We start from the raw sequence: 67,216 nt of genomic DNA, 5'->3' as shown, positions 1-67,216 counted from the left end.
GTGCATTCTCAGGCTACAGCTTGATTGCAAGCTAGAATCTCCAAATCTACTATTTGAGTTGCACTAGTCACAGATGCAGTAGTCTCATATTTTTTAATCTACTGTATTTGTCTGTTGCACAGGAAATAACAGTGAAGTATTTGAGAGGGGCTTAAACCCTTAAAAGATCTTCCACTTTGTACTGTCATGTCAGCTGCTCTTCAGACTTCAAATACCACTTTGTCTACTTGACAAGTCCCTTAGAGGGCTTCACAGTGTTTTGCTTACTGAGGACCACACCTGAATTTTAGTGATGCTTCACATACAATCTGGTATAACTGTCAAGACAGACAATCCAGTGGAAGTGCAGATGAAATCAGGCTTCTAACAAAAAGTAAGGTGTTAATGACATGCAGAATGACTCAAATATTACTTGACATGTGGAAGTAGTTCAGATTCCTCTTCTGTATGTGTTTTGTAGAAGCTTTTAATTTTTTAACTGTATCCCTGATGAAATTCAGTATTTTTTCCCATCCCTCTAAAGATACATATTTGACTATGGCAGGTGAACAGAAGCTGTAATCCCTGTATTATTGTTTCTAGCAGGGACTGGTACTTAAGCCTTGCTGAATCCATATGCACAGCTTGCCTGAACTCTCCATGGTGGACACAGCCTCTTTAATCAGATTTCAAAGATGGCCATTATCCTCTGCTTTGTCAACTCCCACACCCTTCCTTCAGCTGCAGCTGTACTTTGCTTTATTTGACTGAAGCATTAGCCTAAAAATACAAGGAGCTTTCAGAGCTTCAGCTTTTCCCTGTGAAGATCATTCCATTCATTTGCTCTCAGACTGCTGCTTTATGCCTCTGCTTACTCTGACACAAAATAATGCACAACTGGGAGCCACTTGCTTAAATATTCCAGTAAAGGCATTTGCAAAAGCTTGGTCTCTTCTCAGCTATTGGAAAGCTGCAGCAGAATGCTAAAAACATGCTGGGATTCAGTTACAAAGTTGTAATGTATATTCCATTCTTCAAGAGGTTTAGAAATAAAGAATGCAATTTTAACATGCTATCATTTGGAGAAGTGGGCATGGGGGTTTTTGGACCTTTTAAAATTAGTTGAATCCGTGTTTATCTGACACCCATTGCTATTTTAGCTTTTTATGTTGTTTTGTATATATCCTTAATGTACAGTGTGATCATATCATTGCTTTTGATCCTCTTTAACAAATCCCTAGAGAATTATGCAATCTGTACTTTATAAATTTATTTTTTGCGGAAAAAAAGTGCCTGCTGGACCTCAACACAGGAACTTGCATTTGAGAACCACAGGCTTGTTTTCTTCAGGGCTCAGATGGACCTGCATTTTACCACCACCCCACTGCTTTTTCAAATGTAGGACCCTGTATTCATTGCTGAATGTGATACTGGCAAGTAAATGACCTACCTCATTATTTTGTGTCTTTTATGCAAATGAAGAATTATATTAGGAAATTCAATTTTTTACATTCTAGGTCTTTATTAAATAATATTTACTGATTTTTCTCCCCCTTATTTTGTGAGAGAGACTACAGAATATGTACACATGTGAAAACAAAGAGATTTTTGTGCAAGAGGAAAGAAAGATAAAAATACCTTAACAGTTTTGGGTCTTCACAACAAAACCTTACACAATCAGTTTTCCTTCAGCTTCTTTGATAAGGGGACAAGTTTAACTCTTAAGTATGGTAGGAGAGGGGAATAAGTGGGGGAGGAACACTTTCCACTACATCATCTTTTCCTGAAAGTCCAGTTTAGTTTAATTAAACCTCATCTGTGGGAAATAAGTTTCTACAGTCCCTTAGGATATGACAATAATTAAGTCGTATGTAAATTAATTTATTGGAGTTAATGTCAAAAAAACCCATGGAAACTTGAAAAGTATTACAAACTATAATGTTTAGGATTGCAAAATAATCAACTGCTTTTGGCAGCTGATGTGAAATACAAAATAAAGTGGTTTATTTTACACTACAGCACAGTGTGCCAGAAAATATTAATATTGATTGATATTATAAGATTATATTACTTCATTTATTTTCCTCAAAGAGTCATGCTGTATGTTTTATGGTAATATTTTTTTAAACTATGATATGTTTCTAGATTTTTAATGTTCATTTTTTTTGAAAAATTACATTATTGAAACTTTCATTATGGCTACTGATAGTTATTGCTAACCACAGTGTCAGGTTAATTGCCTCCAAATTTCCACCCTATTATGGCTGCCTCTTGCTCTGGCAGCTGCACCCCTCTGGCACATCTGTAACTGGCAGGTCCAGAGAGAAGGCAGCTTTGTGTCATTTAGTTCTTGCTGTAATTTTCTGTCTGTGAAGGTAGTAAACACAGTAGTCAAATCAGTTTTCAATTTATTTTTCACCAGCTCACCAGATTGTATGGTCCTCCAGGGTAAGGCATTTCCTCTGTTGCTCAAATCACTTCTGTGGTTTGTCTCTGAATTGTCTGTCTTGTTTTCAGCTCTAGATATCAGAACTGTGTGTCCAGGCTGTTCTCTCTAAGACCACCTTGTGATAAGATCACATACTCCCACTTAATAATTTTCCTTCTGTCTAAGCATTGCACTGGAAAATACAGTAATTATCTCTCTTTAGTGATCTCTTGATGCTTCTGGCAACGCTGCTTGCCAGACTGTCATCTGTGTTTTACATTTCGTGCTCTTAAGTGTAATTCACAATTTGCTGCTCTGAAACGTTGTAATGTGCTTGACTTACCAAGTAAATCACATTCCAGGGCTGCTATATTCTTATTATTCACCATTCTTTGTCATCCACACATTTTAATCAGTTATGATTCACATTTATGTAATCACTGAATAAATTAACCCTTGGACTTGAAATACCAGTCCCGGTGGAAGACCAGAAGAATGCTCCTCTAAGATCATGATTCACCATTTTCAAAAAGCCCAATCAACCAGTTTTTAGAACCCTTACAACAATCCTGCGTGGCAGTTTCTCTGTGTGAGTACTTGGCACCACAGCCCGGCCACAGCATCTCTCAGAAACTGCATTCCACTACAATATCCAGGACCTAGCATCACCCTAGGAGCAGTTATTACTCCTGAAAACTTGAACAAGAGGCAGCAGTAAGTCACTGCCATTTGTGTAGGTGCAAATGTGAAATACATTCTGTATGAAACTTAAGTTGCAGTCTATAGAGTGTGGATGGAGAATTGTTACATATATAGGATGGTCACCAACAGCTCTAAAACCTGACAGGGCTGGGTTTCAATAACATGTGTGAGTCATCTAACAGCTGGAGACAATGAAAGATATGGTTGGTCTTGCAGTAAACAATTTAGAAGGTGGGTGGGTTTTTCCCCCTCTCCCTTTCTGTAACCTCCTGCATAAGTGACTTGCCTGTATTTTTAATATTATTTTTTTTGTTGGTGGTGGTATTTCTTTTGGCTTGCCTTACATTAATCGCCTTCTCAAGGTGCTGGAAAAACCTCAACTTTCTATGTCTTAACCCTTTTTTGCAAGTTTATCCAAGAAATAGAGCCAGTGAGTTGTGCAAGACATTTTGAAGGTTGGTAATAGCTGCTTGTCTTGAAGACACAGCTTCAAGTGACCACAGCTATCGGGTGTAGTATATGGGAATATAAACTCTGATGAGTTTTGTAAAATCTTCTTACAGTTACAGTTATCTCCTTGCCTGGTTTGTCAACACTGAGATCAACTGTTCTGTCTTTTAAATTGATTGCAGTTATTTTATTCTAGCATTAAAACTTCTTTCAAATATACACCAGAGAAGTTTAGTGTTTCCACGGGGTATGTATTAGCAGTAGTTTGTTATTAATAATGTAAATATCTGCTCTCCATCACAGAGCATTTTTAGGATTTCTGATGTTCCATATGTACTTCAGTTGTTTGTACTGAACATAGATTTAGGGTTATCTTTCTGAATAATAAAAGAAAATAATTACTTTAGACTTTTTGTCTCATCACACAGATGAAAAAATGTCCAAGGACTTATAAGTCTTGTCAGCAAAATTCTGTGAGTGTTTTTTTGGAAAATACATTTATGTGCTTCCTGGTGAATAATGATTTGTTGAAAAAGACAGATTCAGGCAGGTCAAAAGTATTGGAAAATTTGAATCAGCAGATTCTCTTTGGTCAAAGGAATGAAGTAATCTGTAAATATATATAAGCGTTATATGTATGTTTTGTGTACGTAGATTTGTCTAGAAATAAGTACTTTTGGAAATGTTAATGAGTTTATTTTTGTAAATACCAAGTTATTTTGGCTGTGTCTCTTGACAATATACAATTTACTATTTGCTGCACCATATTCAGATATAAGAGACAGGTAAAGCAGATTTCAAATCTGCTGATCAGTAGATTTCCTGGAGCACTTGTGCTCTTCTCACTGCTCTGCTTAGTATTATCAGCTTACAAGGACATGCCCAGGTGCCTGGTTGTGCTTATAAGCTGGGAATGCCCTTGGGGTTGGAGCATTCCTCTAAGACTAAGGCAAGTGCCAAAATGTTTTCCATATTGCAAGGAAATTTGGCCTTTGAAGATAATCATCCCTGAATTATGGAAAATAGGAGGAAGGATTAGATACAAAGGAAGACATCAATTTATTCCTCCTACTCAGTTCTGCATATGCACCTGCGCTGAGAATTTAAACATGGTTTTTTAATCCCTTATTAAAAATAAATTAGTATATGTGAGCTCAAATACTTGATAGCATATAAACCACCCTGCTTTACACAAGATATGTATGTGTTTTTATAGGTTCACATTGTCTTAAGTTTTTTAAGAGGGTGGATAAGTATGAAACCAGAAGTAAATCCATTCAGATCTAAGTGTGAGACTACTTTTATGTAGTGGAATAATTCACTGCTTGAGGAGATGAAAAGAAATAGATTATTTCCCAGCCTACTTATATATTTTAGTGATGTATTTTGGTCAATTAAATTAAAAGAGAAGCCAATGACAGTAGCTACAAAGAATAAAAGGGAGGCTTTTTGGATCAGAAAGTTCTCCCAGAAAATGATAATGTAATCAGCATCAGCAGATTTGTTTATTTTGTATATTGAGTGCAAGGAAAAGTGATGAAGAAAACAAGGAATATTTAGGCTGTGATGAGTTCAGCCAATACTGCTAAAGAAGGTGAATATTTTGAATGTCAGGTCAGCTACTGTTACTTGCAGTTCCATTTGGAGCACTGAGAGATCTGCACATGTTGCACGGAGTTTTAATGCAGTGTGATGTCTTAAACAAATGTTTTTAATGCAATCCAGTTAAGGAAGGGGAGAAGTCAGAGAGAGACAGAGCCTTTTTGTGATCCTAAATTCAAACAGTGATCTTGGTCAGAGAAAACAACATGTCAAGGAGTCTCTCTAAGGCCAAGTCTTTGCAAACACTTAGAGACAATTAGTGTTGAGATAACCTCAGAGCTAATGGGACATGCTATGCCAGGCACCTCCAGAAGTGTTCTAGCAGTAAGAATAAAGAGTTGATGGCTCCAAAAAGTGTTCTTAAGGTGCCTTTGCATATGGTTGCCTACTTGGAAGCCTGAAATTAAACTGGGCAGGGCAACTTCTGAACCCAGTTGGCTTTGAAAGATGGTGAGAACTGGAAGGACTAAACTTCAGTTCTTGTTATGAGGAAACATATAAAATAATTCAGGACTGACATTCAGAGTCCTGGAAGGTAACAAGCATAGGTGATGAATATAGGTAAACAGAGACAGATATTCAAGTATTTATGTATAGTAATTGTACATTCAGGTCTGTGTTTCAGATGTTGGATCATATTCTGAACTGGTACATCACCAAAGGTAAGTGAAAACATCTCCTAGAAGAGGTTGTGTCTATTATCACCTTATTTGAAGTAGACACCCACAATTTTGGAAAATATCCATAATATCACAACATATTATGAAAAAATTTTCCTGAAAATTGATTCAGTATTAACTGGTGATAGAGGGAGGTGTTACACAGGCTCACACTTTTAATTTAGAAGATCAGAATAAACATGCCTTAAATTATTGAGGACAAAGTTCTGTTTGTAGGATTAATTGGATGTGTACTTTCCAAAATTTTGAGTCTCTAAAATTTTCCAGCAAGTCTTTTTGCCCATTAAAAAAACCCTAACAAAACAAACAAACAAACAAACAAACAAAAACAAGGAAAACAACTCCCAAAGGCCAAATCAACAATGCAAAATGGAAGCTGCTTTTTAGCATTTAGCCTTTTTCTTCTAGAACTCATCCTTTACAGGGTGTTTCAACATAAACAACTATGCCTATGAAGACAAGTTGAAAAGAGCACGGCTTCAGAAGTCCTGTAGTATCTGCGGTCTGGAATAAACTGATTTATTAATGTATGGTGAATGGTTCTTCACACGAGCATTTGCTTTGAACAGACTGGGGCGTGCTCTCTAAGTACTGTCAGTAGCAGAAAACTAAGCCTTGCTTTATCCTTTCCTTTTGGTGATGCAGCAAAGACGCCTCATAAATGAGGAGCAAAGCGACCTTGCAGATGACGGTTTGTAGTTCTCCCTGTTAACCGAGCGCATTTGTGCTGCCCTGCAACAGCACTGAATCATTCATGGAGCACTGTTACTTTACGTTTGCAGCAGCGGGTTAGCCCGCCGGGACCGCACGAACTGATGAGGCGGTGCGGAAAACGCGCACCCCGATTCTCGCGGCGCTTTTCTCGCAGCTGGCGGATGACAACAGCCTGAGCGGCTCCGGCGCCCGCCCTCCGCGGGAGCGCTCGAGCCGCGGATCGGGGCGGAGCGGCCGGTGCCGTGCCGTGCCGTGCCGTGCCTACCGTGCCGTGCCGCCCCGCCCCGCCCCGCCGCCCCCGGCTCCCCCCGCTCCCCGCTCCCCTCCCTCTTTCGCTCGCTGGGTGCCGCCGGCTCTGGCGGAGCAGCAGAGGGCGGGATGGCGGCGCGGGTGCTGCTGCTGGCGCTGTGCGCGGTGCTCGCTGCCGGCCGGGCCGCGGCAGAGCCGGCGGCGGGGGCTGCCAGCCGGCGGCGGCGGCTGAGCGCCGAGGAGGGCATCTCCTTCGAGTACCACCGCTACGCCGAGCTGCGGGAGGCGCTGGTGGCCGTGTGGCTGCAGTGCCCCGCCATCAGCAGGATCTACACGGTGGGGCGCAGCGCCGAGGGCCGGGAGCTCCTGGTCATCGAGATCTCGGACCGGCCCGGCGAGCACGAGCCCGGTAAGGACGGGGCGCTGCCCGCACCTGTGCGCAGGTACCGGCGGCGGGCGCGGCCCCTGCCCCTGAGCGCTCGCTGCGGCACCGCACCGGCACCCGCCACCGTCCGCAGCCGGCAACGAGCCGCTCCGTGCCGCTGCCGGGGGGCTTAGCGCCCTTTGCAGCGATAAACGCCGGGATCCCCTGTAAAATGCCCGGAGCGGGTTCGCTGGCAGGGCGGGCGCTGGCCGCCCTTCCCCGCACGAACCGCAGCGCCCGGGGAGCGGCGTGAGGCAGGAGATGCCCGGGGAGCGGTGTGAGGCAGGACATGCCCGGGGAGCGGTGTGAGGTGCCCGGGGAGCGGTGTGCCCCGGCCGGGCTGTCCCCGGGGATGTGTCACCCACCGCGGCACGCTGCGGACGCCGGCGCGGCTGCCTCGGGATACGCGGTTGGGTGTGCTTAGAGTTTGGGACATCTTTATCAAAGGGAATGTGATCGATGCCGTGCTCTTAGATTACACCTACGATTGTGTCCATGTCACTGTTTCCGCTTCTAGAATCGATCGTGTCGCTAATGTCTGTACGGGAAAGGGCTTTTCCGTGAAAGCTGCTCGGTACCTTTGGCCCAGCCATCAGCCTCCTGCGGTCGTGTCCCCACATTTCCCTCAGTGGGTTACAGCACAGGTCTGGAAGTCCGTGACTTTTAGGTGGAGGTGTGGCTTCTGTGGCTCTCCGGGGATTTGGCCAATACAATTAGGGCTTAATATTCTGCTTTATGACCTGAATATAACCTTGCTTTATATCCTCAAGAGACTTAAATGTTGGGGCTACAGATAGAACTTGGAGGTTATAGGATATTGGACATAAGGGGGATGTAAGAGGAAGGCAGGGTAAGAAAGCATGGTGTTGAAATGAAAAAATGTAGGGAATGCAGTGAAATTTGAAATATTTCTTTGTGCTGTGTTGCCATCTTGATAAGAGGGCGTGAGGATCCTGAACTAAGAATGAATCTATTGCTGCTGGGTAATTTGCAGACTAGAATGATAAGAGTTATTACTGGGATTTTTCTCTCTGCCAGGGATAGTCACTATAGCTCATTTATGAGACTGTTGTGTCAAGCCAGCTGAAAGGCACAAAAAGAAAAGCACACTGTGCAGTCTGAGATGGGGCTATGCCCCTTCCTGGAGACACACTTCTCTTGGTGTCAGTGATGTGAGACAGGGTTTGTCATTGAGCCCAGGCTGAAGGGAATCCTGCAGTATATGAATAACAAACCTCAAAAAAAAAAAGAGAAAAATTCTTATGGACTGCATCCACACACAAACTACAGACAGTGTCAAACATTTCCTGGAACGTGCTCGGCCCCTTACTGAGGGAGCCCTATAGACAAAAATGCCACATGTTGCAATGTCCAAATCACGTGCCAGGGAATGTGATGAGTCCCGGCAATCTTTAGTGGTGGATGCTGAAAATGCTGGTTTTTGAAGGGGATTAACCAGGGTTTGAACCAGGGCAAATTCATTGTTTTATTTCAATCCTCACTTTCGTTCTCTGAGGTTCTGAACAATTCTCAAAAATTGGAGAGCAGCTCATCTCTGCAGTGGCACATGGGAGAAACTCGGGATCTTTTTGGGAATGGCAGCATGGCAGACCTCATGCATAGTTGCCCTCCTCAAAAAGAATTGTAAAAGCATTGATACCACCCTGCTTCTTTATTACAGAGCCTAAGCACCTGTATATTGTGCCAATGGTTGCATTAGAGGTGTTTTCTTCTTAAAAATGTGCCCTTTCTTCTGCTGTGTAGTAAAAGGTAGCACTATTTATTTTTCTATGGGAGCTTTTTTTAAGCTGTGCAGTAAAAGAAGTGGAGCCTTGTACCAGCCTTGGCAGGAAATGTGAGACTGATACTGCTTATACCTGAAGGGGGAACCCTGCTCACTTTGAGCATCCATGTTTGATTTCCAGGGCAACAACCAGAATAAGGATATTTTGTGTGGCAAAGCTTGCAGGATCAGAATCTGATTCATCATCATTGATTATTATTAAAAAAAATGATGGAATCAAAGACACACACACATACATGCATACAGTCACTTTTAATTTTTCTCAGACAGCCAAAAAGTTGTAAGTTCTGAACATAATCTATTCCTTCAAGATATCCTGAGTGTCACAAAATTTATTTTTTAAATATAGGGAAGTATTAACAACATATATGCTGTTCACAGATTTATAGTCTACAGAGGACTCATGCTTCTAGAAGGCTGATGAGTACACAGGGATGATACCTGAATCATCCAGTGAACAGCTGTGAAACAAAAAAATTGTTTGTGTTCACTTAGTGAGCAAGTTGATAACAAAATAGAACAGGAAAGTGTCAGCAGAGCATCAGTAAAGACTCTTTGTACTGAGTAAAGAGGCTTTGTACTGAGTAAATCAAATACTGCATATACATGCAACCATTGCATAATCACATGTATTGCATAGGTGTATAGCACTGTGTGAATGCATTTGATTGTATGCAAGCATGCAAATCCGCTTCAATTTTAGAATATCAGCTATTTTTGAAAATTAATTTGTAATATATGTGCAATGTTTGAAAAAAATTGCTTGAGAGAAATAGGAAAACTTCAGAAATGTGTTTTAGACCTCCAAGGCATCTGGAAAAAATCCTCAGTGAATGAAGAATCTAGAACAAAGGCCTCATTTTTTCCTGGGGTAAATATTCATTTGGAGGATTTTCTTAAAGTCCTGATACTGCACTGGAAGTCATAATGACTTCGTAGGAGCCAGTCTGGTTTCTTGCATAATCATACTGAGTGTCTTTGCAAATCTTGGAAACCCAAATGAGTCACTTGGGCACTGTGAGCTGACCTTCAGTGAGCTCTTCCCAGGGACATGATAAATGCCAGAAGCGTGAGACTGCCTGAAGTTTCTGATTTTACATTAAGCAATTAGAGAATGTGCTGCCTTTCTGCAAACTTGAACACCAAGTGCTTCAACTATGCTTCATGCCAATCAGCATTTGGGCTGATATTTGTATTTTTGTACATTTTGTGGTAGTTTGTTTGTTTGTTTGTTTGTTTGTTTGTTGTGGTTTTAAAAATATTTGTTTGGGCGTTTATAGGCAACAATTCCTTTGGTTGATATTCCACTTGTATGGAGATTAGAACCTGAATTCGCTGATGGAAAAGAAATCCTTGAATAAGGAAAAACACAACCCAGTGATGAAGGTATTTGAACTTTATCAAGTTTTATACCAAGGCAAAAAATCTCACTTTGGATGCTGATGACAAGGCAGTGAAGGCAGAGGAAGACTCAAACTGTGTCAGTGATTACATGTAGAAGATATTGCATGAATGTAGACTTGAAGCTGTCAAAATGTTTTGGAGTAGCTTTGATTACATGAGAAAATACAGCTTTGTCCCTGTGCTCACCAAAAATTGGCAAAGTTGACAGAAGGTGGTCGATGGTCAGATAAAAGGAGGAGAAAGAGGTTGTGGGAAGTTGATGGTGGACCAAGGGAAAACAGGACATTTGATGGTAAAGCACAGGATTTTTTTGGTTTGTTTTGTTTTTTGGTTTTTTGTTTTTTTGTTTTGTTTTGTTTTGTTTTTGTGGGACAAACTAAGCAATACTTTGCCTTAGTTCGTGTGCAGGAGAATACTGACTACTCCTGAGAGAGGAAATAGGCTCTTGCTGTGGAAGTCTGATGTTCTGTTGAACAGAATGTTAATGATTTTATTGTTCATCCTTTTCCCCACAAACACCTTTAAAATTCTTCAAATAGAAGGAAGTGGTTAATTTGTAGTTGAGTGAGACAACTGATTTTCTAGAAAATGGCACAGTTTGCAGTTTCAAACAACAAAGCATCACGAAGTGGTGAGGCAGGCAGGAGCACACCATGTGTGAATTGAGCAGTGCAACTGAGACTTGGAGCATTTGCAGGGCCCTGTGGGTGTGACTTCAGTCAGTTTTATGAGGTGCAACTCAGCTAGGGCAATCCTTGGACCCATCACTTTATCAAAGACTCCACTTGGCAGGGTGAGGAAATGAGTTGGGTTGGTCACTGTTGGCACTGAGCCTAAATAAGCTTCTAGGCTTCCCAAATTGCTGCTCCTGTACTAGCCCCTCCAGTGCCCCCAGATGTGAGGCTCTCAGTTTCTCACACCCCAGTCATGCAGTGCCAGAACCATTTCCTCCTACAAAAAATAATTAAAGGGTGACAAAGAGAAGTGAAAATCATGGCCCTATATTGATGAATGGAGAAATCCAAGATCTGTCTGCTAACACAAACAGGTATTTATTCTGTCAGTGAAGTGCTCCCATATTCAGCTGTGGCACCAGCCATGGGAGCTGGTACTTTCAGTGGCAAGAAGTTGCAATAAGTAAAGCTGATGAATTTACAGGGAGAAAAATAATTTCTCATAATGTCTATCACTGTTGCACAAAACCCATTTAAAAATATTTCTCGATGTAGTGTAATCTAAATGACTCTGCGGCCATTTAAGAGAACCATGAGCAAGTGCTGCTCTTTTTCAAAAGAGAGAGCAGGGAGAAGAAGAATCCAATGTGTAGGAGGCTGCTGAGGTTTCAGCCCAGCATGGGCAGGAATCAGCTGTGTGCTGAGTGGGAGACCACTGGATGCCCCCCGTGGGTCTTATGGGCTGCCCTGGTTCAGATGAGTGCTGGGGCTGGTGGCAGAGTCTTGTGTCACCAGGGATGTCAGAAAGCACACAGCTCATCTCTTGGTTGTGGTGATGTCAGATACAGCTGTTCTCATTATCTACAGTTCATTGCACTTGGTTTTCTAAGTCTCTCTTACGCTCCAGATTTGCGTATAAAAATCTTACGAGCTCTTTGATTTGACCTGTTGATCTTTCCCATATTTGCAAAGTATTAATACAAATTGGATATGGCAGGAGCTTGTTATTAAATCTGGATATTAGAGAGCAAGCCTAATTTGTGTGCTTGAGGTTCAAGCAAGCACCAGTTTTTATCAAGGGCCACTCAAGTGTTCCCTTTTTGAAGAGAGGTGTTGAAAGGCTCAGGGCTGTTTGCTGGTAAATGTGTGTGCACTTTGTTCTTACTCATCCAGCTGCCCTGCATGGAGGTAGGGGCTGTAAATAGGTGGGTGTCAGCAGAACACTTTGTATCAGGAATAGAAGAGATGCTGTGCTGGCCGTGTTGCGCTTTCACCCGTTCTGTCGGCTGTGGTTTAGCTGCTCTCCTGGCTTAGGTTTGCAATCCTCTTTAAAGGTGAGCTGCTGTCTGGGCACCTGCAGCACCACATGAGCAGGAACAGGGCAGCTGCTGGTGTCTCTGCAGGGATGGATAGAAAATGCAGAGTAAAACATGATTGAACTTACTCCTCATGTAGCTTTCTGCATTTGAAATTTTTCTTTCCTCAGGGAACAGCTTTTCTTTTAGAGCTTGTGAGGATGTTCTGGCTTTCTCATCAAACGCTGTCGGGGATGTGCTACTGACTCGCCTGCTAGGAGTGCAGATCTGGGGCAGGCTGTACCTCCTGCATTCTACAGAAGGATGAGAAGCTGTAATTACTTTTCCAGCAAAATCCCTTATGGATTTTTGTGCCGGTTAGGGGATCCCCCTGGAGTTACCCAGCCAGCACTTGGCCTGGGGTAGTTTCTGACCTGTTCTGACAATTTTAGTGCTGCCTGTATTCAGAGTGGGATGTTCAGTGTCCTTCACAGACTGTGTAGGTTGTGCAGGTCTCAGGAGGGCTGTAGAGCAGCATGAAGATGGCTGCATGTACGTGCTGAGTGGATTTTTTTAGACTTTTAGATTTTTCTTCCTTAATTTTATCCTTCTTGAATAATATTTTCTTAATAGTTCTGATTTCATCCTGTCTCAGTTCTCATGTTCAGCTAAAACAGAGGTGTAGAATGCAATATGAATATCTCACAGAAGTGGTGCAAATCGCGGAGAGGCAGACACGTTTACAGGTCACATTCGCAGCTACTTGTTAATGCTGTTCACGTTCCCATTGAAGTGAATGGAAATTCCCAGTAAGTGTGGCCAGGCGGTCTGCAGTGTTCTCCGCAGATACAATGTCGAGATACTCCAAATCGCCTCACTGACTGAGGCGTGCAAAGACTTCCCTTTTTGTTAGAACATTTAAAAAAGGTTTAACAGAGTCGTGTGCTACCTGCAGAAACAGAGCATCCCAGCTACTGCATCTCAGTAGTTTATCTTTTATGTATTGGAATAACACACATGGTAAATAAGCTGGGGTAAAAATAATCATTAAAATAAACTTGACTCTGCAGAAGGCAGTTGTTTTGCTTTTCAGGTTTAAAATGAGTCTGAGTATCGCAGAATATTCAGGGTTTGTTGATCTGACCCTGACTGGTTTGACAATCCCACTCCTTTTGAAAGAGTTGATTACTTTAATTTCTTTCGAAGAGAAGAGTTGTCATCACCTCCCACACCTTCAGAATGCCTTAACAGTTTCCAGAGAAAACAGAAGGGGGGTTTGTTCTGTCGGTGTCTTGGCTAAAAGTGAAATTTTGTTGGGGTGACAATAATGAGAGCTCTAGAGAATTTATGAGAAGTCTTTAAAGCATGGATATTTCCCAGGATTTTATGACACATATTGTTAAAGCCAGTAAATTGTAGTTGTGTGATTTATCAAAACTGACCTCACTATTATTTTTTTTTTTTCCAGGAGAAACTTTATTGTTCTGTAATTTAGTGGTCAATATCTCAAGCCTTTAAATTACATGGAGGGTGAAGAAACACAAGAGAGGTCTTCTGATTTCAGAATAAACACAAATTTTTGGTTGTAACAGTGGAGTTGCTGCTAGACTCACCTGATAATTTAGTATCAAAACTTGTTAGTCATTAGTTCTGTGTTCATTAAATCTAATTTTCCGTTTTCCAAGATGGCATGTGATTTTGAAGCCTGCATACTGGGCATGCATGTTCATGCTGTAATCTCCCTTTTCCTGGTCAGCAGGAGCACCTCTTGGCTCGGCTGCAAGTATTTATTCTCTCTACTGACTGTGAGAGGAGCTAACGTTGGGTAGGATTCTGACTTAGAAATGTATGCAAGAACTTATGGTTAAGATCTGGTGAATTCCAGCTTTCATCTTCTAATTTACCTTGTTGTGCTTGATATTCCATCTTTGCAAAACATTTATGAGCCCTGTCTGAGTTTTTTTCAGCAGATTACTTTATTTTGTTGCATCCTATTTAAATTCATGTTCCTCCTAAGGAAAAAAAAACCAACCCAAAACCAAAACATCATGCCACATCTGTTTTTTTTGGTCTAAGTTTTCTTTTTAAACAAAACTCTCATGCGCATATTACCGTAGAGACTTACTGTTTTGTGTTCTTGGGGTTTTTTTCCTCTCCAATTGAATTGGGAATTAAACTGTGGAGTAGTAACTCAATTATCTTAAAATTTTGTGGAATCAAGAAACGTGAAAACCCACGGTATGTACTTTAAGGCTACTGGGTAAGGTAATTGAAATGATTGCTGGGGTTACAAGGAACAGAGTAAAGGGTATTAACTTCATTTTGGAGTAAGGAGCACATCAAAAGCCAGTCTTCAATGAATTCAGTGGGAGTAGGATGTTATATATGAAGGTTATTTTCTAGTGTGCTGGGGCTTCAAGGGTCTATGTAGTAAATAGGTTGAAAAAAATCCTTGTCAGTAAAACGGTGGCAGAATGGGCAGGTTTGATCTCCTGTGGGACAGGAACTGGAGCTCTTCTGTCTACCATGCATCAGCTTGTATCATCTCAGGAGAAGTTTAAAGCTGCTGGTGTGCTGGGGCTGGCTAGGAGCTCTGCAGAGCAGCTGTGCTGAAACTGAGCTAGTTCCAGCTTCACGTGCTGGGGTTTTGGATTTTGGAACAAAAGTTCTACCACACTGTGAAGAAATGACTGTGTGTGCTGAGGTGCAATAGCTGCCCCTGAAACAATAAAGTTGTTGCTTCTCTTGCTGCTTTCAGGGCGCTGCTGGGGAAAAGGACACTAGGCTAAAGGTGAGGTCTTGGTCCATGGTGCTCTTCCCTTTGAAATGGAGATTTCCTGCAGGGTGCCAGTGCTCTGCTGGCTGACTTGGCATTGGTCACACCTTCCTGTCACACAGGGCTGTGAGGTTCGGGCCAATATGAAGCCATATGTTAGAGATGTGTCTATGTACCTACAATGGCCACATAAGAGAGAATCTTGAATCATAGACCTGTGGCTGGCAGTTCAAAGGCAGTAAACATTTGGTTTTAATTAATTTCCAAAGCAAGACATTTATAACTGCATAAGCTAGTATCTGCTTCCTGGTAGTTGTTCAAACTGAATTATGAGCAAAACCTCACATCCTTGTTTGCTTGCAAATAAAGTCCCATGGGGACAGGTGTTCTTTGCATGGAGCTGCACATGGCTGTGGAGTGTGAGCTGCCTGATTTATGATCAAAGATACTGTTCTGGCTGCAGAGCCTGCCCAAAGCAAGAACAACCTGAATGCCATTTTGAGTACTTATGCTTAGGTATGGATTTGCCCTAAAGCCAAGTGGAAAGAGTTGTTTAATCAGGGGAGACATCAGGCTGGGCAAAGTTTATTGAATTGTTCTCTTGGCAAAGACATCCTTGCTAGTCTAATGATTTGGTAGGTGTCTAGAAAGTATGGTCCAGATGTTTGTCATATGAATTCTCCAAACAAAAGAGAAGTTATAAAACACTTTGCTACGAGGAATACAGCTAAGAGTTCAGAGATACAAAGAAGGTGAAAGGACAGTGAGACATTTAAAAGGTTAAAACTTTCTGCACAGTTGTATTTCCTGTACCATCACATCAGAGATACCTGGATAATACATGTGTGAATTACCACATGCTGTCTCCTGACATTTCTGCCTGCAAAACATTCATTTAAATTTTATTTTTGTGTCCCTCAAACTCAGCATCACTGTCCTTCAGTTACACATTGTTGTCCTTCAATGATATGAGTGGTGCATTCCTTGCACATTGATCATTCAAAATGAACCTTTTTTCCTGTGCTAAAACAAATATTTTGGTGCTTTGGCAGCATATTGGCTTATTGCACAAAAGTGCAGATCTACAACTATAGGCAAAATTGGAGTGAGTCTAGGACATAAATAGGCACTTTTTACACACCTGAAAAATGGTACTTTGAAGGAAGCCTTGTGACTATGGTAAGCTGACTCTCCATATCAAATCTGCACCTGGTAAGACTAGACCATGCTTAAATTTTTCATCCCACCCAGCTGCTGAACATCCACAAATCAAACTGAAGTCAATGGGAGCTATTAATCTGAATTTAAGCAGTAGGCTTATAAATTGTGATAATAACGAATCCTAAATGTTAAAGCCAACTTTCATGTGTACCCCATAAAAAGAAAGCTAAATGTGACTCTGATTTTATAATAGCTTGCACTGAGGGAATGAGAGGTCCAAGTTTATGCCATTATGGATGAAATGTCTTCCTTCTCTTTGGTGACATTAGTACATAAAGGGATGGAGAGGAAAAAAAGCTTTGGGGTTGGGGCCTGGGTTTCCACATGCTTAAATTTTAAACATTGTGATTGTAAGAAGTTGTTTCATAGAGAGGAAAAGCTATTTTGTGGTAAAGGATGGCTGGCTGCTTTCCTGGCTCTGCTGGGAATTTTTTGTGTTTTTGGTTAAGAAGACTCTCCCTTTGACTCAGGTTCTTTTCTCCATGCCTAGGTTCTCAGCTTCCATGCTAGGTTTGAGTGTGGCTGTGCTATGCACCTGGTGTACAGGTAATGAGAGATAACATGAGGTTCAGCATTTGATCTGCCTTTAAGAGGCAGTTCCTACCTGCTTCCTGTCAGATTTTTTTCCTAGTAGCAAGTAGCCCCAATATTTTTGTTAACTTAGCTGTGCTAATGGACATATGGTGAGGAGTCATCAAGAGTTTCACTCCCTATTTGCCTGTTGCAGATACAGTTTTTTGTTTTGTTTAAAAATCTGCCTTCATAGCAGATAAATATAAAGAAAGAGCCAATTCCTTTTTTTCCAGTGCCAATGGGGAGAGTCACAACAGAGACATCAATATTTGCAAGGTTTCCACGTGTTGCAATTAAGGGAACAAATCCATAGTCAAAATAAATATTGCTAACCTTCAGTGAAAATCTTTCAGTACAAATCTTAAGTGGAAAAGCCTATAAATAAACAGAAATAGGGGAGCATCTGTTCCTTGATACTCCATGAAGCAGCTGATAAAAATAAAATCTATATTGTAACAGTAGCCAATACAAAATGAAAAAGTACCTGACGATGGAACACCTCCTGAATAGAGAAGTTGAGGAGCCAAGAAGCTCGTCTGACTTGAAAATTGAAGAATTGTCTGAAATAGATGTTGCCATGGAGACAGATAGGATTATCAGCCTGAGACTGATTTCATTGGTCTGCTGCTAGCACAAGTTGCTTGTTTGAGTAGCATTAATATGTTGTCTCACGCTGCTTTATATGCTGGGACCATCTGGCATTAGTGGTATTTAAAGGTGCAGTTCTGTTACAGAAGGAGTTGGCCAGCATGGTGTGATTTATGTTTGCAAGACAAGCTACAAGAGTTACAGGGTCTTTGAGAAAAATGTCTTGTGCACAAAAAATATTCTGAAAAATCACAGGTCATACAGAGATGAAGTGGGGCTTTGGGAAGCAGCACAGGGAATTTCAGAAGTTTGCTTTATACTCAGTCAGCACATATTTGAAATATTCTCTGCACATTTACACACTTTTTGCATGTTTCTTCAGGTGTGAATGTGAAGGCAGCCACATCTTTTAAAAATAAGCCTTTTCATTGCAAAGCTGCTTGGGAACTACAGCTCCACCACCTTGAACCAATACAAGATTATATTGTGTATTAAGGAAAAGCAAGTTGTAATTTTGCAGTGTTGAATGAAGAAATTAAGTTCTAACCAGACAGAGTCTCTTTAGCTTACTTCAGAATCCATGATATCAAGACAAAATATTTTCTTTTACTATGACTTGTACCTTTGAAAATGTATTTTTTAGCAAAGGATTTGATAAGAAAGACAGTTTGTAGAGACTAAGATAAACCTTATCTCTGGTCTATTTATATCAATGAGTCTTCATCTGCTTTCCTTAATACCACTCTGGAGTGGGTGTTATCTTCCAAAGGAGCTTATATGGCAGTGCTGACACGCCTCAGATGCTTACAAATTTTCACCGTTTTGTTCTTGGATAATTATTATCATGACACTTAATTATTCTCAGGACCTTTCCCCCAGAGAGATATGAATAGTTAAAGATAATAATAAGATAAGATAGCAAATACAGAAAATATTCCTGTCTGAGTTTGAGTTCCAGTGTGGAGGTTTTTCTGTAGGCTGGGCATGGTAAGGAAAGTGGCTAGAAAGAAAATGAGCCAGAGGCTTTGTTCTCCTGGCTAGACATAAAACTGGGTGGAATTTGAAGTCCAATCTTGATAATTATCATAAGCTTGATAGGCATTTTTACATTCTCAGCTTACCAATGTTTTGAAACTAATGATGGAAAGCATTTCTGACAGTGTTCTGCAGCAGTGTAGCTCTGGTCCTCAGGTATTGATGTGATTGATATTTCTTGGATATTGCTGTGAAGTGTGTAGTACAATAGTGAAATGAAACAAGGGAATGGGGTCTGTTCCACAAATCTTTAGGTTTTAAGCTTTTATTCTGGAGCTCTGACTTTGGTGCCAAAACAAATTCTTCATATAATTTTGCTTCAAGTGCAGGACCCAAGAAATACATAGCTGTGGATGTCCTCACTCCTTCAAATAGCTTTAGAATTAATATGTTTGATACTTAATGTTTTTACAGCTTAGTTCTGTTTTAACAAAATGAATGTAGGGCACAGGAAGAAAGCCAAATAACTTGTATTCCCAGCCAGCTCGCAACCCCCAATTCCTAGTTTGCAAGTCAGATTGCTCTGGTTTTGTTTTTTTTTCTTGTTTTTAATGCTGTCATTCAGTTCTCTGAAAAAAAAACTTTGGCATGATTTTGGGTGTCAGTTCACCCCAAGACCCACCTCATGATGTTACTGCCACAGAGCTGTTTGCTGCTGTTACCCCTTAGCAGTCTTCCAGCATTACCTTGTCATATCTTATGGCTTCCCATGCATCTCCCTACTCTCACAGCACATCCAAGGTATACCACACACTTCCACAGTGTGCAAATGGATTAAAATCAGTCTGAGAGGCTGTGAAGCTACCCCTGCATGACTGTGGGCCCTTTGGCCTAGATCAACCCACAAGTAAATACTTCTTAAAGACCCTGTGGGGCCAGGAGTAGCCTCCTCCATCCATGGGGGAGGATCAGGAGGGACTGGCCCTGGGGATCTGGGGTGTAAACCACCTACACTGCTTGGTGCAGGATGCTTGTTGGTTTTCAGCTTTATTATTTGTGCTTAAAAACTTAATTTCCGAAGCTGCTGATTTTGGCCAGATGCTATTTCATTCTTTCAAAATCTTCCATTTATTTTAGTTATCCAGATGCTGGCATTTCACATACAGTATTTATAGTGTAGGAATTAACTTTTGTTTTTTCTCCATTCCATTAATTTCCAGGGACAGAATGCTGCTTCCATTCTTGCTGCATTTCCATAGCACTTAAATGAGCTGACTACAGCTGATTAAGCTATTCAGTGAATATTTCAGTATGAGAAAAGGTGATAGAATTGAGAAACAATAGGATCTGAAATAGCACCAGTTGTGCTACATAGCATTCTGCTGAGTTGCAGAGTCTGGTGACTTGACTGTCTGAAATTGAAATAGTAGCAATGAAGCTTTCTTGTCTGGAATGTCCAACACAATTCTTTAAATTTATTATTAATGTGGAGTGGAATGAACCCAGATTAATGTATCATAAGCAATAAAAGGCTCCAAAAATGCTTTGTTTAAATATAAACAGAGCTGTTATTAGATTTATGCATCCTAAGGTTTGTCCCAGGAAAATTGCACCTTTGGATAGCATTCCAGTGCTGCTCCTGTAAACCCAGTGAAATCACAATATTAAGTCAGTGTGGAGTGCTAGGTTATTTGATCTGAAGACTAGAAGATTTAGTGCCCATGAATACCTCTGACTTCCTCCTTGAAGTTGCAGAGGGTATTTGTTGTGCCTGCTCTGGAGCTCACCCTCTGGGGATGCAGGGCTTGCACAGCTTGTGGCAACCTCTGGCAGGGAATCATTTGGTATCTGAGTTGGCCAGACACCACAGAAACTGGAAAAACTGTCTGGTTCAGTCCAGTTCATTCTTCATGTTCTCTTTCCTAGGAGCTGAAAGATTAGGATGATCTAAACAAAAAAAAACAAAAAAAAAACAAAAAAAAACAAAAAAAAAAAAAAAATAGGGTTTTTCTAGTGTCCTCTCTGACTTGGTGGCATTGTCTTCTGCTCATACTCACCCACTCTTTATGGACTTGCCAGCACAGAATATGGTGTGTCTATGAGTTCCTTATTCACTTGGTATCAAAATTTACTTTAACTAGCTTTAAATATAAATTACAGATCTCATGTTGTTTTTCTTTTCCTCCAGCATGAAACAGATTGATATGAGGCAGGACATTGAGCATCATGCTGCTAACTAGTGTCAGGAGGAGAGCTGCATGTTGCAAAGGAAAAGTGATCATCCACAGCTGAACAAATTAAAATTCACTTATTGACAGTGCCTGCCATCTGGGAGCACTTCCCAGATTATTTGTATTAAATATATGAACACTGAGCTAAATAGACTGTACCCTGTTGCTGGTGTAAAAAATGTAGGTCGAAATCTTGGCAAGCTTTCAGTTATAACTCAGACTCATTGCACCCTAGAAAGTAGGTAATAGCATGTATATTTTTCTAGACAAATATTCATTTAAAACATTTTTTTCTTCCTTTCTTTTTGCTGTTAATTCTATCATTTTTACCCTTTTAAAAAGTTACTGCAGTTGTCTTTTAAAAGCAAGCTCTCAAAATACAAGGGCAAAATAGAGGAGAAGAAACAGAGAAGGCTAAAAAATGTGTCTTTGCTACAGATTGTGTAGACTTTGTTTCCTCCAGCCTGAAAGGCTTCATTATAGGGTGTATCAAGATTGTACTGTCTAGAAGGAAGCTGTATCTGTAATGTACAACAAGAACATGGCACATTAGTCAGCAATCTGTTTATAACATTGTGGTTTAGAGCAGAAACCCTTTCTGTAGGAGATTCTCCAGCAGAATCTCAGGAAAATTGAAGCAGCTGTGGCTGTAAAAGGAAATGTACATTAAAAAGGCCAGAGAGAAACCACAGATAGAGATCCTCCTCTGTTATTTATAGCTCTGTCATTAAATGTCCCTTTCAAAGCTTTGAACAGAGATAGAAATCACATTTACATTTAGATACATAAAAGGAATACACAAATGATGACATCAGTGGTTCAGCAGATGGTGAGATGATTGCTGCAGTCCCTTATGAACTGGAATCTGTCATTGCAGTTATTGTCCAAGTGGAAACTTCTCAGCAAAAGAGCAAAAAAGAGTAAGTGTACATGGTCTAACCTAGTGTCTAGGAATGGAAGCAAGCAAAAAAAATAGTAGTAATTTCACCATTAATACTTCTACAAAAAACAGGGCTGGGGCTCAAGCCTGTGATTGCTTTAGGTTTGAGATGGGCCCAATTTAGTTCAGACATCCTGATTTTGTGTTGCTTTACCTTTGTTGTTTAAAAATTTGTTGAAATTTATGCAGAATAATTTGTCTTTGTGTTTACTTGGCAAATTGGTTGGCCCTTGTTTAATTTTTGAAGCAGTTTATCAGACATGCATAAGTGCATTTCAAGAAATGTATGTCAGGAGTTGCTTCTTCCAGCTTTCCCATTAACTGGTTCACAATCCATCTTCCAGGAAAGCAGTCAGAATTATAAAACATGAAAATCTATATGGGATTCAGTTCTGCATACAATGAAGTCTATTGAAGTTTTGCCACTGACATCAAGGGTTCCAGAGTCTGATATATTGCTTAAACTATTAAGTACTATGAAGGCAAGACTCAAGGGTGGGCTCTATGTGTCTTCATAAGACATTAATAATAATATGAAATATCTTACTGTAAATTGAAATCATGTGATTGTGTGTACATATTCATGTGTCTGTGCACATTTTGTATCAGAAGTCTTCCAAAAAGTCCTCATAGAAAGGAGGACCAGTCTCTCAACTATTGACTGCAGAGAATCTTTTTCTTGGGCTCTGTAACAGAAGCTTATCAATGTGGACATGAAGGTGCACCAATCTGTTGGGTAATACCTGAGCTGGTCTTTAAAGCTCCTGAAATACTCAGTAAGAAAAAATAAAATTGAAAGACTGGAAAGACTTAACTCTAGTCTGTATCTTAGATAAGAGTCTGCATTAAAACAGATACCTGGTAAACTTTCCAGCCCTTATATTCATGCTGCAATTACCTTTTCATAAAGCAGTGGTATGAAAATCTGCAAAGAGGCGCAGCACCAATGGCTGTGGGATTCCTGTCAATTCTTCTGTTTGATAAACAAAGGAATCCCAGATCATCTGACCATAATAACCAGATACAAATTAGCACATCTTTATACCTGATCTTATGTGGGAAATTGTTTTGTGTTGTTAAGTGTGCACAGTAGAAGGTTTAATGGTAGATACAGTGTGTGAAGCCCATGCTTTTCCCATTTCTAGTCGTGCACAGACAACTGTGACCATTGTGACGTACACAATAAATTGGGGCGTTTTGCTTTTAGTGATGTTATTAGCAAAGCTTTCATGATCTTCAGAATGTACAAAATTGATTTTCTTTCCTATTTGCTTGGCTATCCCCAGCAGCAATTAAGATTTCAGACTACTTCAAAGACCAGGCTTTTTTGCTAAGCTCTGGGGGAGATCAAAAAACCCCCAACAACTGAAAACCAAACACCAAAATCAAACAAGAAACTCTTTCCAAGCTGCTTTTGATTTTTAAAACTTTGAAAAACAAAAATGTATTTTTAAAATTTCTCTGGATGTTGTTCTGGAAAATTACCAAAACAGGAAAGAGGAAAAATATCCATCTAAAAAACATGACAGTCTTGGTGATTCTTTAAAAGAAATTTGTTTTGAATTTGTGAATTGTCAAAAATCAAAAGTCTGCTGCCTTGTGTTTATATTCCTTGATTTCCTGGTTCAGTCAAGATTCTGTGGAGTGGTCTTTCCTGCAATGGTCGTAATTCTTAGTGGCAATGTTTCACTTCAACAAAGATTTTTTTCCCTAATATAATTTGATTAAATAAGTTTTTTTAAAAAATGAATAAACTCATAAAATCACCCAATCATGAATAATTTTGAAACACGAAGGTATAGTTGAAATTCAAGTCTGTTTGCCATTCTTACACAATTGAAGAATTGAACTTTATTGAAGTTCACCAGTTGTTTACCAAGTCTTTTCTCAGGTGATTTCCTGGCATGTATTGACCCATTTTTTAAAACTTGAAGCATTATTACACGTTATACAAAAAGATCTTTTGAACTTTTTATAAACTATGTAAAAAAGTTGCAGTGCACTCAGGGAAGGTTTCTCAGGCCAGCCTGTTTTCTTGACTTGCAAGAGTGAGGTCAGTATCTGTAACACTGTGGACACAGTGATCCTGGCTCACCAGAGGATCAAGGCAAACCAGAATACCATTGGTATGTGGCCAAATGAAAGATACCCCAGAAAACAGTGTTTCAAGTGTTCACATTAAGCTCAAAAGCTTCAAAGATCTGCTATGCTTAAACTATGTTCAAGTCAAGAGCTTGCTTTGTCTGCAATTCAGCAATTTCAAAGGGGAAAAACATAAATAACTTTAAAAAGGAAGTGGTCTTAGAGAATGGGAACAAAAATACTGAAGGTAACTTTCTAAAACTTTCTCATGTATTGAAGGAGTAAGAGCAGATAGGTTAGGGGGATTTGGTGCATCTTGAATAACTGTTTCATTTAGTTCACTGCAAATAGAGAAAAGACATGAAAGAATCTAGCTGATGTTAAAGTCTGTGAAAGTTCTTTAGATAAAAGGAAACAGAATTCTCCCAAGAGTGCTGATGTGTTGCTATGTGAACAGTTATAGTGTGCTAGCAGAAAATGTTTACTGAGTGCCCACTGTTCTAGGAAGGATTTTCTGTAGGCTATATCAAAAGAGAAAGAAGTGTTTTGATGCCAGTTAAAAAGATGTGTCTGTTTTGAGATCTTTTCAGATGTATTTACTCTGAATCATGGCAAGCCTATTTACCAAGACTCAGATGGACTCTGGAATTGTGCGGGAGTTAAGAAGATGCTCAAGAAAAGTTTCATTCTTTTAAATTGTTGATGTATGGGTAATTATATGTGTAGAAGACAAATTAATTCAGAAGAGAGAGGCACAAACCCCTCCCTTCATAGGTTATCCACTAAATACACACAAACTGCAGTTGTACCAAAAAATATACTTTGTTTAATCAAGAGGCTGAATCCAGTGGTAGAGATGAAAATATGTTATCAGAGCTTTTCCCCTCTGTTAAAAGAGCTTGAGGGTGTTGTAACTGTAATTTTTTGGTGATTATTTGTAGTGCTAGCCTGTGCTTAAACCTGCATCTTCATCACTGTTGTCACCCACTTAAGTAGGTTAAATTTGTCCATGCTGCTTTCACACCTCCACTGACAAGATTTTCTTATCTTAAAATTGAAAGCTAAAGAAAGGGCAAGGATAAACAACTCACTCATTAAAGGAAACATACAAAATTTTTAATGGGACAGATATTAATTTATTATATTTCCTAAAATTCTGGAGGTTGGCACCCTCAGAAAGAAATTATCTTCGTGTGAGACATTAATTCCCAATGGAATTGGAGGTAATGTAATATCAGGTGTTCTGTGAAAAGAGGCAAGGAAAGAAATATTCTTTGCTGAAATGATGATGACATTATTGTTATTAGGCTTTCCTTGACATTTTTGTGTGAAACAGTGTCTCTAGCTGATATCACAAAGATGAAGTTGATTGTTCTCATTCTTTGGATACCACTGTGTTAAAAAATTTCTTAAAATGGGTTTTCCCCCCATTTCCCTAACAAAATAAATACAGTTTTTAAAATTAGTTAAATTTAATGTAACTATTGTAATTTCTTAAAAAAATATGTTTTCTTTCTTCAAGGAATGCTTTGTAAATTAGTAAAAAACTTACTTATAATTTTAAAGTTCTTTCTCTGTACTTTACTTCTTTACATTGTTTTTATATATAGATATATATGTTTTTAAATCATAACTCTGGAGGGAAATTATGACCTTTTCATTTTTCCCATGGAAATGCTGAACTGCATTTGACATGTCAACTCATAAAGTTGTCATAAAGTCATAATTATGGTTTCAGACCTGTGTCTCTGTGAAATTTCCTCAGGAACCATGAATCATAAGCAATGTTTGCAGACAGACTCTGGAATTACATTTCACTGATAAGTGGAGTGCAAACAATGAATTAAGAAGTGTTCTTTTTTAATTTTCAAGTGTTACCATTTTTAGAATGATTAGAAGAGAAAGAACAGGGCAAAGCTGTAATTCTAGTAAAAGTAAAATCACAGTATATGTAATTTTTGTCTTAATTTGACTATTGAGAATAATCTGTAGTTGAAATGTATTTTGGTTTGCATCATGGATCAAAACATCACTGTTAATGATACTTTTTACTTAATTCAAGTTTATTTCACTTTCAAGAAAGATGAGTGCTTTGTTCCTGGATGGTAAAGTCAACACAGCAGTGGAAGCAATGAGCTGGCTTTTCTACAAAGTTATGCAATGCACTGCTTTTCACAGATCTAAGAAAATAGGAATGGGTTACAAGCTATTTTCTGAAGGTAAGAGTACTGTGGTGATGGATACAGTGGAACAATGTCAGAGAGGAAGATTAAAAAATGGCTCAGAGGGAGCGCTGAGTTTAGAAGCACTGAGTGTGTAGATGCAGCAGCTAGAATAGTGTCACCTTTTGACACATAAACTGGAAAGTGTCCCAGAGCTGTTCCAATGCATGTGGTGTTCCATGTGCTTGAATAAACAACCCCAGTGTTATGGTCCTCTAGGAGGCCAAGCACTGGTTTTACTTTAGTGCTTGTCAAGGCCATGAAGAATATAAATGCAAATACAATAATTTGGCAGGAACCAGGACACATAGCTGCTGCTGCTGCTGTGTTGGGTGTCCAACAGGTCTCCAGTGAATTGGTGATATTACTGTGCCAAACTGAGTATTTTTCAGGATGGATGGACAGAAAGCCAAGGTTAAGGATTAAGCAGTGGTGAGGTCACATGTGGAAACCACTATTCAGTGTGGAATACTTCATCAGAGAGAAAGTAATTAACTGTTTAAATTTAGTAGTGAGGAGATGGTTTAAAAGAAACAGGTGCAGACATGAAGTAAGAAAAAAAATCATATTTAAAAAAAACCCACAGGAAAAATTTAGTAAGATTGAACCTGGAAAGTTAAATTATGAAAATAAAAGTGAACAAATCCCCTGAAGTGTTTCATTGTCTGCTTGTTCTTAGTCCAGTGCTAGGTAGTGGTGTCTGTGGCTTGAGAAGTCAATGAAGATGTGCCCCCTCCTCACATTTTTGTCCTTCTTATGGCCAGCATGGTAACTCTTAGCAATTTTAGACGATGTGAAAACAGCAGGATGCTGTGGATGGTGATTGATCTGGGCTCTTGGTCTCACAGCATGAATGATGGTGAAAAGCTGGTTGTTACCTTATAGCAAGGCCATGGAAGCATCACCTTGGTGACCCAGAGTCTGAGCACAGCACCTGTGGGGAGCTGGGCTGTGTTCCACCTGAAGGACCATGCAGCCCTGAAGCACTGCCTGTCTAAGAGCTGTGCTCTGGCTGGCTCCACAGCTGGCACCTCTGTTTCTCAGGCTTCAGGGAAGAGCACTGTTTGAGCTCAGGCTCAAAGGTTTACACCTTTGGCCTGTGGTCCTCACTCTTTCTGGGTCCCTTGTAATGAAAATTTCTTCTGCTTCACCCTTTCCTTTAGAGGACCTCCAATTTCTTCAAAGTATTTCTCTGCTGTTCTCAAAAACATTACCTTGAATCACAGAGTAGCCTTCTGGGCAAGTGACTGAATTTCACAGTGCTGTTTTTCAGTCACTGCCGTGCTGCCTTTGTTCACTTACAACCCTTGCAGCAGAACTGAGCTTATTCCTTTCAGAGGCTGACATGGTATGTTATTTCATATTTATCTTATTGTGTGCTTAGAGTAGCTTATACTGGTTTTGTATTCTCTATAATTGCCTTTATTGTTTGACCTCTTATGGCAGCTTAGCTCTTAACTCACCCTAAAATCCACAATAACTTTTGAAATATTTTGATTTGGTGGAAAAACTCAAGAGTGATTATCTTCTGTATTGTATTTTAACCTGAGGATATCCTGGCCTCCTGTTCCCCAGAATGAAGTACATGTAACTTCTGTGCTACAGGAGCACAGCATCAATTGTATTTCCAGAGGAAATCTTAGCATGCACTAAGTATTTTCTTAATTTTTAAAATAAACTTCTGAGTAAATAGTTTTATTAAGCCTCTCTGTCTTCCGTTGCTAACACTCTGTAAGTGGTAAGATAAATTAAAAATCCACAAGTGTTTCTGAATGAAGACAATTTCTTGGAAAAAAGATACTTTGTCTTAATGCTATATCTTATGTATAGGATATAGGTTTGTGAAAATAATTGCCATGCCATAACCTTAAAAATGTTACAGGAGAAAAAGTGTATTTTTCTATCCCCTCTTCAAGGCTGTATGATGAGAAATGAAGTTTTTGTGCACTGTGATGTAAAGTAGGATTTATAGCTCTTCAATGTAAACATTGATTGGATGCTTTTGGCTTGCTTCATTGCTTTTTGGATAATTTTTACAGTGTACAGATCCTGTGGAGAGACTTGATCTTAAAAAGAAATGGAGTATAACTTGGTCTGCTACCCAAGATTCTGCTTCCTGAATAATTCTTTGAAATTACTTACATCAAAGTTTTTGTAAGTGAAAGGTAACACTAGGAGTTTGTGCAAGCAAAATGTCTCAGGTTCAGTAACCAGTATCTCTAGGCAGAGAATATTGATGCCAAAGTAAAATCTCTGATATATATTTGACAGATGAAACACATCTAACAGAAAATGTGCTCTGAGGGCCATCTGTCATGTCTCTTTAGACCCCCTGATATTCACAGTGTCTCTGAAAGCAGTGTGTCTTCAGAGTGCATTTTTCATGGAATGCATGTTTTACATGGTGCTCATTAGAGCAGTTAGGGAGCTGCTTCTGTGGTTTGCTGCCAGCCATACTTGCCTGTGCCCATCTATTTACATCTGTTATTCCTTTATAGCTAATCACAGTCAAATCTAGGAGTGATAGATTCATCCCATACCACAGAACTGAATGAGTCAACCCACCAAACTGAACAATAACAAAAATGTTCAGCACAGAATAATTTTGAAGAGAAAAACTCTCTTTCTGTATGAAATAATACAGCTAGGACCAAGTGTAATGGAAAAAAAGCAGCAACAAAACCCAGAAAATTTTACTTATCCAGATTTTAACACTTGTTTCTTTTATATGACCTTATGCATTTGAAGTGTGAAGATTTTGCACTTTCAAACATCTGAGATTTAACCTTTTATTAAAATGTGGGTACTGAATTTAGAATAAAGAAACAAATAAATAATGAATTAGTATGGTAATCTTTATGTCAGCTCTTCAGATTTACTTCAGGCTACTTTTCTGCTCACTACTGGTAACATACTTAAATGTAGGATTGTACCATAGTCTGATCACTCCAGACAATAATCCTCCTTCAATTGGTAGGCAATTTGACACAGGATTGGGAGTAATGTGGTTTGACATTGTTTTGTCGAATCTCAGAAGTGCTAAAATATTTCTGCATTCTCTAGAACTCTGTTTTTTTATGAATTAATGTTTCTAGCCCTTGACAAAAGCCCAGAAGTACTTTTGAGTTTGCATGCTCAAAGAGGAACTCTAATCTCTATATCTATAAAAGTGTGAATCTCAGCTGTCACAATACATTTGCATATCAGCATTTGCTCTCTTACTGATAAATTTAACAGCCAGATTCACTTTAAAAATAAAATTATTGTGTCATGGACAGGTGCTTGGATGCTGGCTCTTTAGTCTCTTACATTGTTCACTTGTGGGAAAAAAAATTGTTTAGTTCTACTTAGAGCAGAAGGAGGACACAAAATTTCTATACAGACATTGTCAGCTTCTCTGTCTTCCTTAAGTGATAAAAAGATAGCTGCCTTTCACTCTTGTATGTTCATTTAGAACATTCATAGGATTTAAATGAGCCTACATAGGAAGGGCACAGTAAAAATGCTTCTCTAGTTTTGTGTGATTTAACTGAAAAATGTTGTGTTCACCAGTTGTGACATCATTTTCACAAGACTTGTGTTCTCCTTTATAGATGTATTTGTGTGGCTGTAATCTCAATTCAGCAAACCTAAAATAAAACCCTAAGACAGGACATTTCCTTCCTTCATGTACATAAAAACACGTGGCTATAAAGCCAAACGATAAGCAAATAGCAGCTGAGCATCACGTGTCATCCTGCTTTCCCTTGTGTGCATTGGTGTGATACCCAAATTATATCTGTTAGGATATTTCTGTAGTGAAAATCCATGAAGAAAAAAGCTCTGCAGTACAGCTGCACAGACTTTTAAAAATATCATAAGACTCTTAATTTTTTTTAGTGGAACCGTGTTAGCAATATGCTCAAGAAAAAATTCAGTGTAATGAGAAATCAGTGCTGTGTATTTTTTTCTCTGCCATTATTCACTTGCTTTTATACTGTTTACTGAAGTGATTTCATTTTGCTCAGACTTGCTTTTCTTACCATTCTGTTTCTTCATTTTGAACTGTTCCTTAAAAAAAAAAAAAAAAAAAATTAAAAATGTACTCATATTCTGTTGTCTATTTGAGTTGAATATTGCTTATTCTGCCTGTTTTGGAGGTTTTTTTTGAGTCCAAAGGCTTGGAGTATAATTTATGATTGATACTTGATTTTATTGCTGTTGAAACATTAACATTAGTAAATGTTAAACCTCAGTGTAAGTTTAGTTAAAATATTAATTTGTACTTGTAATCTATTAATAATCACTTCTGTTGTCCACTGAACAAATTTTCAAGCCACCATTCTTGCACTCGCTCTTGTGACATATCAGGCAGCAAACAAATTCCCTACAGCAGTGTCAGAGGCCATGCTTGATATCCTTCCCCAAATCTCTCCTCAATACTTACTTTGGTCCCAGCAGTTCTTAAAGGTAAGGCAGGAAAAGGGTTTAATGAGGTCTGTGGTAAGATCATGGCCTGCCCTGTGCTTGCCATATGGTTCCATTCTCTCCTTTTTTCCTTTTTTTGCTTACACAGCAGAGAGCAGGTACAGTCTTTGCTCAGGGATGGCACAGTGGTGTCTGTCCTTTCCTGGAGGCTGGTACAGCCTTTGTGACAATGGTATTAATGCTTGTTGGGGAAGCACTGCACTGCTGGAGTGGCAGCTTCAAGTTAAAATCCCAGAATGGCTTTTTGTGCTGTGACTATCCCTTGTAATCATCTTGTAATCATGCTTGTATGTGTGTAGACAAGGGAGACTATCAGCTCTCACTGATGTTTTTTGGTTGGTTTTTTTTTTTTTTGTGTTTGTGTTTTTGGGATTTTGGGGGGAATTTTTGTTTGTTTTAAAATGTTCAGTGTTTAGAGATCAGAATAGTAAAGTGATTTTTTGTAATTCTTTATCAGACTCAAGACACTTTCCATTAACAAGCAAACTTAAATAGGAACCTTTCTTTTTCTGGGGAAAAACATCATGGTTGAACTATTTTTGCCTATTTGAAAAAGCTGCAAGCCAAAGCATGAGATGCTCGTGGCAGGCATGCATGATGCATAGGTCAGAAAGCCTGACAGTCTGGCTTCCTAGGGTACAGTGTTATCTTTTAGCCTGGCAGTTTGTAAGTTATGCAGCCTTGAAAGAATATTTTGATGGAAGTCTGGAAGCTGTTCTGAGTCAGGAAACTCACAGTTCCTGAAATTATCTCTTGGACTTTTTTTTTTCTTTTTTTTTAAAACTTAGGTTTGCCCTCATATCCTACTTCCTTTGACATGCTGAGTTGATTATTTAGATCTAATGGGGCCTTCTGAATAGTGTAAGATGTGATAACAGCTTTTGTCCCAGTGTGAAATCTTTTATGAGCAAGCCTTGTTTTTGAATTTGTCACTTTCATAGGGTTGCAGTACTATGCTGCCAGATCCAGTGGGGGACAAGAAGCTTACCTGGGGATCCTGGAATGTGTTTGTCCCCAGCATACCTTGTTGCCAAGGGCTGCTTTGGTTTCCCTCTGTTAAAAAAGACATTCTCTAACAGGGGAGAGTTTGAAATACTTGTCTTAGCATAGCAATAGTGTAAAATGTGATTTTACCTTCTGTCTTCCTTTTTTAAGCAAAATCAGGCAGTTAGGTATCAACACCCCACTGTATCTATGTGCCCTTCTGCTACTTTTTCTAGTAGCTTTTCAAACAGTATCAGGATTCTAAATCTTGTATGGCAAGATGGTGTTGTCGAGCTTTGTAAAATCTTTTGGTTCATACCTGGTTTGAAGATAAGGTTTTGGTGAAAACAAACCACCTGAAGAATTCTAGCATGAAAAGTTAATTTTTCTATTTGCACAAACGCAAAGAAAACATCCTTGAAAATAGAAGAGCTGTTGAATTTTTTTATCCTCAGATAACTTATACATAGGTGAAAAGTTTTGCTTTAAAAAAAAAAAAATCAAATGTGGATAGAAACCAACTGTAGATAGAAAAATTGCATCCAGGAAGGAACTTCTCAGAAATAAAAGAGATTGAGAATTGAGAGGAGTCAGTGGAAAATCTCTTCTCAGAAAGATTTCTCAAAAGAAAAGATTTTTGTTTGAGTCTGTAATGCCTTGTTCTGTCAAACTCTTGAGTGTGTGCTTGACTTGACATTCCAGATGAACTCCTCCAGTGCTAATATGCTGAAGGTACATATTTGTTTAATGGTTCAAGTCCTACATAAAGGAAAACAAGGTAAGACTGAGCTCTCAGTGCAATTTCAGTGGTAGTTTTTGCTGCAGCTAAAAGGGAAAATGTCCTTGTTGTATATATAAAGAAGAAGAATGGTTCTGTGGTTAGAATCAGGTCAAACATCACTGTGTTGTTTGGGGAGAAACATATAGTTCCTTCATGGAGGGTTAGTAGAGTGTCTTGGTGAGTTTATGTGTTGGCTGCTCTTTGCCAAATTTGTTGCCTTTTATTAGGTGCAGTTTTTAGTAACTGGTGTGGTAATCTTGATTCCCTTTGCCTTCCCGTTTCTGAATTCCTAAAATCTGAACACACTTTTTTAGATTAGTTACATTTTGTAACTATTTATTTTTTGTTGATGGTTTAGGAGACTGCTGGCAAATATCCTGAAGCATGCTTTTGGCAGTCATCACACTGTGATCATAAAAGTTAAGACCAGGTTGAAAGAAAAAGTGATGTACATATAAAGCAAGAAGTAGAAAATATGTAAAATACTGGAAAGATATTATTTTGTGAAACGATCCAAACAACTTTGTCTTTAAACACAAAAATATAATAATTCATTAAAAGGATTTTGTTTTAGACTGTTTGATTAAATAAGAATGAACTACTGAATCATAAGGTATAGCAGGGTTAATAAAAACAGGGAATACTAGGTCACTTCCCAAAAGGTTTTTTCTCTGTCTGTCTTGTAATCATGTGGTTTTGATTTTGTCTGTGACCTGTGCCAAATCTGTCTTTTCATATGATTTTGAGTATCTGCAAATGCAATTTCTTTAGTTAAAATTAGAAGTGTGCTTTACATCAAAGATGATGTTAGCAAAAAGAAACACGAAAATAATTTTCATGACCTGGGGTTGATCTCCTTGTTGCTTGAGTCTCTCAGTGAGGGATGTTCCTGCCTTTTTATGAGATGTGTGCATCCTCATACAAACACAAAGGTAGAGAAGTGCTTAGAAAAGATTTTGTAGCCATACTGCTCAGTACTGTTTCTCTGTTTATTGTATTACTGTTCTAGAATTAAGAGCTTGATGGATGAGTTTTGGATCAGGCACCACATCATCTTCCTATTTGATTGGCATTATTATTTCCTAGGTTCCCTTTTTTTTTTCATTTAGAGAAGTCTTCCTTCTCAAAGTGCCCCAAATACCTCAAGTGAGAATATTGCTTCTTAAGGAGGTGCTTTTTGGCTTCTGTGGGCTGGCTCTTTAGCTACTTCATGGGCTCTATAGACATGAATAATGGCAGTATGTATGAGAAAACCAATTTCAGAAAATGTCAGAATATGTTGAATAAAGGTATAAAATGCATGAATCCAGCTTTTAAAATGTGCCAGATTTTATTATACCTCTTCGTTATACTTTGCCAGCCTTCTACACCTGCACAAAATTGAAATAAAATGCAATAAATCTGGAAGGTAAGTCTTTTTTTCCTTCTCGTTTCAGTGCTTTAATATTGGTCTGAATTTCAGAAGCGTGGCAAAATCTCAGCTCCGGGTATTTTACTACACTTACCAAAAAAATGTGACTACACAGGAATTGTGGTGAAAATGCTCAGACTGATGTCAGATACCACTGATAGAAGTAACAAAAGCCCTTGGACTTTTATTAATGAACAAAATTGTCCTTGGATAAGGTGTACCTTTTCACTAACATGATGTTTCCTCTGCATTGTAAAAAGGGCTTGTCTGATGTACTGCTAGTAACATAAAAGAGAAAGGAAGTTTCAATTGAGATGAAAGGGACCACTAAAGATGGATTTTCTGTAGCTGCTTTGTATTGCTCAGAGGAAACAGTAATTAGACAGTGCTAGGAATTACTCCTTGGTTTCTGACCCTGCTGATCATTCCCCTTTAATGTCCTTGGCATATTGGAGGCATAGTGGGTACAATGGCAGAACATGGCTATTATTTGCCCTTTTGTGAGGAACATGCCTTGTTACTTTGAAGTAGCTTTTCTGCGTGCACTTAGGATAAACCCTAGGTAGGTTCATTTTGTACCAAATTTCACAGAACTCTATTGCCATGCATAGGGTTCATTATAAAATAGGTGGTTGCTCAGCTGCTAGTTGACTTTCTGCATTTACACAGTGCTGTTCAAGGTCAGCATTGCAATTTCTGTTGTTCTTGACTGAAACCATGTGCACAAGTCCTTTCTGTAAATGCAGGAATATCTTACTACTCTGTGGAGGGAAAACCTGATGGAAGCTCTGATGAAAACTGAGAAAATAAAAAGCATTATGTTTGTTCCCTATATGAGGAAAAATACCTTGTTTCAGGACACTGCAGCATGCTCTGAGCAGACCTAAAAGCCATTACAGATGTTTTTGTTAACCATTTCTGTCTTAGGGAGACTGTTCTATGTCTCAGCTATACAGCTGTACTGTGCTTTGCGTATCAGGCTCAATGTCCATATGCGATTTTTTTGTCTGGAGCTCCCTTATTTAAAGGCAGAATATCTCCTGAAAGCCTTCTGGATCCACTCACATCTGCAGTGGAGACAAAGGATTTGTCTGGTTCAGTTATTTCCACCATTACTGTTGAGTCATAAAGCTGTTGTATGATTCACTTCTTCCTCTTACGCATGAAGTTTGATTTTATTAGCCTCTGCACCAGTTCAGCTGCCTCTCCTTAAACCATTATACTATCTTGCTAGGATAAATAATAGCTTCTTTTCTTTTCATTTTATAATGTAAAATGTCATGAGGGGCATTTTCTAAAGGGTATCTATATTTCAAACATATGTGGGTGTGAACAGACAGACCATCTCCAAGCATACTGCTCTGCATTTCTACCTATAAATTATTAAGGCACAATACCAATTTTTATTTAAAATTTTTACATAAAGTTGACAATTTCTGGAGCCAATTTTGCAGTGCTTGCATACATATTTTGCTCCAGCAGTGTTGGTCACTCTCTACCCATTTAGCCTTTATTTTCTTCTGCCTTATACTGACATGATTTAACTGCTGAAGCACAAGTATAATTGAGATTTACTGCTGTTTATCACATAGGCTTCATACCTTAGGTGCAGAAACTTGAGAGTGCATTAGCTGCAAAAATCAGGCACTTTCCCATCAGTGTTTCACAGTTTGCCAGCTTCATAAGGCTACAATGCAGATGTATTTTTCTGGAAGCCTCCTTTCCCCCAGCACTTAAAATGATAGAATTTTTTTAAAGATTATTTATATCAAAAGCGTGACAATAAAATAATTTTTAAGACTGAAAGAAGCTACCTGGGTATCTATTGGTTTCTGAGAATTTTGACATAAATCAGGTGGGTTGTGTTCTGGTGTAAATGGTGTCCCTGTTAGTCATCACAAGTCAATTTTTCATCTTTTTTTTTTCCACATAGGAGCAAATTAACAACATAATTAACTTTTACATTTGCCTTGGTCCTTCTGTCATTTTTATAAAAGGTAATTTTATAACACTTTCTGTATCCTCCATGGCCAATAATCAAAGAAGGTAAAATCAGTAAATATTTGGGCTCATCTAAGCAAGGGAAGCTGAGTAAATATGCCAGCGCAAAAGGAACTCATTCTGTAACATGCTGTCTATACAAAGGATTTGTTGCAGGGGTACATTTTTGAGAAAATTTTATCCCCTTTCCCTCCATTAGCAATGACCAATGCACTTCAGCATCATCTGCCTGAATCACAGATCTGCAGTCCACAGCTTTTTTCACACAGTGTCAGATTGTGACAGAATAGCAGTGAAATAAAAGAATGTTCCAGTTATCAATCAAGAAGGAACATTAAGTACCAGAGGCCTTGGTGGAGTAATGAGTGCCACTGTGATGCCTCAGAAAGGTTCCTGGAAATCCAAGAAGCAAGTCTGGAGGCTTACCACTAGATACTTATTATTTCTCTTAAGCAGAGCAAACCTATTTCCCAAGAGCCCAGAACGTCCTTGTGACAGAAATTGCGGTATTTTCAGTCAGAAACAGCTCTCCTCTGTGGAGAGAGCAATGCAAGGAGTGTTGCTGGGTGAAGATGGACTCTGTGCTTCCCTCCTGTGTGCTGGTGCAGCCCAGGGCCCAAGGCAGCACAGCCCTCAGTGCTGCCCAAGCTTGCATTCCTCCTGGGAAATGGCCTTGCAGTGGGTCTGGGGAATGGTGCTGCAGAGCAGGAGCCTTGGTCTGACTGTACTGACTGACTGTTGGGAAAACACAGTATCCATCATTTCCAGCTTGGAAGTTGCTGCCACACAAGCTCATGGCTGCACTTCTGTGCTTTTGGCCACCCTTGTGGCAGGGGGAATCATTGGATGGTTTGGGTTTGAAGGAACCTTAAAGATCATCTAGTTCCAGCTCCTCTGATGTGGGCATAGATTCTTACACTAGACAGCTTGCTCAAAGTCCCATCCAACCTGGCCTTGAACACTTCCAGGAATTGGGCATCCACAGCTTCTCTGGGCATCTGTTCCAGTGCCTTAACACTCTTAGATTAGAAGAATTTCTTCTAATCTAAACCTACATAACAATGCTTAATTTGGCCTGTATAATTCACTGAAAAATAATTTTTCACTCGTTTTCATTGACTTTTTCATAGGGAGACCTTACTTTCATTTTTTCAATTATTTGTCCAGCATTTCTGCCCAGTTCTTTGACTTCAGAGCCTGAAGTTGAGATACAAATGTTGTGGATTTTTTCTGATTTTTATTTCTTCTCTTCATGAAATGAGGATGAGAAAAAGCAGAGCCCAAATGTGTCTCCTGCTGGCAGCAGGCGTTTGAACTAGTTTAGCTTTGAAATTCTCAATATATTTGTTACATGCAAAACGAATGAGAGAGATGAGCTCAGTCCTTTTGAAGTGCTCTGATAACTGGCAAGTACCTTCATAGCTGAAGTGAAAAAGCTGATTCTAGAGTTTGCTGAAGAGAGAAAGCTTGTTAAAATGAACTTGATGAGGAACCATCATGAATACATGTCTAAATTATGTATCAACCTTCCCATAACTTGGTTTATTTCAATGATAAATTTATAGATTAAAAATAAAAAACACTTTGCTCTGTCTGCCAACCAAAACTTGAGGGATACAGTGAGTGCTTTTGAAATGAAAATTCACTTGTTATAAATGGAAAATCCTCCTCTCCTACTGAGCACAGTGGAAGAGATGAATCTATTACATCCCAGAGTCAGCTTCACAGCGACAGGGTTACCCATGACATCTTTGTAGTGCCAGTGTCACTTACAAAGAATGCCAGGGTACATTTTGGTCTGTGTTTTTTTCCTAGCAGTGAGAGCAGGAACTGGTAGGCAGAAAAAGCTGTTTTGTGCTCTGCCACAGACTGGTCAGGATGGTTCATGGATTGGTAAAGGTGAAAACCAGTTTTGTAGGAACCTTATCTTCATTGCCAAGCTAATGATAATTGCTGCTGTAACACTAAGGGATTCTGTAAATGCAAAGTGATATTTAGTTTTCTTAGGGCAGGAGAAATGCAGTCTGCTATAAAATTAATTTGGTTAATCCTGATGTATATATAGAAGGTTATTTGTTGCTTCTAAAATTCTGATGATTTTTAAAATCTGTTTTGAACTTGAGAGGCCTTTTTAGCACATTTACACAAAACGATGGGTTTGTGCATATCACATCTCAGTGTTTCTTATTAAGTTAAAAGGGTTTGATGAAATAATAAACTTGTTTAGCTTTACAAGTGATTTGTTATGATTTAAAGAATCATCACCACCTGTATTGGATAGAACCATCAATGTGTGTGCAGTAACACCAATCTATAGGCAAAAATTGTATTCTGTGGTAAAGCAGGTGGGCTTTTCCCATAACACTGGATGCAGTGCTACATTGAGCAACACTTCAGAGTAAGCGCAGCATATTGTGGAGAGATCACAGGGATGTGCCAGCAAAGAGCTGTAGGTGGGGACTGCAGGAGCTGAGCAGATGCTTTGCCCACTTTCTGTGGGAGGCTGTGCCAAGCCCTGTAGCTGCTGGGGTGCGAGTGGGCTGCTGGAAACCTGGAGAAAGCACTGAGTCATCCAGAACTTTTGTGGTGGAAATAGCTGTTGGGCATGAGGTAATCTGTCTGGAGAGTTTAATTTCCAATGCAAGGACACGTAAGATCCTAGTTTGAAGCCCAACTCACACTTTGCGCTCAGTAGAATGGAGATCACATCTCAATTTGTACATGTCAAGGCCAGCAGAAACAGCTGCTGCTTGTGAGCTTTCACTCCAAGTTTAATGTGTTGTGCAGAATTTATTGTTAACTTTGATTTTAAGCTGTAGTGTTTAAATAATTAGGAAAATTTCCAGAAAGAGCTTGAAACTGATTTTAACTCATAGCCCTTAAAAGTATATGTGGTTTTTTAAAGCAAGAGGTTGCCAAAAGATCCTTGATTTTCTTTTCATCTTGTTTTCTTCCAGTATATTATCCAACAGTTAATGGCAAGAAAGGGAAATACTAGTTTTTTCAAAAATCTTTGGTGTTGATTGTTGACCTGTTTCTGCTTTCATGTAAGCCACCTGTGAAACTTCCACTAGTTTCTTGTTCAGCAAGGTTAGGCCAATGCTATCATCTTAGTAAATGTTCTCCTAAATTTACATAAGGCTTATCCAGTGATTTAGAAACTAATACTGCATTGTTGCTCTTCTTTCAATGCCATTTTCTCCACAAACTGTGGAGATCAACATTTTTATTGAAACACTGTTATGAGGCAGGTTCAAGTCATTTAGTTTACAGGGTATTAGAAATCGAAATTTTCTAATTTGTTTACTTTTCTGTCTTGCATCTTCATTTATTCTTTTACTCTCTTTTTTCCATATTTAAAGGAGAAACCCATTTTATAATCTTTGGTTTTCCATTTAGCTGATCTTCAGATAATTATTTTCTCTTTGAAATACTAATAAAAATTTGGAGTGTAAAAAAGTCTTCAATAACATTTAATGAATTAATTTCTTGCCAGTAAGGTTCTGAGATTTTTTTTGCCATTTATCTACGAAAGAAGTTTGCTGATTGACATATTAAAAATGACAAGCAACTGTAAGTAATCAGAAACACTAAATTTGTTATTTTAGAAATGCTGTTGGCTTTTCCATAAGGAATACAGGAAAGCAGAAGGACTCAATTTCTAGGGATATTTAAGGCTGGTTTGCAGAAGAGTTCCTTAAGCACTTAAACTTCCCGGGACCTAATTGTTTTTCTCTCGTATGGCTTTCAGTTCCATGGGTGAAATACTGTACATTTTAAGGTTAACTACTTGACATTAGACCATGGCTAATGGCATGATGTTGCCTTGACTTGTAGGGTATATCATTAGTAGGTGGTAAATTTTTGTCCCTATGTTTTAGAAAATTAGTCTTTACTGTACAAATACAGCCTGCCCTGAAAATGGCAGTGGTTAGTCACTGTTAATTGGATGACCTGTCTAGCATTAATGATGTACAAGCTGTTCCTAGGAAACTGTGGAAGACCTTTGAAGATAGTAACTGCAGAAGTGAATGGTGACATTCACAGTGCTTGCCAGGCACCAGAAAAGCAAGACATTTTAAAATACATTTTTCCTCAATCATTTGTCAGGTTGTAATGAATGTACTGCACATAGTCTACCTAAGAGGGATGTAAAAGCCTTCCAAAAGTCATAATGATGTGATGGATTAGGTTTCACCAGAATTACTAAGATATTTATAAACTTGATTGCTGCATTTCGTTTCTTATGTTAGAATTCACTCATTCATTTCTTATCACAAACCTCTATGTCTGAGCTGAAATTAGGTGTAAGCACTTATAAATGCCCTACATTGTTAGCAAGACATTCTTCTGCTACTGTGAGTGACAGGCTATCATTTTTCAAGATACAGTGTCAGAAAATTAATAAAATCCATTAAAGAAGAATTTTAAATATTCAGACAATGTAAATGTTCCTTTGTGTTTATTTTATCTTAGACCCTGGGAATCCAAGAAAATAATCTTACTTTTTTCTGTGGGGGTCAAATGAATAAGAAAAGGCAGATATTATTTCTTTAAGCTTCTTCTTTAAAGCCAATTTTGCAGTGGAAGTTTATCTACTGGTTCGAAGGCATCTTTTAAAAGTTCTTAATCAAATTGAAATTTACAGAGTCTTTTAATTAAAAAAAAATAAAATTAAAATTCTATGAGGCAATTGAAGCTATGGAACCTTACAAAGGGTGATTAAGGTCTGCATTAAATGGCTCATGAAGGATTAATGGGAAGAGCAGTTCCTCCTCCAGCTAAGTAGCATGCTGGCAACAGGTGACCCAGGGGCTGTTTCCCAGAGAAGGCTGAAACTTGTAGAAATGGTGTAGCAGGACATACTCTATGACTAGACCAGAGAAACCATAAAGTGCTGAGGTAGAATGTGCTGATTGCTGGCACCCTTGGCTTTTGAGATATCTGTTAGTCCATGCAGTGGAGCAGCAGCAGCAGCTGCTGGTGGCTCTTTGTGATGCAGTAGTGCACATGGAATGATGGCTCCATTGCAATGATAAAATGAATGAGTTTTCCTGAGATTTTTGGATGAAATTCAGTACTCATATTGAGCAAAACCCCAGTATTTCTTTGGTTGCTGTGCCTAGAGTTAAGAAAGTGGTAGGGCTAGGAGCTGACAAGTGGACAGGTGTGGACCAGGCATCCTTTTTCTCTTCAGTCAGAGGATGGCTAGGAGATGGGTTTCTTTGCTTCAGAGACAGGGATAAGAAAATACCTGAGGGAGATAAAATATAAGTACAGAATTTACATTTTGAAGCGGGATTGTTAATCAGATCTCTGTTTCCTTTCCTACACCCTTTTATTCTTTTTACCTTTTCTTTCAGGCATTTTAACTAATCTTTAACTCTTGATTTGCTAGCAAAACTTAGGAGTTGTGCAGACACCTCAGTGCTAAGAATATTCTTTGAATACTGGTTTCATGTTGTGTGTTATGAGTTGTATAATTTATCTTTATCACTCCAGAAACTGTCATTGTTCCCTTTCACTGAAAGCCACTCCCTTGTTTGTGTGTTGGGAAGTACTGTTCTCCCAACCAAACCCTTTCTGACATGATGATTGGCATATTTGACCTATGGAAAATGGGGCTGACCTCTTCAATAATTTTTCATAGGAAACACTTTCTATATTTGCAGTGACTCGTTTCCCCTTCCTGGCTTATTTGGGATGGGTCATTACTGCTGAAGATTAAAAGCTGTCTTGGCTCACTGTGGACCATGTGTGGCTGTTTCCATGAGCCCTTCTAAACACTGTTAACCATTGATTGGGGAGAAGGCCAAGTAATACCCTGTGGGAAACATATGTTTCTCTTTACTCATTTGAACCCAGCCTGTAAAATTCGAGTGGGTGAGAAAGGTGGGGGATTAATGCACAGGTCTGGTAATCAGAAGAAAACGTTTCTCCTTCAGGCTTCCTTAGGTATGCCCTATGGCAAAACACAGGTGCAGAATGCAGCTGTGTTCATATTTGTAGGAGTGCCAGTTTTTCCTGTTAGCTTGTGAAGCATTTTCCCTGTCAGTAACATGCCAATGTACACGTGTATGAGTATTCTGAGGGCATGTGAGGTGCAGTGCTGTATATTTCATTATATAGTACCCATCTGTTTTCATGGGATCCTGTTGATTGCATGGTCTGATTACTCTTGATGATTAAACCTCTTGCATTCCCTGGTACTAGCAGATAGAAAGAAATAGTAGATAGGATCTCAATGCTTAAAGAGGAAATCTAAGGGTTTAGTCACAGTAATGACATCCTGGCATGTCTGTCAGTTAAAATGAAACTGTTTCACTCAAATTAAGAAAGTTTTAAACCTGTCTAGCAAAACATTTCAGGGATGAATCCATATTTATAAAATCAATTTGGCTGGAAGGAAAGAAAGCCATGGTATTAATAGCCCTGTGTGTGGTAGCATCTTATCACTGGATTAAGGTTAACAAGCACAGACTGAAGGGTCCTAAGCAGATATGGCTGCATGCTTGATTAGCAATTACTTGGGTCTTGTTTGTGTAACATTTTTCCTGGCTTGAATTTGCCCCTTCTATAGTGCTAAAGGCTATCACAAAGTGTGGTCTAAGACTATCCAGAGCCTATAATTAACTGAATGTTTGATTACAACAATTACAACAGAACTATATTTTAAAATGAATAACAAAAGGGTAAAGGAGTTCCAGCCTAGAAAATAGCATATTCCTCATTTTAGTTTCATGACATCCTTCTTGATCTTGTTCAGTTATTTACATGTACACTAAAACTTCTTTGTAATGAGGGCCCAAAATGTAGTCTTTTAAAAGGTAAATTCTTCACTGCTCCATAAGACATATGTTGTGTAGTTTTAATGCCCATGGTCATGAGAATGAGACTATTTAGTAGTTGATAATATTGTGTGCCTTTTTTATTCAGAGAATATATATTGAATATATGTTACACATTTAAAATGTGTATTGTATGGCAATGTAATATGTATAAAATTTACGTTAAATATACATATAAACATTCAATATAGGTTACATGTAGGGAATATTTAAGCATATATTTCATTCTGTTTATTAGAATGTTAAATGGAAATTACTGATTTTGTGAGTTAAGTTGTTGCAATTGGTTCATAAAGTCTGAGCTGAATATCCAAAACACCTGCTGAGTAAGATTTTTCAGACCACTGTGATCAACGGCTGTCCACTGGCATTACTTTCATGAAAGCATTGCATGTGTACCATAATAAGCTTAACCTAACCTTGGAGAGAACAGTTAAGATAAGAAGCTCTGTTAGTGTCAATTTATATATTTTGAAACTTCGTAATCAAACACACCTTTGTAGTATTGATGCATCAACTGCATTAGGTCTCAACAGCAATAACCTTAATGTTGGTGCTTATCTTTATTTTGGCACACTGTGTTGTCTTCTGTTCTCCTCACTCTGCCTTTGGCAAACAGCTGAATATTAATTAGCATTTGTAAACCCAGAGTTTACACCCAAAATCCCTTTTTCTAAAGGAGATTTGCAGCTTGCTGGGAATATCATGCCCAGTTGTACTAATAGTCATACTCACATTTGAGGTGTGCTGTGTGATCCAGTCCATGGGTGATTTTATATGTTCTAAGATGTGTTCTTCCTTTTTCTTGCAGGAGAGCCAGAATTTAAATATGTTGGGAATATGCATGGGAATGAAGCTGTTGGAAGAGAGTTGCTCATCTTCTTGGCACAGTACTTGTGTAATGAATACCAGAAAGGAAATGACACTATTATCAACTTGATCCATAGCACACGTATCCATATCATGCCATCTTTGAACCCAGATGGCTTTGAGAAGGCAGCATCCCAGGTTTGTAAGGCTGTGTGTACAAGAATAGCTGTCAGTGTCTGTCAGATTTATCATAATGGCTCTTGGACTAAGAGTTTTACAGATATGTGGACTCCTGGTGGCAATTATTGAATGGAACAACAAAGCCAAAGTATTTCCTCATAGCACGATAGACTTGTTATGTTTAACAAGGAGGATTTTATGCTTGACTTTTCAACAAGTAGCCTTCCCTCCTGTGATTTTAAAATATAATTATGTTTATGTTTCATGCATATTCTTTCATCTAACTTCACTGGCTGAACTGCCTCTTAAACACATAAGTTTCTAAACTAGTAATAAATGATGTTTCAAAAGTGCTAGAAAAGGGAAAGTGTGTTTTCTTTAAGGATATTCCCATGCAAATAAACTTTAAAAAATTATTCACTTTCACCCATTGGTCCCAACAAATTCTGTTTTTAAATATGAATATTAATTGAATGAGCCACTTTTTAATATGGGTAACTTTGATTCTTAATTTCATGCATGAGGTACTTTAATTAAGGTATTAGTCAAGAAAATTCAGTATGCATTTTAGGGTGATGACTCAGTCAAGAAACATATAATGCATTAATGCATAATTAGCAAATGGAAGTCAAATAGTAACCCTGTTAAACAGATTCTGGTGTGTATTTTGTTATAAACAAAGAGAATTTCCTTGGTTACAAGGTATATTTATTTTTTAGATTAACATTGAAATGTTGAAAGTTCTCATGTGGCTATTTATGATTAAATAAGTCAAAACTTATTAAGCTCTGTATTGAACTGATTCTCATGAAGTATTTAAAAATAGGCACAGACTCTTTATATTCTGTCGCACATCTCCCTCTCGTGGCAGTGAAGCAGAAGCTGTCCTCAGATTGGTGTGGCATTTTGCTACTTTGAAATCTCTCTCTGCAGAGGTTCTGTAATATTATTTGAAGCCTTTGCTCTTTAGCCAAAGTACACCTGATTTTATATGGCTGCCTTAAAATTTAAATATGATTTATAATTAGAATCAATTTAGTGCTGCTGTTCTGATTTAGAATATCTTGATCCTGCATGCAGAGTGTGACAGTAGATTCAACATACCCCAAGATTAAAACCAATAACCAAACTTAAGCTAAATTAGAGTACTGAAAGCTTACAGAGAGAAGCCAGGGAAAACTATGCATTCTGAGGGAATTTTCTTAATGAAATCTAAAACTTATTTTAGAGAATCAGTTTAGAGAAATAATTTTGCAATAATTCTCATTGCTATCATTTCAGTGTACAAGGCTGACAGACGCAATGAAAAGTAAAGATTAAGGTCCCTCTTTACTCTGAAATTATTTGGAGGAACTTGAAACAAATGAAAACAGTCCTTGTGGCTTCCAGATAAATCTACAGGTGCTGTGGCTCTCGCTACAATGAGATCTGTAATTCACAGTCAGGGCATGAGGCAATGGGGAAAAGCCAAGTCTTGGGGGAAGACACCACTGGCACTGACAAATCTGATGCTGGTGGTCATTTTACTCATCCTTGGTCCAAGTGTGCCATTTGAGAATAAACCTGTCCTGCAAGAATCTCAGTGAAATGGAGGTTGGTTTTGCCCCCACGGAGCTCTAGGAAGGAGTAGGGTGATTGACTCAGTTCTTGGTTTCTCAGGCTTTTTTTCTCTCACATGATCCCTTCTTATTCTCAAGAGCATGGGAGTTATGTAATCTGCTGAATCTACTCATCTCCCTTCTCTTTGTGTTCCCTTTCCTCATTTAGCCTGGTGAACTCAAAGACTGGTTTGTTGGTCGAAGCAATGCCCAAGGAATAGATCTAAACCGTAACTTTCCTGATCTTGATAGAATAGTTTACATTAATGAAAAAGAAGGTGGCCCAAACAACCATCTTCTGAAGAACATGAAAAAAGCTGTGGACCAGAATCCCAAGGTAAGTAGGGGCTGAATGTTGGGTCACTGACATGCCCATCTCTTCCTTTTTATGTAGTCAAACAGTAGTGACCCCTAAGAGCTGTATGTGTGGTGTTTATTGTTCATGTTGTTCTGAATATTTTGTTCATTTTGTTAAATTTATCCATCTGATAATTTTTGAATTTTTTTCCTCAAAATGGATGGCTGTAGTAAACTCTTTTGATCCATCTAAATCCTTACACAATTCTTCAGTCAAAATATATTTTGTATTTTTGTAGCCTTTTCTCTTGATTTTAAGCTAATTTTCCAAATATTTTGCATTTTTACTATTGCCAGAAATTCACTTGTGTATTGTGCTTAATTATATTGCTAGATAGCTATTCTCACATACAACACATGCATTTTTGTTAAGTTTAAGCCTTTAATATGCAGCTGTATATCTGGAGGGATTTTCATCTTTTTGTGTTTACCCCCAGAGGAAGTTCTAGAAAATCAAGTGTTGTGACTGCAATCCCATAGGACTGTGGCCTTAATAACTGTGTTCTGTCCTCAAATTCAAAATATTAATGAAGTAATTTTACTTTCCATGCAAAGACTGCACCAACATTTATTTTTAATTATTTTCTTTTCCTTTGTTTGAAATTGGGTAGGCTTTTTTATCCACAATGGAAAGAAGTAAAAGATTGAGATTGCTTTTTTTGTAGTCTTATTCTGAGATAGTTGACACCAGTTTTGGACTTATATTAATCCATTTATATATGATATAATTATAAATCTAGTGTAGGTACTTACTTAATTTTCTCTGAAGACAGAATAAAATTGCTGTTCACTTTCTTGCATAATGTATGTGGTAGTAATTAATTCCACTGTATTTAACTGAATGCTTCTACATTGGATTATCAATTTGTAACTGCTGCTGATGCTATTTTGTTATAGCTTGCTCCTGAAACGAAAGGTGTCATTCACTGGATTATGGATATTCCCTTTGTGCTCTCTGCCAATCTTCATGGAGGAGACCTTGTTGCAAATTATCCTTATGATGAGACTCGTAGTGGTATGTAAATAGAAGTTAACATGAAACAGTAGGAGATAAAAACTATATTCTATACTTATCTCACAGCTAGCTAGGATCCATTTTATAAACCTTGCAAACAAAACCGTAAAACACTGCAAAACTATATAAAAATTGGAAAAAAGCCCAACATTTTTTATAGTCATTGCATTGTATTGACTTATTTTATCAAGCTAATTCTGTGTTTAAAGCTAGTCATTTTATGGCCATATTTTCTAGTTTTGAAGATAATAGTTTGTTTAAGTAGATTTACATCATGAAAATGATATAATATCTGAGGGAATCATAGTGCCTCAGATATAATAATCAAGACAATTTAGCTCTTAAATTAGCTGGGGCAGCTTGTACCCTGTTAAATGAAGTGAGAAAGACGTGTCTAGGTTAAGGTTTTTCTTGCACCCATAAAAAGCGAATTTCTGAAAACAGTAGTGTGCTAACAGAAACAGCTATCCCTGTTGCCATTCTCAATGTTATAAAAAGGATCACATTGTGGCATTGATGTTGTCCTAAAGTATACAGAAATATTGGGTTTTTTTCTGCTACTATGGGATGGACACATGTCTGAAGTTTCATGAAATTTTATTGTTTGCAATTCTCTTCTTTCAGTTGACTTTATCACACTTAAATTGAAAATCCTTCTCATATCTGCCTATAACACTCTTTAGGGAGACATCTGTCTTTTTGAGCTGCGTGTTATTCTAAAAAAATATCTAAAGATATTTTTAGATATTTTATTAAAGATATCTAGAATATCTTAGTTTTTTCGGTTCACTTTTCAAGTAGTATTTTCATAAATCTCTTGTTGTGATTAGCCACTTTAATGATAGGGCAACAATTGATGAAGTAATGGGGAAAAGTTAATGTTAAAAAGATAGTGCTATATTAACTTGTGATGCTGTAGGACACTTACCTGTGTACATAGTATTTGTAGGTACAGTTCTGCTGTGCAGTGCCTGTGATCTAAGTTGTGAGCCTAGTCACTATGACTGCCCTTTTAATAATCCTTTCTCCTGGAATTTTTTCCCTCCCTAGGCAGTGCTCATGAGTACAGCTCCTGCCCTGATGATGCTATTTTTCAAAGCCTGGCTCGCAGTTATTCTTCTTTTAACCCTGCCATGTCTGACCCAAACAGACCACCGTGTCGTAAAAACGATGACGACAGCAGCTTTGTGGATGGAACAACCAATGGTGGTGCATGGTACAGTGTCCCAGGAGGTGAGCCCATCCCATGGGATTCCATGTCACTGTTGTTATGAGTTTGAGTGGTGTCATCCACAACTTTTGGTCTGGTTAAGGCTAAATCAGAGGCTGGTCACACCCCACAGCCCATCTACAAAATTTGATAAAACTCACTGTGATAACTGTTAAAATACTCCTTTTTATTGCTTTTTCTGGAGTGTCTCTTCAGGCTTCAGGTCATTGGAAATTTAATAGTTCTACAGTGGGCAAGTGATACACTCTGCTAACATGAAATATTAAGGGAGTTTGGGGGGAAGGGGTTAAGAAAAAAGTGAAAAGTCCCCTGTCAAACCCTCACTAGAGCAGGCTGCTGATGGTTCATTTGGACCTCAATGACGGAGGCATCCAAGCTGAAGGAAGTGGGGAAGCCTGTTTGCCTGATACAAGTCTTGGGATATCTAAATCTTGGAGTGTTCTCTCGCTGCTAAACTTGGAATGAAAACTGGGCTGAAGATTTCTGAGCCAGCTTGTGTTGGAGTGATTTGCCTGTGCTTTGGCTTTGTTGGTTTATGCTGGATAACTTTGAACACATATAACTGTTTATTCTTTGCTTTTCTCTTAATATTCAATTACGGTAGTGGAATGAATTTTAACTTTTCACCTGAAGTGAGTAGGAATCTCTCAAAGCATTTGACATCCTAAGTGGTAGCCTAACTCTGCTTCTCTTACAGTAAAGGTGGTACTAAAAGAAGAAAATATTTAAATTCCTGTGAAGAAATTAGAAACAGAACAATGACTATAGTTTGGTAGCGCTCACGCAGCCAGTGATCACCAGGGGCTGAGTGTGAAATAAAATATTGAAATTTCTGAGAGTAACTAAAACCCCAAAACATCTATTTGTGTGAGGCTTTTCATACTTTGAATTGGAACATTTAAACACCCTTGAAAATGGAAGTTTGCAAAAGCTGAAAAAAAAATAAACAAAATACTGGGAAGTTTAATAGCTAAAATTTGTTTCAATTAGTTAAAATTTATCTTAATGAAATATTAAATATTAGCTATAAAAATGTGGATATATTTAACTTCAGCTTTTTTTTTTCCTTTCAGAAAATGCTATGAAAAGCAGTTTTTCCACTGTTTTGATGAAATGCTTTGATTCTGATTAAACTACATGTGGCAAAGGCACATTTTTCCATTGGAACAAGTTTTTGGAAAGTTTGATTTCCTCTTTGTGGATCTTATTTTAAGTTAGACTGCTAATTCCCCAAGTGAGACCTTTCTTTTTTTCTCATATTTGTATGGACGTTAATAGGCAGGAATCCTAGTGCTAAACAGGATCTGTCATTCTAATATGGTGCAGCTAATAAAGAATAGAGAGACAACAATATACTTTGGACCATACAGATTGAATCTCTTATTGGTTTGGAGCTGGTTTTTTTTTTTTTTCAAGTGTAGAAATCAGCTGGCAAGCTGTGACTTTTGAACAAAACCTCTGTGGTAGTGTTTGCTGACTTAAAAAAGCAAATATAATTCAGTGAAAACAGTTCTCTTTCTATGTCTACTGCTAAGGAAAATAATGCTGCTCAGTTCAAGTGAAAACTTTCTGGGAATTTTTAATCTGAAAAGCTCCATCTGAAAACCAAAACGTGGCAATTAGGTTATTGGTGGTGTCAGAGATCTTTTGCTGTCCATCTCGTAATGAACTCAAAGTTACCAACAGCATAAGCTGTTGAAAAGCCATTTATGTTTCATTAGGGAAAGTGTTCCACTGTGCATCCTTTACATCCTTACCAGAGTTAGGAATATATCAAAAGAAACTCTGAAGGTCTTGTCTCCATTGTAGCTGCTCCTGTTGGAGCTAAGGTGGTACTTCTCTACCTTTGCATGTTTGAGTTCTTTTGGGCTTTTTCCCTCACTTTCCCCTTTTCCTTTTGTTTCTCACTCTGTTACTCAAGATTCCTTTCTGCAGTGAGCACAGCTCCAGTATCCACTCCTATCCATTTTCTGTCTCTATTCCTGGTCATCTCCTAGGTTCTGCCTTTGGCACTACCTTATCAGATCAAGAGCTCTGACCTGGAAAAGGATGGTTTTTCATTCTAATGAATTACAATAGAAAAAAAGTGCTGCCCTACAGAGCTTATTGTGGTGCCCCCAGCTGTGCAACATCCATTCTTTTACCTTTTACCTTCTGTAAAAGGCAGGTGGACCAGCAGCAATCTTCACTGGTCCTTCAGTCTGCAGGGCTAGTATATGGATGGCTCTCATGTGACTCTGGACTGCTTTTCATGTCTTTCTGAACACCTGGATTCTTTCAGCAGGAAGCCTGAATGTCTGTGGCAGAGACAGCTCCTGTCAGTCCTTGGCTCTAACTGGAAGGAGGAGCCCTCCATTGCATTCATGAGGTTTTTCTCAACACTGCTGTTTGGTAGTTACTTCCTTTTGTAGAGCAGGGGTACAGAGAAAAGTTCCCTCCAAGAGCACCTTTGGCTGAGGTCATGATGCTGTTACACTTGCAGTAGTTGTCATCTGTAATTAGTTGATCTGTGTGGGTTTTTCAGAGGCAGCAAGCAAAGGCAAAGAGGTCATTCTCTTGTGTTCAGGGATGGCTCTTTTGGCCATCAGACTCTGGGGAGAAACAAGCTTGTACATAAAAACCATGTTGTTTTCAATGGAGGCCTTCTTTCTATCAGCATGTAATTAATGATTTCACTCATGCACAAGAAAGCCATACTAAATTTGTACAAACAGCTTTAATTTTGGCATTTCCTTAGCTGTTGACTGTATAACTTTTCAACATCCTTAATGACTTTTTAATGTGTCTTTTCTGTGGAGCACCTATCTGGAACCATAAATGAGAAGAACAGATAGTAATCAATTACTACCTAGCCACATGCCTGTTCTGCTTTTTTTGTCATTACAGAGTCACCTGAGTCTAATCAGATTTGTGTCACTACAAAAATAGCTTTTCAAATCAGCTTACATTGCTGTACCATTAGGCTATTGTTTAAGAGTCTTTTTTAAATTTTCAAATAGTCTCAAATCACCCTTGGCCCCCGACTAATTCCTAACTTGGATTACCAGTGTTGGAAGCAGTGTTAGGATTTTTTTAGGATTTCACTAAACACTAATGTAGGAGGCATTCATGTTCTCCCCATTCAAGTACATCCTGTCCTGCTAAAAGTTACTGTCTTTTCTGTGTAGAAACTGAACTTAGTGCTGCAGCTTGCAGTTCAGAGTCTTAAGTATATCTGATGCCTAAATGCCAGGGTCACACCCTGCATTCCACTTTATTTATAAAGTTTGGTGTTCCTTTATTAAAACCTGAAGTTAATTTTTTTCCCATATTCTAAGCTTGCTTTTGTAAGCACTGACACTATAGTCCCTCAGACATTGGAGTAGTGCAACAGAGAAGTTTTTGTGTTCCCAGTTTCAAAGTCCTGTTCATGGTCAGCAGTAAAGGGCATTCATTGCTGAATCTGCTTTATCTGAGCCATCCACGCCTTTCTGATCTTCAGAGAGCAGTTCCTGTGAAGGTATGAGAAAGTTAGTGCTACACTTTGTCACACTGGGAAGGCTTTGGGAGTGTGGTGATGTGCATGCATCTGATACATGCCATGGAGAGGGCACTTTGAGACTTGACCAGTGGCAGCAAAGTATTGCTGCAGTATTCAATAAATCTGTAGAAATGTTTTAGTTTCCTCTGTAATCCACTAAGCACCATAGTGAACAGGGAGGTAAAGAGTGCACAGCCCAGTGCACTCCAGATTACATATGTGGCAGACCATAGTTTAGATCTTGGCCAACTTCACCCTATTCTCTGTCCCAGAGATTCAGGTCATCTCCTGCAGTTCAATGATACAAAAGATGAATCTTTTCAGGAGCAACACACAAACCTTGGACAAGGCCAGGCCTTGGGAAACAAACTATAGGATATGGACATTGTGCAAAAAGCTGGAAAATATATTGCTTCTTTATTCTGTTCTTGAGAAAGCATCCCTGAGTAATATTTTGTGAGGAAAAAGAAATTTTCTGAGAATTGGAACAATAATGGTCAAGAATTACTGTCACCACAGTAAAATTACATCGTGCCCTTCAGCTCCCTATTCCCCTCTTCATGCGTTCTTTCTTTCTTTTAGAAGAAGTACAAAAATCAACAAAAGCAGCATTATCTAGTGTCCAGAACAGATTCATGATAGTCAGCACTGCTGTCAGGATTTTACTCGTGACTCCACTGCTCTCTTGCTGTGTATTGCTGAATGGTCCATCTAAGAGTTCTTCCTGCTGGAACATCAGATCCATCCCTCCTAGGAACCTTTGCCCTCTGTGTCATTTTCCTAAAAATAATGTTTAGAATTAAAAAGGTTCTTTAGCAATCAGAAAAATCTCTGTGCCTGTCAGTAGTTGGGAGTCTTGTTGCCTGCTTGGCAGAAAGGAACTTCTTCACCCTAATGTGTTGGCAAAATCCCACAGTGTATGTGCTGCCCTCAGGGTTCTCTTGGGATGTGACATCAGCTCTCTGGGCAGTAATGGACCTGTAAACAACACTGGTGCTGAGTGAAGAGACTCCCTCAGGTCTCATGTAGTTTGCATAGGGGAACACAGGGCTGAATGAATTAGCTGTCCTGGAAACACTTCTGAATCCCTCAGTGACCTCTGTGGGGGTGCTCAGCAGGCTTGATAGCCACTTGCTTTTCAGGCTTCCATTTGGGAATCCACTGACTCTGCTAGCTAGACAGACAGGGAAGGTGAGGGATAGCCCTGCATCAGCTTCTGCAATGAATATATTTATAATACTCCTGGGGACAACCACTGTCCCTTTCCAGTTGGTTGATCCAGTTACAAAACTGGAAACCTCCTAGGATTCTGGTTGACCAATTCAAGCAAATAGCCAATATACCCATGAACTAAGAGGAGGGACTCAGAAAAGTAAAAGAATGCATGTTCTCCATCAAGTTTTTATTCCTAGTGATGATGCCACTATGCTACATATATTTTAAAATTTCAATTGTTAAAGTTGCATTTTTAATGATGTTTCTTCTCTCTTTCAAAGGCTATCTAATACTGATTTTTCAGAGGCATTGAGTTGGAGAAACCCTACCTATGGAAAAATTTCAATGTAAATGAATTTTATAGGAAGTTTTATTTTGGTGGAGAATAATCGAAATCTATGCAGAACATTTTGATCAGGAAATGTTTTCTATGTAAAATGTTACTAATGAGAAAGTTTATATTTTCAGGAAAAAAAAGAATACATTTTTGACCCATCTTTATAAATCTCTTTTTCACTGTCACTTTATTATGTTTATTTTGCTTTATAATTAATTGTCATTTGTCTTGGCACACAGGATGAGCATTTTTTTTTTGTAATTTTTTTCACATGGAAATATTTTAGCCATAATCTGAAATAATTTTCTTTCCCAAAGAGACAAAATGCAATTTATATGTCAGCTAACCAAAAATGTGCAAACTAAGAGTATACAGGTCATGTGCTGCATCAAGTAGAAATATACAGCCTGTTTATCAAGGCTTTTCTAAACTATGCCTGGGAAGAAAATGTATTTTGGAATTATTTGTCCTATTGGTTTCTCAGGTTTAAAGCTTCTGAATTCAAAATTAAGCAGATGGAGGAAAGCTGCATCAACTGTATTTATAGCTGTTCTTTTCTTGATAGTCCCAGCATTTCATGTGTCCCTCCTTCCTTCCTTCAGAGCAATGCAAAATGCATCACTACCTCTCTTTTTTGGCATTGCAGGAATGCAGGATTTCAATTACCTCAGCAGCAACTGCTTTGAAATCACAGTGGAACTTAGCTGTGAAAAATTCCCTCCTGAAGAAACTCTGAAGGGCTACTGGGAGGACAACAAGAACTCTCTCATAAATTACATTGAGCAGGTAGCACAGAGAGGATTTCAAAACTAGTTATTGTGCATAATAAACTTTGTGCCTTGTGAACATCTAATTCAAAATATCATAATCCAGATGTTACTTTAATTCTTATTTGTCTCTGGTGGTAAATCCTATGTGATTCTATGGATGTACAGGAACCTGGGCAGCTGGATTAGACCATACAGAATTTCTGAAACCTGAGTATTGTAATTAAAAATTACAAATATATATGATGACATCATTAGTGATCGCACACCTGAGATTGTGAAATGAGAAACACACTTTGTTAGCAGAGCCAATCAATTAATACATTCATTTCTTTAAGGACCTAATTCTGCAGAAATGCTTTAGTTAGCCAGAAATCTGAAATATTTGAATATTTGAAGTGTTATACTGTTATACATTATAGGTAGGCTGAGGTAAAACTGTACTTGTCCTGCAGGTTTTTACTTGCAGGTTTTATGGAATCCATCTCAAATTGTTCAGCTCCTCTGCACAGGGGTTAATTTTTTCTGACTCATGGAAAGCTGTGTTGTCAGTGCATTTTCAAAATTGTTCATGTATAAGATACTATTTTGCCAACTTCCTTTGCTCCTGCAGAACTGCTGGCTTTATACTTGAAGTTCAGGTGGTCTGTTTGGCATTGGTTTTTATTTTCTTTCAGAATAAGATGACCAGGTCTTCGCTCCAGCTCCCCTGGGAGTGCTGAGAACAGTGCAAATATGTAATTTCTGATTTTCCAAGGCTTCTCCCACAGTGTACATTAGAGAAATCTGAACTAAACTATAGCAGCTGAATGCACCATATAGGTTCATAAAGGAGAAGATCAATATCTCAAAATAAACTCAGGATCCACAAGTCTTTTCAAAGGACATGGAATCTGAGAGAACCTGAACTTCACAGTACTGTGCTGCTTTGTTTCCAGGCTCCCAGTGAGATGCCTCCCAACATTCCCAGCACTGAGTGTTCCCTATTTCTGGACATGAAAAGGCAGTCACTTGTCTTCGCAGTCACTTGTCTTCTCAGTCTCTTGCTTCTGAGGAGTTTGCTTTCAGACTGTGCTTAGGATACACTGGCAGGAATGGTCTCTGTGCACACTGAGATCATGTCAGTGTTTTAATTTCATGTATAGTGGGAACAGACAGATTAGGTACTGCTGGGGCTGTTAGCTGGAGCATGAAGGAGCAAGGACATCACCCACCACTGCCCTTCTCCCACAGTCCAGGAGGGGAGTGTTGTGGCTCTCTGTGGTCCCAGCTCAGAGAACTGGATGTTTTGGGTGTGCAGTGGAGAGCTCAAGCATCTCATAGAGAGATTGCCCACTGAAGTCCAAGTGGCTGCAATTGCTTTGCTAATGCTTCAGCTTTAAGCAATTATGTCATTAACTCTACATTCTTACAGCTGATGAAACTTCAGTTGATGAAACTTTAAAAAAAAGGTTTCTGTAGGCTGTTCTTTCAAGATTTTCCATGCATTCATTAATCCTCAGTATGTCAAAGATTTGAAAGTCAATGTTTACATGTATTATGATCTGCTATGTACTTCTGAGAATTATTTGCACTGAACAGATATATTATTATAACTCCCTGCTGAATTATTTTTCCTTTTCACTCTCTATTCCATTATGGCATTTAGTATTTATCATTGATAGTGGTTAGCCTGTGGATTGTAGGGTTTATAGCATGCTTTGTTAAATATGTCAGTAGATATTCCATTGCCAAAAAATGCCATCTTTTCTTAAGAATTTTTTATTTACCATTTCTTGGTGACCTTATTTATTTTAGATTCATCGAGGAGTGAAGGGTTTTGTTAAAGATCTTCAGGGCAATCCAATAGCAAATGCTACAATTTCTGTGGAGGGGATAAGCCATGATGTTACATCAGGTGAGTATGTACCTCAGCAGTGCTTCTCCTTGGCTTAGCAACCTGGAACCATTTCATATCTTTTAAACTCAGCTTTAAGGGAACAAAAGTTTGAAGCCAGGATGGTATGTTGTGCCAGAAGAAGTTTGTTTCTCACAGGATTTCATGAATCTTTCACTTGTATTTTGCTCTCAGAGTAGCTGAGTTTTTTTGTTTTGTTTTGCTTTTTTTTTTTTTTTTTTTTTTGACTTCATGGGTTTCTAGTGTAAATTGGTTCGGGTGCCAATGGTTATTAATGCTCTAGTCTGTCTTCTGATTTGTGAAGCAAATAGTGTTTCATAGCTCTGACAGGATTTAAAGCCCTATCAACAGTGCAGTTTTTAGTTTGAAGGCTAAGTTTTAGTCCAGAAGGGTTATATACAGTCATACCTTTTGGTATGTAAATTCTTGACAGATTTCCAATTTACATTGCTTCCTTCAACAAAGTTAAATTCTCTCTGCTGTTTACAATTACACCATGTTTTTTCAGAAGGGTGATTCTAAAAGATGAAAGCATTGTGCTGGTTGGTGTTGACAGGAAATGATGTGCCACCTCTTCAGTGATGTTGTGCTTTGTTCTAGGGATGAGCTCAGAAGGTAGCTCACACAGTGGGCCAACTTTCAGCCTTCCCATGCTCTCCTATCCTGAACAACAGTTTATTTACTTGCAAAAGATACTGATTAGAAAAAAAAAAACCGTAAATGTCACTGCTTTATGCATGAGCTTATTTTATGGTCATTTTCTCTTTATGTCTCGCTTTGCTGTCACAGAAATGCAGAATACTATGGGACAGGACTGGTAGAATATCCAGTCACCTCTGATTTGTGTTTGCACACACCCTGCAAAGAGACTGTCAGCACTTCTGCCAAGCAGGAGGACAGTCTGTGAAAACATTAGGGACCTTCTGTCACTGTAAACAAGAAGGCAAAATGTATAGAGACTGGAAATAAATTTTCAGGCAAAATAGGAGGAGAATAAACTGTGAAAAGAGGTATTTTGAGGTACGAGAGAGTGTGCTGTGTGAGAGAGGAGCTCATGCTTTTATGACAGAAAAATTGCATCTAATCCTAAATCTTTTCACATCATTGTGTGTGTATATTATTGAAAGTCGTGTATTGTCAAAACAGGGATGAAACAAGTACTTGAAAACTAGCACAGTCAAAACGAAGGAGAAATATTCTTTGGCTTTTCTCCTGCTTCTTATTAATGAGTTGAAACTGTGCTTTGTTCCAGGGACATGAATTAGAATAGATCATTGCTATAGTTCTACTGAAGTTTTTTTTTTTTTTTTTATTCTGTTTCATGAAGAGAAAAATCTGGACTGATTACTGACTTATTTTGACCATGCATATAGGAGACATTTAAGTAATATTTCCCTTTTTACACCGTGTAGCTGCAGATGTGGTGAAAAAGCATTTAAGGGACTAGTACAAAAAGCATGGCCAAGTCTTCTAAGTGACACTGCTAGCTGAACTTTAGAATAGCCCTGCAATATTTTCTGCAGGTAGAGAAATTCAACTTATTAGCCTGTGACAAATTAGATCATTGCCTGCTGCTGGTGCAGGGAAGATCTGAGTCTGTGAAAATGCGATAGGGTCATTTCTAGAGAAGATGATGATGAATTTTGGTGCTGTGACTTGAAAAGATAATCTGTAGTAACAGTACAGTTGGAGCCTTTCTTTGACCTGGGTGGATCAAGCTTCCATTTCTTCATTCCTCTGAACCAAAGGAAAAAACCCTTGACAATGCCTGGATATTGAAACATGTAGATAATGATGCAATATTCTAGGAAATTATTATTTATAGCTTTATTCTGAAAGATGAGAAAGGTAATCCCACTTATTTAAATTTGATGAGAATAAAATTTATTTACACTTGGATTATCAGAATACTGAGTGTCTTGGTTTGAAGGGCAGGTGTCTGCCAATAAAGGCAGAAGCTTCTCTTTGAAATGGTGAAGTAAATGCCCTCCCTCCAAATTATTATAATTTTGAAATTAAGGGGCTCTCAGGCAAAGATATGGGAATTTGGAATAACAGTTCTTTACTAGGAAAAATAAAATAGAAATACAATATTACAAAGAACAAACCCAAAACAGTGACAGAGTCAGAATCCAAGCTGACACCCTGTCAGTCAGGGTGTTGGTACCAGTCCCATTAAATGGTGGCTGCATCCTTCTGCAGTGGCAGATGTGGTTCAGCTGGAGCAGTGCTCCTGTAGAAAGTGCAGTTTTCTTCTGAAGGTCCAGGGATGATGTGGAAAGGTCCGGCTTCTCCTCTGGAATCCAGTGGAAAGAAGGATAACTTGCTGTCCACAAAATCTCAGCTTTTATCTAGGTAGGAAATGCTTGGCTCTTCCCCCCAGCTGGAGCATCTCCCAGTGGGATGATGTAATTTTATCAGTCATACAGTGGGACTTAATGGCCCAGCAGCAGATGAATCTTCCTGGAGGGAGGATGGGTTGTGGAGAGGATAAAGATGATTGCCCCACCTTGTCTTAAAGATGGCCCATTAGCAGATAGTATGTGCCACAGCTGCCCCACCCAGCTTCAACAGATGGTGATAGAATACACATTTCTGGCCACATCAACCCAACACACTGAGGAACATTAAAAATCTATATCACATTGCAAACAGAATCTCAGACACTTAGCAGGGATTTTACATTGGCTGAGGGGTGCTTCTAAGGTGGAATAATGTCCCATATTGTCCTTTTCGTCAGTGTGATGGAGAGGCTTCAGCCTCAGCAAGCAAAATCTTTCATGGGGGCTCCAGCACAACTTCAAAATTTAAATTTTTTTTTTTTTATTACCTGAAAGGAAGCATATATATATATATATATATATATATATATATATATATATATATAGCTTTCACTGAAGGAAAAAAGAAAGAAAGAAAGAAGAATCCTTTCAGGCAGTCAAAAAGAAAGTGCTGACAGGAATATAAATATTGACATGTGAGCCTTTCTTCTTAGCTGTGTAATTAATCTTATACATATTTATTTGATTGTTTATTTGATTCTTTTCTTCTCTACAGCCAAGGATGGTGATTACTGGAGATTGCTTGTACCTGGAAATTACAAAGTTACAGCCTCAGCACCAGGCTATCTAGCAATAACTAAAAAAGTGGCTGTGCCCTTCAGCCCTGCTGTTGTGGTAAGTGCTCACCTGTGTTGGTTTGTTATCTATTATACATTTTAAAGGTCCCTTTTTCCCTTGTGCTAAACATGTAAGCAGGAAGTGATTTTTTCAGAATATTCCAGAACATGCTAATTTAGAAAGTCTGGAAATTACTCTTCCAGTACTTGATGTACCAGCCACTGAGAATAATCTCATTGAATACTCATTTAATCTCTTGGTGTTCTTATTTATAATAAAAAGACACACTGAGATACTTGAACATGTTATTGGTACATGTCTGAACAGCCAATCAGAAGATTACAGAATATCTTTTAATAGCACAACATAAAAAATAAGAGATGTTGGGGTTTTGATTGAGACAATTTTTAATGTAATTTGTCAAATGAGTACCTGCTTAGGTTAAAACCATTGGTCAGCTCCATGCAGAAAGATAGCAATGGTATCTGCTTTGCACAGATATCCAGTATGTGAGGTTAATCAGAACTACTCTGTAGCTAATGTTTCAGAAGCATTTTTAATTCACTCTATTTACAGATATGGAGGTATTTAAAATAAATGTTATTTTAGTAGTGTGAATCACATGTATCTGCATTAATGAGCCTTGTGTTAGGAAAAGCTCCCTGGATCTTTTGGGTCATAAAATGGAATGGATATTTTGATATGCTGGGGATCTGCAGTGCTAGGTGTTAGCTGAGAGATTAGCTCAGCTGATTAGAGAATGGAGCTCATAAGGGTTGGACTTGATGACCCTCTTGGGTCTCTTCCAACTCAGAATACCCTGTGATCTGTGATGGCAATATGCTGATGATATTTTTTATAATATGCCATATGATATGGCTATTATTAAATTTTAATTTCATTGGCCCATACTTCTTGAAATTTTTAGCCAAGTCACATATAAGTGGGCAGATGTCTGGCTCTTTAGGAAATTTTGTTCACCTGTGTTTTTAGATGAGTTCTTGTACTGATATACTAGTATTGTACATATTTAAATCAGCTTCAAGACACTTTGGAATAAACTCAGCCTAAACCAGAAGGTACCTCTCTAAGCCTTATGTTTGTGTTAAGCATCTTCTTTCAATAAATTATTCTTAAAAGCCTAATTATTCTCTATCTGCAAGTCTTAGTGATGTTCTTGATTGTTTCTGTTAATCAGGTTGATTTTGAACTGGAGTCATTGTCTGAAAGAAAAGAAGAGGAAAAAGAAGAGTTGATGGAATGGTGGAAGATGATGTCAGAAACACTAAATTTTTAAATGAGGATTTTGGCTTTATGGCTTTTAATCTATTATATGTTGACTTAGTATAATGTACTGTGGAAACTCCCTATATTCTAGATTTTGTGCACTTCACAATAATTAACTTTGAATTTTTCAGTCATCTTTTGATTAATATGATTACAAATAACTACTAGCCTCCTAGGTAGATAAATAAGTTAATTATTTTCTTTCATATTGTTATAGAAAATTTACTCTTCTATAAAAATCATAAAAAAATGAATGAATATGCAGCCTATATGACAGTAAAATCTGTTGTGTATTATTTGCAAGTTCAGAATATGTAGATTAACACTTGGTTTTAGAAAAGAAATATGCTGTAGTCAATTACTGATTCTGCCAGAAATATTTGACAGTGCATAGTAGTAGACAGTGCTCTTCACTGAGTTCTATAATGGATGTTATTGAAAAGATTCATCATAACAGTGTGTGGTGTAATAATGTTTGACAAGGATTAAAAATCAGTATAAAACTTTGTATGTCTCTGGTGTTGGAGCTATTTAAATATGTAAGAAACATAAGCTGACTTCATTTTAGTAAGCAGAAAGAATCTGCATAAACTCTTATTAAAGATGGCATAGAATGAATTCAGGAAAAAACAGAGCTTTATTCCTTAAACAGTTGATAATGTTTGAAGATCAGTTTTTAATTATTTCTCATTACTTGTTAAGCAAATTAGAAATTCTGAGTGGAAGAAGAAGAGCTAGTGCATCTCATTTATATGCTGCTTATATTTGTTTTACAGCAAGAAAAAAATAATTTCAGGCAATGTTTTAATTAAATAATTACCTTTTCAACAATCTTTACTTGTATCAGTGATATCTAGATAATCAGTTAAAAATTCATCTTTTCACTGAGGGCTATCAAAATATTGCAGTTTAGACAATGAACTGGAAATCTACTGATGTATTTTTAGTGTTGCAAGTCAAGAATGGATTTTTTTCAAGCTCTGTTTCTTCTACTAGTCTTATCTGAAACAATAAATAAGACAGATAAATTAGTTTTTTTTCAGTGTGGTGAAATTTCCAGAAAATTGTTGAAGAGGATACAAAAGAAACTTTGATTTAAAACCAGTTTTTTTTTGGTCCCTTTTTGGTTTTTTATACTTTAATTAACATGCAATAGTATTTTGGCTTAGGTGAGTGAAATTTGCAGAGTAAGGGAATACACATGGACCATAGTAGGTGCAGGTTTGGTATAATTCTTGGGAAATGAAACCTGGTATGCTACTTGAGATAAGCTAAACATCTCATCTGTTTGAAAGCTTACATATATTGCTGGTCTATTTTAATTCAAGATCAGATATTTGATACAGATTTCCTTCCTCTGTTTCTTTACCACTCTCTGTGTTTTGATTAGCATATTATTTTAGCTGATGCTCTTTTGGAGCCAGTCAAGAGTGCACTATCACACTCCTGCTGTAAGTGAAAGAATCACATAATCAGGTGCAGGATCCAAATTTACCTCCTCTGGGTATTTAAAAATTTACTGCAAATACTGTTTTCTGAGAATTTTAAATTCTTTAATAAAAATAGCACTTGATCCTTTTAAGGAACAGACTAAGATTTGAGACATAATGCTAAACTGAACAGCAATAAAAAAAGCATAAACTTTCTCTCTCTGATCAAGAGTTTGTGATGTAACCTGCAGCTCATTTGGGCTGTAAATGCATAACTTCAAATTTCAGAGGAAATTTACTTATACAAGTCATTATATAGTGATGAGCTTTGAAACTTCATAGCAATTTAAAAACCCCAGTGGCAAATAAAGAATCTTATCTGAATGTGTCTTAATAACACCTTGTGGCTAGCTGTGCACAACAGTGTGCATAAAGGATGCCTGGTTACACCAGCTTGGGTGTCTGTGACAATTTGAAAGGCCAAGATGTAGCACAGAACACACTCTGTGTCTGTAAGCAATGATCTTGTTTTTAACTGAACCAGGTAAAGTTGGAGTAAATGGTACAAAAATGAATTATAACCAGATGTTGCTGTCATGTGGGCAAATGGCTAGAGGAGTGTAAACTAATGTAATAAGGCAAGTGTATATTTGTACAGAACATCCTGGTCTGCATCTTCCAAACCTAAGAATTTCAATCCAAATGACACTTCATGGTACAATGCCTGTCATGCATCCAGTCTTCCTGTGGCATAGTTAGTACAGACATTACATCAAAGTGATCTCATAACAGGTTTCTATTCCATACCTGTGTGATGTGTGTGGGATCCTCTGGTCTACTGTTTCATACATTTGCAAATAAATGTGGTGTCTCTTAAGTGATCTGTTTGTTGTGCTCTAGGTGACTGCTTGCTATTATTGTGTTCAGAACAGGTTAAACTGAATAAATGTTACAGCACCACAACCTCTGCCACTGTTCTTGCTCTAGGTAAACATCCTAAAGAACAGTGTAGCCAGGACTCTCAATAATTAATTCATTATGTAGTTTGCTGAGCTGAGCTGTGTTGTAGGACTGTGTATGTTTAATGGAAGATTAAAGTGTTACGTGATGCTGAGCTTTTGGTTAAAAAGGTACATGCTGTACTATTGTACAATAAATCTACAGTTTTATTTAAAATGTAAAATGTGTGAGTAATTTGCAGGTTCAAAATGTGACCTTTTTGGCCGTGCACATCTACAAAGTATGGCACAAACAACCTCAGTGGGTGTATATGCCAATTAATTTGCTGTTTGAACAGAGAAAGGAGACTATGATTAGTGCTGATATCCTGTTGAGAGCCTTCCACAGCCCCTTAACTTTGTGCATCCTCATTTTGGATTATATCTCTTTATGAGCACTTCTCCCATGGAGGCTTTCAAGTCAGGTAAGGGATAGTAATGAGATGCTCTGCCTCCATGGAGGGTTGGTGGGCACTGGGCATATACTTTTTCATGTCCCTCTTACAGTATTTACAAATCTTTTCCCATATTGATCCTTAGGATTAGAAAGCACAATGTGCAGTGTGTTTGCAAATCTGTGGTACTGCACATTCCTTATAACTGCAGGGGTCAGGATTATAGAACAACAGAAATCAGCCAAATAAAACCACTGTATCCGAATTATGTTTCCCAGCTGGGTTGTGGTGTTCACATCCATATATGGGAATTCACATATAGCCTTGGCCAGTCCTGAGCCACTAATAACATAATTAAGTGTAAATTCAAACCGTTATGTTAGGTTAGAAAGAATTGCTACCAAGTTTCTCTGAGTTTTTTTTCAACAGCTGTAACAGGTATCTTAGGAATACTTAATAACTAGGCCATGAAAGGAAGAGGTTTCAGAGAAGGTAAATTTAGAGAAGCTTGAATTTAAAGATAAAGGTGCAGTTCCAATGAGCTGATTTTCTCCTGTATCTGTGTTTAGCTTGACTCATGTCTGCAGAGGCTGTAGAATAGCAGCAGTTTAATGACTGCCTCTGGCTTAGAGCAACTCTCTGGAGCTTCTCAATAAACCTGCTCCACTGAAGGAGTGCCTTGTTTCCTGCTTGTGGTTAGCTCTAGAAATGGAGGACTGAGAAATGCCACTGCAGTGCTTGCTTTCTGCCTTCCTCAATCTTGCAAAATACTTGCTCTGATCATCTCCTTGCAGGTATTTTATTCCCTGTGTATGTTTCTGTTTGTGTAGAGCTATGCCCCTTATGAATAATTTACTGCTTGTTAAACTGGCTCATAGGTTTGGTCATTGACACAGCCTCTCTTCTGTTATTTCTGATTCAGATAATTAAACCCATAAATCAGAAATACTCGGGAGATTTTCTGAAATTCATGGCATTAAAAATACCAAAACAGTGGGTTTGTTTGCCTCCTGGCATTGAGGGTTTGAAGTGAGCTTGCTTCAAGTTTTTGTTTTTGAAGCCTGCTTTAGGGAGAGAAGTGGATGACAACTGAGAAGCTAATGTAACCCTACGCATGCAGGCTTTCAGCAGTATAGCAAGTGCTGGAATCAGAAGTGTAAAAATGAGATACTTAGAAACAACTCCTGCTTGCTTTTATTAACTGTGATAATGGGAGTATATTAACTGAGTTAAATGGCCTCACAATTATGATCTTTCTTCATCCCTCTTTATTTACCTCTCTGCCCCAGGCACTTGATTTCAGCAATGACACATCCATGATTAGGCATCATTTATCACAGTCCTACATTTTCACTGTATTAATGGTTAATAATCCATGTTATTTTATCTTGGTTCTCCTTTTACATTCAGTTAAACCACTACAGATTTTTGTAATCACGCATCCCTGTGCACAGTGGAAACTGTCAAAGAGAGAAGCTGAAGAATTTGGCTCCTGCATTGGGAATGTAGAGGGAATTTGACATCTGGAAATGCATTGGGAGCAGTCTGGTGTTGTGAAATAAGTGGATTTTACAGAACTTTTTTTCTAATTATTCTTTAGTAAAGGCTGAATAGAGTTATGTGGCTGTGGGATTCTAGGAGTGCAGTATGTCCATGTCTTTAGTGTTAAGGTAAAGCTACTCTGGAAGGTTCCTGTTATTACCAAACCTTTTAGCCTAGAATCGGAGTGGTCAGAACTACTGCTGTCAGGGCTGCTCATTCTGCATTAGTTGTTTTCATATTTTCTACAAGAAAGATGTAAAATAATAAACAAGAAATGTAGCCTGCTTTCATAATGTGCAGAATTGGTTATGGAACTTAAGATTCATTGCAAGGCACAAAGTAGAAATCAGAGGTGAGCTGGACCAGTTGCAACCTACAGCTGACTTAAGCATTTGAACTGCTGCTCAGTGAAATATAGGAAAGTAAATCTGAGTGCTTTTTTTGTTACATTCACCCACTGAGAATGTGATAGGGCCCTAATTTAGAGACAAAATACAGAGCCAGATGAGCATCTCACCTGCCAGTAGCCTGGCAGCAGTAGAGGGGTCCACAGTGTTGCAAGACCATGCTGCAGTGGGAGATTCCAGTTCATGAGCTCAGCAGAGCATCAGCTCTGTGGTGTGCTGTGCTGGTATCCAACGGTGTAGAACCAACATCCTTCCCCCATATTCCATCACCCCTTGCACAAAAGGTAAATCAAACACATTTCAGAAACTATGGACAACACTCGAGAGAGGATTTGACTGCCAAGAGCAGTACAAAATTCCAGTCTGACTTCCTTCAGCTCACTAAATATCTGCTCATGTGGCTTTTCTTGGCTGCTTCCAGTTCTTTTGCAGGGTGTGTCAGAAACTAGCCCAGCCTGAGGAGCTCAAGGATCACTTGTGCCAAGACCCATCAGGAGTGGATTACAGGGTTTTCTGGGGTTTACAAAGATCCCAAGTTTGCACTTAGTATTACAAAATCACAGAATGGTTTGTGTTGGAGGGACTTCAAAGATGGTGTAATTTCAACCCCTCTGCAGTGGGCAGGGAACCTTCCACTAGAGCAGGTCGCTCCAAGCCACATCTGGGTCTGAACACTTCCAGGGGTGGGGCATTCAGTGCTCCCTGTCTACTGTCTGCACCATAATTGGCACAACTGAGAGTTTACTGGGTCCTGCAGCTAACTGCTCAGTCAGGTGCCCTGGTGTGGCCTGGCATTGTGAATCCTCAGGCTCCAAAACAGGGACCCTACCAGGAGTTTGCTTTTGGCCTGTGTGCTTGGTTTTCTTTCAGCAGAACACAGCTGCTTCCCTTTCCTTTCACTTTCCATGGTATAGAAGGGATGAGCTGGCCTGTGCCTGTGACTCCACACCAGAGCGTGGGAGGCACACATTAAGACTTGGAAGCTGGGAATTGTTTCTGGGTTCCATAGGTTAGACATGATCAATACATGGTTTCTGAGAAGTGACTGAAGAAACTCAGATCTGAAAAGGAATGTCTGCAAATGTCATACCACCTACTTTCCCCTTCAGATTCAGGTAATATATTTGAAGGTTTATTATGTTACTCATATTTATCCCTGTATATGCATATAGCAGCATATCTGCTGTGTTTCCTGTAGGGGAGGGAATACTTTTCAGTTTAAAGAAGGATAAAATATGGAAGCAGTTTTGGGGGCAGGAGTACAATGAAAAACAACTGATTGCCTTGTGCTGCACAGCATTTATTATTAATGTGTGGGAAAGCAGGGCATTCACTCCAGTCCCAGTGCTACTAGGTTTCAATTGAATAAATAACAGTTTTGGAGATATGTTTTTGCACACATTTAATGCGCAAAACTTAGGGGCCAGAAAGGTCTCAGTGCAAAGAAAAGCAGTACTGCAAAGTTTCTCTTTTGGATTCACAGTGTGCATACGTACAGAAGCGTGTGTGGGAGCAAGGGAGCAGGGCAGGAATGTACGTCATCTTCCCTGGGCTATTTTAGTCACTCAACTGCCCAGAAATCCTTAAAGGCATCTACTGTGATTGCCATTAAGTGAAAGCAGGCTCCTTGCTTTGTGGATTGTGTCTAAATTAGACTCCTATGGCAGGCAAGTGAACCCCAGGCTGAACCTTGTGCTAGGGGGTCCCTAACAGGGTCCCCCCTGACTGGGGAGAGCCAGGCAGCCCCCTCAGAAAGGGCCTGGGGAAGCTGGGATCCAGCCAGTGCTCACAGGAATGATTTAAAACGTGTATCTTACAGCTCTGCTGTGCCTGTGACCATGTCACTGTGTGACTGCCCTGCTCTGCCTCTGGGGCACCAGGTGCTCTTGTGCACTGTGCTGAAGCCTGCAGAACTGAAGCTGTTCCTGCATCTCGACCCAAAAATCTTACCAGATGTTTTAGCAGGGCTTTTGCTAAAGGAACTTCTAAAGGGACTGCTTTCTTATGCCTTCTGGAAACTGAAAGACTAAACAAAAAGGAACTTCTTGTTATAACAGGACATGATAAATTATCTTCCAAACAAATATAGATTTTGTCTTCAACTTTCTATTTCCATGTATGTCTGACAGGACTCGAGATCAAATGCTTGTTAATGTATGTAGTAATATGCAAGATGTTTAACATCTGCAAAATCTTCTGATCATTTTTGTAACGTCTGTAAAGTTAGACATAGCTTGCAGGGAATTTCCACTGAAAAGAAACAAAATTTGGAGGACATCCCAAGTTAAGTCATTCAATATTTGTTTGCCAATGCACTGGATGGTATTATGAGATGCCAAGATAAATTCAAATTAGCATGAAAAATATGCAGTCATATTGGTTGTCGGTTTACATAAGTTGCTGGCACATTATGTTAAGAATTCTCAGATAAATAATTGCCAGGAAAACAAAGTTCAAACCAAAAAGAAAATAAAAATATATATATATATATATAATAGACTTGAACAAGTGTAACAGAAGAATTAAATTTTTATTCTGTGAAATTTTTCTTCAATAAAGCACTTAAATATGGAGATGTATTCATAGACTGTTTCCAATGTAATTAA

At 38.5% G+C, this 67,216-nt stretch overlaps 1 protein-coding gene across 1 annotated transcript; it reads left to right on the top strand.

Annotated features, from left to right (window-relative positions):
• Nucleotides 1–6,860: 6,860 nt before the first annotated feature.
• Nucleotides 6,861–60,344, top strand: CPE (carboxypeptidase E). The gene is made up of 9 exons (XM_079307045.1): nt 6,861–7,213; nt 43,317–43,513; nt 45,263–45,430; nt 46,348–46,465; nt 47,516–47,698; nt 53,415–53,554; nt 55,333–55,432; nt 58,490–58,608; nt 59,750–60,344. Exons 1-9 carry the CDS (start codon nt 6,934–6,936, stop codon nt 59,846–59,848), a joined length of 1,404 nt encoding a protein of 467 aa, XP_079163171.1. The 5' UTR covers nt 6,861–6,933; the 3' UTR covers nt 59,849–60,344.
• The last annotated feature ends 6,872 nt before the right edge of the window (nt 60,345–67,216 follow it).

The sequence above is a fragment of the Erithacus rubecula genome (genome assembly GCF_903797595.1).
Source record: "Erithacus rubecula genome assembly, chromosome: 5".
Lineage (NCBI taxonomy): Eukaryota > Metazoa > Chordata > Aves > Passeriformes > Muscicapidae > Erithacus > Erithacus rubecula.
This window is presented reverse-complemented; position numbering and strand designations above follow the sequence as displayed.

What these genes read in the sequence shown, in the direction of transcription:
- CPE (XM_079307045.1), top strand. Translation starts at nt 6,934, where the DNA reads ATGGCGGCGCGGGTGCTGCTGCTGGCGCTGTGCGCGGTGCTCGCTGCC. An exon ending in GCCCGGCGAGCACGAGCCCG is followed by an intron (nt 7,214 to 43,316) that starts GTAAGGACGGGG and finishes TTTTTCTTGCAG; the next exon opens with GAGAGCCAGAATTTAAATAT. An exon ending in ATGGTACAGTGTCCCAGGAG is followed by an intron (nt 47,699 to 53,414) that starts GTGAGCCCATCC and finishes TTGGCATTGCAG; the next exon opens with GAATGCAGGATTTCAATTAC.